At 39.0% G+C, this 70,903-nt stretch overlaps 6 protein-coding genes, 1 long non-coding RNA gene and 2 pseudogenes across 11 annotated transcripts; 4 read left to right on the top strand and 5 right to left on the bottom strand.

Annotated features, from left to right (window-relative positions):
- Window positions 1–10,270: 10,270 nt before the first annotated feature.
- LOC147507470 (uncharacterized) lies at window positions 10,271–13,679 on the bottom strand. Of its 2 annotated transcripts, XM_086600171.1 has the most exons (3): window positions 12,747–13,679; window positions 11,447–11,484; window positions 10,271–11,190 (listed from the first exon to the last, which is right to left on the bottom strand). In XM_086600171.1, the coding sequence occupies exons 1-2, from the start codon at window positions 13,401–13,403 to the stop codon at window positions 11,476–11,478; spliced, it is 666 nt and encodes a 221-aa protein (XP_086456297.1). In that variant the 5' UTR covers window positions 13,404–13,679; the 3' UTR covers window positions 10,271–11,190; window positions 11,447–11,475. The 2 variants fall into 2 exon arrangements, with proteins under 2 accessions (XP_086456297.1, XP_086456296.1); XM_086600170.1 differs by lacking the exons at window positions 10,271–11,190; window positions 11,447–11,484 and adding an exon at window positions 11,493–11,771.
- A 1,414-nt stretch (window positions 13,680–15,093) lies between these two features.
- Window positions 15,094–15,840, top strand: LOC147507469 (cytochrome P450 76T24 pseudogene; annotated as a pseudogene).
- Window positions 15,841–35,265: 19,425 nt separating this feature from the next.
- Window positions 35,266–36,073, top strand: LOC147507468 (cytochrome P450 76T24-like). Its single transcript, XM_086600172.1, has one exon. The coding sequence runs from the start codon at window positions 35,306–35,308 to the stop codon at window positions 35,858–35,860; it is 555 nt and encodes a 184-aa protein (XP_086456298.1). The 5' UTR covers window positions 35,266–35,305; the 3' UTR covers window positions 35,861–36,073.
- Window positions 36,074–39,050: 2,977 nt separating this feature from the next.
- LOC147507467 (uncharacterized) lies at window positions 39,051–39,981 on the bottom strand. Its single transcript, XR_015217672.1, has 2 exons — window positions 39,479–39,981; window positions 39,051–39,319 (listed from the first exon to the last, which is right to left on the bottom strand). It is a non-coding gene; the product is annotated as an uncharacterized LOC147507467 (long non-coding RNA).
- A 1,380-nt stretch (window positions 39,982–41,361) lies between these two features.
- Window positions 41,362–46,354, bottom strand: LOC147507466 (receptor-like cytoplasmic kinase 176). 4 transcript variants are annotated; one of them, XR_015217669.1, is made up of 7 exons: window positions 45,960–46,354; window positions 45,529–45,818; window positions 43,731–43,866; window positions 43,398–43,555; window positions 43,092–43,215; window positions 42,811–43,005; window positions 41,901–42,036 (listed from the first exon to the last, which is right to left on the bottom strand). XR_015217669.1 is itself a non-coding variant. In XM_086600161.1 (6 exons), the coding sequence occupies exons 1-6, from the start codon at window positions 46,180–46,182 to the stop codon at window positions 41,708–41,710; spliced, it is 1,260 nt and encodes a 419-aa protein (XP_086456287.1). In that variant the 5' UTR covers window positions 46,183–46,345; the 3' UTR covers window positions 41,362–41,707. The 4 variants fall into 4 exon arrangements, 3 of the variants coding, with proteins under 3 accessions (XP_086456287.1, XP_086456288.1, XP_086456289.1); XM_086600161.1 differs by lacking the exon at window positions 42,811–43,005 and having other exon boundaries at window positions 41,362–42,036; window positions 45,960–46,345; XM_086600162.1 differs by lacking the exon at window positions 42,811–43,005 and having other exon boundaries at window positions 41,362–42,036; window positions 45,529–45,755; window positions 45,960–46,344.
- An 883-nt stretch (window positions 46,355–47,237) lies between these two features.
- On the top strand, window positions 47,238–49,559 carry LOC147507465 (uncharacterized; annotated as a pseudogene).
- Window positions 49,560–51,243: 1,684 nt separating this feature from the next.
- LOC147507464 (uncharacterized) lies at window positions 51,244–53,974 on the bottom strand. The gene is made up of 6 exons (XM_086600167.1): window positions 53,664–53,974; window positions 53,459–53,586; window positions 53,276–53,379; window positions 52,767–52,854; window positions 52,465–52,526; window positions 51,244–51,669 (listed from the first exon to the last, which is right to left on the bottom strand). Exons 1-6 carry the CDS (start codon window positions 53,774–53,776, stop codon window positions 51,517–51,519), a joined length of 648 nt encoding a protein of 215 aa, XP_086456293.1. The 5' UTR covers window positions 53,777–53,974; the 3' UTR covers window positions 51,244–51,516.
- Window positions 53,975–55,530: 1,556 nt separating this feature from the next.
- On the top strand, window positions 55,531–60,061 carry LOC147507463 (protein CONTINUOUS VASCULAR RING 1-like). The gene is given in 8 exon segments (XM_086600166.1): window positions 55,531–55,708; window positions 57,019–57,071; window positions 57,476–57,585; window positions 58,228–58,395; window positions 58,515–58,612; window positions 59,151–59,267; window positions 59,269–59,278; window positions 59,506–60,061. Coding segments are annotated over 8 exon segments (792 nt in total). The 5' UTR covers window positions 55,531–55,573; the 3' UTR covers window positions 59,607–60,061.
- A 3,139-nt stretch (window positions 60,062–63,200) lies between these two features.
- On the bottom strand, window positions 63,201–67,476 carry LOC147507462 (uncharacterized). The gene is given in 5 exon segments (XM_086600169.1): window positions 63,201–64,266; window positions 65,317–65,409; window positions 65,411–66,226; window positions 66,563–66,723; window positions 67,321–67,476. Coding segments are annotated over 4 exon segments (1,842 nt in total). The 5' UTR covers window positions 66,608–66,723; window positions 67,321–67,476; the 3' UTR covers window positions 63,201–63,378.
- Window positions 67,477–70,903: the final 3,427 nt, after the last annotated feature.

The raw sequence follows: 70,903 nt of genomic DNA, 5'->3' as shown, positions 1-70,903 counted from the left end.
CTTAGACAGGCCGGATTGAATAACATATATTGCAGGAGCATGTACATGCAGGCCGTGTAGCAAGGATGGAGGACCCACCCAACATTTGGAAAACATCCATACGTTATACTACAATCAGTAGAAAAAAACCTGAAACTATAAGGACTAGACTTTGAATTCGTCCTTCCAAATTTTTATGGGCTAATGTACTACTGCCAGTGCTGGCTCATCCATTAGGCGACTTAGGCGGCCCCTTAAGGCCTCAAATTTGGAAGGCCTCAAATTTCCTTGTTTGTCCTTGCACATATTTGATATTACTATTTTTTTAATGCAAAACAAAACACAAAAGGATAATGTGGTCAATTTGTTTTCTCCAATTCTCCCCACCACACTAAATTTCGGGAATTGAATTGGTTTAAAAGAAATAATATCCAATAGTCCACTACATTATTTGCATCTCAAAACTATATGACAAATCTAATGGTTACAAATGCGAACTAGTCTCATTTTTTTGTGGGAGTGTCCTCATCTAGTTAAATCTCTTAATTGGAAAGATTAAATGAAAATGGTAAATCCCACATTTAAAGCAAAATCTCCATATTCGATGGCGCATTTCCACTTCTTCTCAAGTTAATTAAAGACAAATTTATCAATTTCTATATCAATCATCTCTTTCTAAACGTCTCTCTCTCACAGCCCCTTCCATGTTTCACTCCAAACCATTGATCATCTTAAACTCACATTCTCACAAATTGGTCTCTAATACTTTTGTATTTGGAAGCTAATCAATTAGTTTAGAAAAAAGGCCTCACTTTGGATCGTCGCCTAAGGCCACATCTAGCCTTGAGCCGGCCCTGACTACTTCCCCCACCTTGGACCCCTAAACCTAGAGTTACGTCTCCATCCCTGATTAAACCCAACTAACTAACGTGTGTGGGGGTCGGGATCTCTTGCTCTTCAATTTCTTTTGGGTCAGCAGTTAGCACTCACATCCACATATATACCATACCTAGCTCAGCTCACTATATAGTGCACATTTTCAGTTTGTGAACAAGAGGTAGTGCACATGATTGGTAATGGTATGGCTGGAGGATCTATCTAGTAGGAAAGTCATATCCTTTACAATGATGCAGTCCCCTCTATATTGGGTTTTCCCTTTTATGTTGTTTTTCTCATCTTACTTTCTTTTTCACCTATCATGTAACTTTGATCGTTCTTATTAATAAAATTTCAAGCTCACTAAGTGGAAAAAAAATAAGAAAATAAAAAAAAATAGAAGCTCAGCTCACTATGTTAGTTTTCTCTCTTGCCCACAGCCCACCTATCTCTGATCTATAGCTTCTTGTTCGCACTTCACCTCTGAGGTGACACCTCATTTAAATTTCCTTAGCTTGTTCAGTACATGGACATTACTGCTGTAAGCAATATGGATTTCTCAATTGCTATTTTGTGTGTTTTCTCTACATGGGCATGCCTTATTGTTATTGTTTTCACTAGGACAAGGAGGAGAGTCTTTCCTTGCAACTTTCCACTAGGTCCTTTCCCTCTCCCTATCTTTGGAAATCTCTTTGAACTTGGAAACAAACCACATGAGTCACTTGCCGAAGTTAGCGCGATGATGTCGCGACTCTCTTATGACTCTTAAACTTGGCAGTGTAACCGCTATAGTTGTTTCTGTTTGGATATTTGGCCTTTACAAAGCCAATGAACATTTATTGATTATACATGATGACGTTTAATTAAATACACGAATCTTATTATTATGCATATGGCTGAACTAATATCATATGATGAAACCATAAGTTCCATAGGTAATAGAATTAGAACAATCAAGCATATGAAGAGTCATGTGCGGGTGATTTATTGATTGTATCTATTTACCTAGAAGGCTAGAATGCTCACAGTTAGGGGTGAAGTCGGACGATTCACTTATAAGACTGTAATATAACTACAAGAAACAGGGTCTTTAGCGACAAAAATAAACGTCGCTGAATATTGAGAAAACATCACCCATGATATTTAGCGACAATTTTTGGAGTGTGTCCACGTGATAGCCAATGATATAGTTGGCAATTATATAGAGCTGCGTTTTTTTAACGTCGCTAAATGTGGCACCTTCGGTGACGATGGTAACTGCCGCTATTGTCCAAATTTCGTTGCTAATTTATTTCCGCGTTCTCAATGCAATAACGTCGCAAAAGGTGCCAAATCATCGACGTTTACCAAATCATCGATAAATTGGTACCAAATCATCGACGTTTACCAAAGCATCAACGTTGCTAAAAAACTGCGCTATTGCGATGTTTACCAAATCATCGATAATGAGGCCTTACTTAGCAACGTTTCTATCGTCAGTAAATGCCCAATTTTTTTGAAAAATTTAGTATTATTGGCGACCTTTTGATCATCGCTACAAGTCCAAAAAATTGAAAAATTGGTAACGCGTTTTATCATCGTCAAAGGTCTAAAATATTTGAATTTTTAGTGTTTTTAGCGACATTGTTATCATCGTCAAAGGTCTAAAAATATTTAAATTTTGAGTGTTTGAACAACGTTTTTATCGTCGTCAAAGCTCTAAAATATTTGAATCGTCGCTAGAGGCAATAGATATGAGACTATTTTCATTACTAATATTGTCGTTAATTTTGCACCATTTGTACAATTTTCACCTGTCCCCCCTACCATCCAATTACCATTCAACAAATAAACCTAAAATAAAACAACTAGAACATCAATTATTTAATAATATGTAATACACAACAAAATTTTAATAAATAAAAATGAGTCAATTCACTTAATTAGAAACAAAAGAGAGTTGTATCATCCCCTTTCATAAATTTTTTCTAAAGTCATCTTAATAAAAGTATTAACTTAAACAAACACAATTCTAAACATCTCTCAAGTAAATTGCGAATGAAACCGTCTTCACAAAAAAAATAAAAAATTGACCAATAGCATTTAGATTCATCAGAAGCCTCTTGCAATTCCTTATCACAATTTCTTCACAAAAAATAATACCACTTCTCTTTTGACGTAAGATTATCTGCACATTAAGATGTTATCCATTAGATCACCCAAAAAAAAATGTGAAACCAAAAATATAATAGTTTTGTCACGTCAAAATTAAAATCCAATGAATACAACTAAGAAAGCAAGAATTCAACTAAGATAGGCCACCAGACATGATGCAGCACCACTACTAAGAGACATATAAATACACTTACACCCATTTGCCAATGTTGATATCCAATCGGCAAAATAAAAAAAGATGAACGATTAAAGATTACATTATTTTTTTTGTTTTGCCCATATACTCACTGGAATAGTGTCAGTTAAGTGCTCATTAACTGGTAGCAATCTTACAGGCAAAAACAAAAGTTACAAGTAGTTCAATGCGATAACATATTGATAAGAGCCCAAAACTATAGTTTTAACCACTTTAACAATATCGCTTTTGACCAATTATGTGATTAATAAGTAAGAGCTAGTACTGCTATCATGTTCATATGTATTTCAGGCATTGGAGTCGAATATGTGCAGACATGCGCCCCTTTTGCGAGATAAAGGAGTAAGGGTTGGTTGCTAAGAAGTTCTATGATAAAAGGCCAAGATTCAAGGAGAAAAAGCCTTTTTAAAGCCCGGTCAAAGGTGAAAAGTCAAAGTCAACGCAGGCAGAAACAGCGTACAAAAGTCAGCAGAACTTCCAAAGGTCGTATCTTTGGACTCAGACCTCGGAATTGGGCCTACCTTACGTCAAAACGACCGGATCAGAAAGAGTTTTCCAATGGTCCAAGCCTTGACCCAATCAGAAGAGCAAAAGTGGACGAAAATGTAGGCCCACGAGAGCGCACTCCTTCCATTTTGCCTTATTCAGAGCGCGCCCGCCCTCCCTTGTGTCTGCGGAATCACAGCGAAGAATACTGCGGTAAAGGTATTTCTAAATTTCTGAAAATTCTGAAAATTTTCAAGTATAATATTTAAGTTGGTATTGATTTACTATAATATTTTCAGAATTTTCCTAATCGTTTTACCTAGTGAACTAATACGATCTTTACAGTGCTGCATTTCCGTTTTCAAACCGTAAGTTCTTGAAAAATAGACGAGTAGGGTTACTTAGGCAGTTCCAAAAATTTTAAAATTTTTACAGGAGTATCTATCATAAGTCAAGATTTTTCAGTAAAAATTTGATGGGTTTTTTATTTGTTTTGATCACCTAACTAGTGGATTGTTTTTAGTGTGTTTATGCAGTTTTGCAAACACTTAATTTATGAAACACCAGCCGATAAGGAGGGTTTGTAGAACTCCAATTGCTCTAAACATTTTACAGGAACACGTAGGATCTGTTAGGAGTCTCCAGTAAAATTTTGGCGATTTTTGGCTTTGTTTTTATTGGTTAACCATTTGGTTGTTTGTATTGTGTCTGAAAACTGTTTCACAAACTTTGAAGGGCAGTAGAAGGACTTTCATAGCTCCGATTGATCTGAAATTTTACAGGCTACTTGATAGACGTCTTAGGAAACTACTGTAAACATTTCAAATTTTTTGGAGCACATTAAACTTACTGGACATTGCCAAAGGCAAGAGCGCGACCTGCGCCCGTGTTAGGCAAATTATGAGCGCCCCCCGCGCTCAACTCACTGGAAGTTGCCTCAGGAAAGAGCGCAACCTGCGCCCATGTCAGGCAAATTTTGAGCGCACCCTGTGCTGAAGCGCCTGGACCTCGAGTAAGACCAGAGCGCACCCCGCAACCTACCTAGGCTAATTCGGAGCGCACCCTGCGCCCTTTTGTGTACCATCCCGATTTTTCATAGGTTAGTTCAAGTTTTCATTTCTTCAAGTTATTCAGTGTTTCTAACATCATACAAACACTGAGATCGCGATATACAATACGCTATTCAAACGCATAGCAAGGAGGCATTCAGGTACTCCCTCTTCCACTCCTCACCTTTATTGTCAGAGGAGTTTTAATTCTAGTATAATCAAGCTTATTTTTCGTAGACATAAATACCACACGCCTATCTAGAATTTCACACACTACACCTGCATCAATGGCTAAAGAACAAGAGACTCTTCTCTCTGATTTTTATAAAGCCCTAAACGATGGCCCTAAGTCGTGCATCGTTCTTGCAGACCTAGTAAGGGATTTTCGAATTCCCCCTAATATATTTAACTTGTTACCAGTTTTTCATGGTTTAGACCATGAGAAGCCTTACCAGTATATGCGTAGGATAGAACAAGTTCTCACTACATTCCATCATCCTAGCGAAAGTTCCGATCAAGTTAAACTTAGGGTGTTTCCTTTCACCCTAGCCGACAAGGCGGCGTCTTGGTTAACTGCCCAAACGCCAAATTCGGTGGACTCATGGGCTAATCTTGTTCAATTGTTCATGGAACAATTTTACCCACCACTGAAGATAGATGAAATGCTTCAAAAGATTCATTTCTTCTACCAGAATCCTCATGAATCCTTTTCAGAGGCCTGGAATCGTTTCACTGATCTTCTCATTGAAAGCCCGCATCATAATCTTGCGAAAGACACGCTTATTCGTGCCTTCTTCAAGGGGCTTTTACATCGTCATAAGGAGGTTCTAGATATCATGACTGAGGGTAGTTTTCTTAATAAAGGAGCCTTGGAGGCTTAGAAATTCTTAGAAGATCAATCTAAGAAGAACAACAATTGGGGAGGTAACGACTCTTCCCACTCCACTCCTTCTGAGGTTAAACCTGATCCCGAGCTTAAAACTTTTATCGATGCCCTCACTAAAAAGGTAGATGCCATCTCTGTTAAACAATAACCCACTCCTGTCATGAACATTAACTCTACTCGTTGTAATATATGTTTTAGTCTTGAGCATTCCGACTTCTATTGTCCTCTTGTCTATGCACAACCACCACCACAACCATCACACTTCAACCAGTTAACTCAACATCAAGGATAAGGAAACTTAGGTGACCAGAATAGAGGTTTAGTGCCCATGACCCAGAACTATCAACATCAAGACATGAATGCTCAACAAGCCTTAATTCCAGTTCAACCATCTACAAAAATAGTAGTAGTGACCTTGTTAGAAAAACAAAATCAAATTATGCAACAAAACTCTAACTTGATGAAAGATCAAATTATATAGCACGCAGATGCATGTAAGAAAACATTAAAAAGCAAAGTCAAAGAAAACATGTTTATAAATTTGAAGTATAATCACTGCAAGTGAACAACAAAAATATAAAAACATGGTTATAAAAAGCAAAGGCAAATAAAACATGTTTTTACACCAAAAGTGAAAATAGGAAAATGATCCTCGGGGAAAACTTTTTATAACCCATAGCTTTTATATTCAAATTTTAGTGCATCTTTAATGTTGGGTCTTCTCAAGTCAAGCAAAAGTGCAAAACAACGATTGTCTTTTGTACCCTTCTTTCTTTGTCATTTTTCATTTTGGATTCCCTAATGCAAAATTATTTATAAATAAATTGACGCAGCAATGCGTGAGTAGCGTTTTTTTTACCTAAATATGCCCGGGTTCAAAATCTAGTTGTTGTCTAAATTAGCCGTATATGTGTTTAGCATATATGCTTTCTATAATATTTAAAAATTACACTCGTCCCATTGGCTTTTATTTTTTTTGGTTAGGACTTTTAGAGTTAGGGATATATGTACACGGAACTGGCCACATAAACCTATCGATAATTAACATAACTAGCAAATATAGGTAATCATCTGTGTTTATGATTTTGACCCAAGGCCAACCATGTTTTCCTCAAAAAAAAAAAAACAGCCGGTAAACTTTACTTTACGTGTACCATGTTTTAGTGATAGGATCTCTCTTACGGTCTCTCTCTAAGACAAAATGAAAAAAAAAAAAAAAAAAAAAAAAAGATGAACTTTTGTATTGACTTTTGTTTTGATTTTTGTGTAGCTCAAATGGCTTATACTTGGCTAACATGAGACGAGTCAATAAAAGCAGCACTTGTTAGAACGGATAGATACGCCATCGGCTCACTCACCCATGCCTCTTGTAAGTAGTAGAGATGTATCAATTGAAACAAATTGAAAATTAGTTCGTTGTATTTTTTTAATAAAGAAAAAGTATGTTGTATGCCTCTATTTTGAAACAGCATACATTGTTGGTTGAATTAGGGCGGTCTTGAGGAGAGTCGCGAGGTGTCTTGACCGGACACGCGAGGTCCCATGGCGCAAGAGGCGCATATTTTTGTAGCCAATAATATAGCAACACATGGAGTAAAAAATCAATGAGAAGTAAAAAAGTTCCACTAATATATGCATACAAACTCCTAAACATTCCGTACTCTTAATATTCATACTAGCCATTTGGCCCGGCCTATGGCCGGACTTGTTACCTAGATAGCTAATGACTCAAAAGCCTAAAATCCATTTGAATAAATAATATATGTATATTGATAGCTAATGATTCATTGCATACTTTGTTTGAAGGGTTTATGTTTTTATATATTTTTTTAAGAGATTGCAAACTCTCAAACCTTGATCTAGTAAGTGTAATGCGTACATTTTTTCTGGCTAATTCATTAGCAGTAGCGAAAGACAAATCGATGTCAATTTCAAATCCAGATGAATATCATAGGTGACAATAAATGTTTGTCTGTACACCATGTTGCACCATTTGCAATATTGAAATATTGAGACAAATAATAGTTATCACAACAAAAATGTAATTTCTTTAGATTAATTTCCAAGTCAATTTAATCATTCAGGTTACTTGCTTTGGAGATTGACATTTGCTCTATCAATTCTTTGTACTTAAGACTACTTCAGGAAACTGTTATACATGACAGCTGATATCTATAGTCTTTTAAAGTAGATGCAACTTTAAGAGCTTGTCCTTGAGGCAGTTATTTTCGAGACCGGTTTGGGCTAAGATAAGTCACATTTGCACCACACAAATGTTTGCCATCTGAATATAATTGTAGTTGTGATATTATTCTCTTAACCACAATAATTGTTGCCACGGCTAGAGTAAGAATCACTAAAACCAAGGTCACAATTGCGGTTGTTACCCTCGCTTCATCTTTTAATGATGGAGGTGCCTGTTCTGGTAACTGTGCTGATTCTGGTGGTATTGTTGGTGGGACTACTTTACATTCCACACTCAACGGTTTCCCACAAAGGCCAGCATTGCCTAGAAAGGAACTTGCATTGAATTTAGATAAACCAGTCGGAATTTAGCCCTCCAAATTGTTATTAGAAAAATGAGGGACGTCAATGCCGGTTAGTGGGGGTATAGGCCCGAAAACTGGTTTCCTTCAAGATGCAGCTCCTTGAGATTCGTCAACTTCGCTAAAGATATTGGAATTGGCCCCCAGAATTTATTATCCGACATCCACAACTTTTTCAATAATTCCATTTTCAAGAAGTAGTCCTCTTTGATTCCCCAAAAATGCATTATCGATAAATACAAAGCCTTTAAAAGCACCAAGATGATTGAATTCAGGAATCGGACCTATGAAACTATTATTCATGAAACCGATACTCCTAAGATCTGCCTATTTCCTGTAGCGGCGATATCAATACTACCAGAGACCCATGTCGCCCTGTCGAAGACCATACACAATGCCTTTATAACAAATAACTCCAAATTCATGGATTCGTTTCATTGCAAGGTAAGGGAGTGTATCTGGGTTCCAAGAATCAAGTTCCTTCGCATCTTTAAATGACTCCTTAAGTTTTAATAATGCTTCGATATCTGAAGCCCAAAGTACCATAGGAGAGTGGAAAAAACATAGAAAAAAGAGAAGGGTTGGCCGCATTAGACCAACAAACACCATCTTCTTTAGATTGAAAAAAAACAAAATTAATACCTCAAGATGAAATGTGAGGGTTTCAAACACACCCAAATCTCAGTTTCTTGAAAATGTACCATGTTTTCATTTTTCTGTTCATACATTGTGTTTTTCTTCTTTCTATATTTCAGTTTTGTTTGTTTAATTTGGTGCATTGGTGTGATGAAAGTGGGCATTCTAAGAATAGAAAGAATAGAAAGCATGAAAGTGGGCTAACTATAAACAATTTTTTTTCTACGAAAAAATGTTGTGGATTAAAAAAAATGAATGAACGCAATTACATTAGAATAGTGACAATGTCCGCATGCGGTATGTATTGAATGAATTCTGTAAATGAAATCTAAAACAACATTATTTCTATGAAACAATTGGGATTGAAAAAAGAAATGAAAGTAAGTACATTGATATAAGTATTATCAAATTCGTTAGTGAAAAAAATACATAATTTATTCATAAACCAACTTCAATACAATAAGTGTATTTTTCAAGTATTGGCTTCCTCTTCGATCAATTTGATCTTAGCTGCTTTTTTTCACGCTAAGAATAAATATATTTGAAGAGGTATTTAACCTACCAGTATGTTAGTTCGTTTTGTATAATCCATTAGATAAGAGAGAATATATTTGTCTTAGAAATAGGACATAGGCAAACAACTAATGAAGAAAGAAACATGTATTGTTGATGTTAACCTTTGTGCTATCTTGTTGGTGTAATCCTCTTCTAGAGCATTTAGATGTGATGGAGGAACTTTGTTGGATTCAGGATGTATGCAAAACCTGTAAGATGCAAAACATTATGCAATGGTAAGAAGCATGATTGCTATTCTATATTGGAATATATATATATATATATATATATATATATATATATATATATATATATATATATATATATATATATATATATATATAGAATAACAGTTTTCTTTTCTCATTGTATTCAACATGGACGACTACAATCGTTTCGTAGGCATGTGTGACCCTTGCCATTTTGGGCTGGGGGGAATCAAGTTCGGAATAGTCAAATAATCAACTGGTTCATTGTAGATAACATGTGTGACTCTAAGTGAAGGGTAGCAATTGAGACCCGCCTTCTACGCTGATAAACCTGAGTTGAAGCTTGAGGAGGCCGCACTGCAATTGAGACTCGCCTTGGTTACATCAGAATTTCGGTGTTGCTTGTTCTCACTGTCCTAAAAATATTCTCTCTTTCATCTGTTGATGATGAGGTACGATGGGCAGTGCTTGTTTTATAGGGGATCTTGGACATTGAAGGAAGGTTAGTGATGGCTCTTGGAGGCCTCAAGTTGGAGGGTCCAAGTGGTGGCTTTTTCTATGTCCATACTTTATGATTTTGGTATGAAATCCGTTTACGTCAAAAGTGCAAAATAGAAGTTAAAACTTTGATTAGATCACAGATAAAAATAATTTAATTAATATTCTCAAGTCGTTATCTTTACCTTCTCTTGAAGACTTCTGCAGAGTTGTTCACATGCAGCATACCTCAGCTGCAATGATTGGAAGTTATTATGTAATTTCATTATTACCCTCTAATCCTGCCTTTGCTTCTCAGTTTGCTCATAACATAAGAAAAGGGAAGCATTTATACAACCATCAAGAATAAGTACCTTCGATACGAAAAACCCTTTTGATAGTGTTAGTGCAGATATGAGAAACATACCATCTGCTTGTACTTGAACATACAACTCTTGAGAATCTGCTTGTTATGTGTATGTCCATGCTCAAAGAAAGATGCCTTTGATCGAGCAAAGGCTGCGAAGACATCAGCTTCGAGCTCGGCCAACCAAGAGCGAACCAAGAGAAACGGTAAGGAAGGGGCAAAGGCCGGAGCGCAACACTTACTGTATTTAGTGTAGTTCAGTAGTCTCTCTCTCTTTGAATGAACACTTGAAGATTGGTTGTAGTCTGATATCCTCGACTCTGAAGCAATATAGCCATCATTTGCATCTGTTTCATATCTTTAACTGTTCCGCTCACCCTACCAACCATTTCAACTCTGCTGCGTCCGGTTTCAATGACATCTGATGAGGTTCCTTTCATAAATATTTCGCTGCTTCTCTGGTGAGGGAGGTCTGACTGATCTTTCTCTGAATTGATAAATAACGTTGACCCCTAATGTGTAAATCGTGAATAAAAAAGCAAGATACTTATACTCACCAAAACAAAGTGACCTACTCTGCTCTGGCTTCTAGAGTTCAGGACTGAGTCTCATAGACCAATTTAGTACCCGCTTCAATCGCTTGAGCGGGCTTCGATAAATGGGCGATATAAGGTTGGTGCCTCCCCGACTTGTCAAGTTCAGCGAATAGAGGGTCTCTACTGAGTCTGCAAAACTTGGGCTGATTTGAACAAACATGACCGTCTTGCAATCCCACTGTATTTCACAAAGCATTTTTTATTTCCACTTTCAAGGATATTCTCAAGGAGCATCAACTGATTTTGACTTTATACACTTAAGAGTTAAGACTGATGTGACATATTGGTAGAAATTAAAATCAACTTTTAGGAAATATTGAAAGCAATATTTTGAGTTTTGAATAGAGGTATTTCAGACTAATGTTTCCCAGAATAGAAGCACATCCTAAAATAGTAAAATAGACACAAAACCTAAAATAAAAACATAAATTTACCTAGTGAGCTTTGCAGCAAATGGATGCGCTTAGAGTTCCTGCTAGAGTCCCAAGATAAAATCAATGAATAAATAAAACACACATTTGGATTTCGGAGCCTGAAGCAACTATGAATAAGTAATATGTGCATACCAATAAAAAAAATTCTAAGTGTATGAACAATGTATGTTTACGTAAAAAGAAGTTGGAGGAGAATGGAACAGTAAACCTTAAAGGCAGTAAACTGACATGGAAAAATAGATAGCTTCATCCCTTCTGAATGCATCAAACCTTATAGTTCACTACTGAGAAATTTTGAGAATGAGAAGAACGTTGATGCCAATTTCTGTGAAAAAGAGGCACAATCATTTATCGATACAGGTACAATAAGTTAAGGTGTACTTAAAAAAGAAATCGGTCGAATTGTTCATCAAATTGTTTGTTAAGGATCTTCAACCCACATAACATTACACTTCTTTGCCACGTTTGGAATAAAACACATGTAATATTATTGATCATGTAACCCAATATGTTTGCTAAAATTGGAAACCCATGCAAAGCGGATATTCTACATTAAGAGAAACATCACCAACACGCAACACTTTTATACTTCAATAAGCAAGTCAAAACTACTCTTGACTCATACCTACATCCGGGATCATATAAAACAACATAAATACATTAGCAGGATCATTGAAAGTGGAATAATGAACAACAACAAATTAAAGCTGTCCAACTCAACAGATGAACAACTCAACAAAGGGTATCCTATGTAAATGCTAACAAAACTCAGATCATCATAAAAACTCAACCCTTAACATATATCAAACCAAACCATGGCCCAAAATATCGCCGAGATATCCGATATCTCGCCGATATATCTCGGTAAATTGGTACACCGAGATCGATATTTGCGATATATATCCACCGAATATTGAACCCCATTTTTTCCGAATATACAATTTTCGATATGAAAGTTTATATCATTGAAATCGATATTTCGAGAATAATCGAATATATCGGTTGACTTTTTTGACCAATTTTAATAATTTAATATTGAAATTTCCGAAATATCCGATATATCCGAGATATATCCGATATATATCGGCGAGATATCCGAATATCGGGAGATATCCGATATTTTAGAAACTTTAGATTAGTCACAAAAACTATCCGATATATCCGACCATCATATAAACCGATATCGAAATTTTGGGCCTTGAACCAAACAATCAAATTATAATCTACCCTTTGTAAGCAAATCAACAGATTCATAAAAAAAACATCAAAAAATAAAGTCAAAGATTGAATTTTTTTTCACCTTAGTAGACAGCTTGAAATCACCTTTCTTCCGGAGCCCACTTCTAACATACCGATCAGACTCACAAATCCTTCTCAAAGTAGACAAAATAAGAGCAATTGCCAAATCAGCAACATCATCAATCAAAACATCAGGTGTATTACTAACTCTAAATCCTTTCTCATTACACTTGTTCAAATCAATCTTATCTAGCCCAACACTATAACTCGATACAATTTCGAGTTTGGGTAATGAATCAATCAATTCTGAACTTGCCCCAACTGCTGCATTCCTAACTATAGCTCGGATTGATTGGGAATTTTCTTTCAAGAAACTATCTGCAATTTTCCTGTAATATTCTTGTCTCTTAGTCCTAAAAACCTCAATATATCGCCTACCCATGCTTTGTCTGTTTCTCTGAAGAGCAAAATCAACCTGAAGAGGATACCCCAGAACACAAAACGCCTCGCCACTGAACCTCCCGTCCTTGTTGACCAACAGAATGTCAACTATGTCAAGACCACTGAAGAACTCAACGATATCTGGTTCAGTGCAATCAAAGGGGAGTCCGCGCAATCGGACAACAAAAAAAGGTGGTGGTGTGAGCACTGTAAGCATATGAAGGAGGAGGTGGTGGAGAAGCACTGCACATGAAACTGGAACCGGGTGGCGCCCCATAAAAGGACGGAGGCTGATCAATTATGTGTTGCCGTTTAAGGCCCAAATCACGCCCATCGCCACCGTCACCATATTTCCTTTAAAAACAAATAAAAAAAGAAAAAGAGAGAGCGCAAACTCAATATTCACCTGAATAAGATCATTGTCGATGACATTTGCAATGGCATTGGCAAAAGGTTTCCGGTCTTGACTCAACATAATTTTGACATCACTCTATCATTCTTAGTTTAATTTTGGAAGAAGAGAACAATAAGAGAGAGGGTTTGAAGAGATGATTTTTTTTTTGCAGAGTTGGGAGTGTTTTGTAGAATTGAAAAAAGAGCATGGAAAGAGATTTTTATCTATTTTGGGTTACGAACAATTGCAAAAAAAATGCGTAGAATTCCCTTTTTTATGCCGAATTATTGTAAAATCTGATGTGTCGGTCCTCCGGATAAAAAAAAAAGCGGACATGGGTCACCTTGGGGAGCATTCTCAACTACTCAGTATTAATGGTCTTTGATATGTTTTTGCTCCACAAAATTAGGATTTTTTTTTGTTTGTTTTAAACTGTTCAATCAAATATGCAGACAAATAAGTGGAAAATGTTAAGATTAAATAGGAAAATGGTCTATCTTTCCCAAAACACAAATTATACAACTTTTTTTTTAAAGGCCCATTTTCCTACTTTTGTACAGGGCCCATTCAATCTCAACGCCGCCCCTGGGTTGAATCGTTTGGTCATTTTCTCATTAGATTTCAACTAAAATTTGGTAAAAACACGTAAAAAACCATAATTCTAGCCGTAATTAGGTGAAAATTGAAACAATTATGTAAAACCCTAATTCCTTCCTATCTACGGTTGTTCTAAGATGTTTTGTGGCTAGTTCTTCTTACTCTTTTGTTGGGGGGACTCAGATTGAAATGCCCGTTCCTAGCAAAATTTGGTAAACGTCTTTTTGTTTGGTTTTAAAAACAGAACAGTGGGCGTTTGTACTATTCTTTGTTGTCTAAAACCAGAACAAGCCCCTTTGTTTTTCCTTTTTTTTTTAATCAACCAGACTTACGCAGACCCCAACTAGCATTATATTTACCTATGAGCTACACACTTTCTATAACATCCTCATTTACACTGCAGTGGCTGAAGAGGTAAAAGAAAAAAAAACGTATTCCAAAGTTCCAACTGCACCAAACACATACATGCATTTTCTTTTGATAGGAAGTTTGATGCATGCCCTTTGTGATTAGAAAGGTTCTTGGGCTTTTCCTCATCCTTCAGTTATTGCTAAGTCCCTCTCTTCAGTTGTATTTAGCATTTTTGCCCCATATGTTTCTCATGAATTTAATGAGTGATAGAGATTGAATTGGCCGGATCTCATTTGACAAAATATTACATTGATTGATTATCATCTAATCTACACCCACATATCCCAAATAGTTAAAACAGTGATTACAGCCTAATGACAAAGTCCAATAATAATTTTGCCGTGAGTTCTTACTTTCTCCTTCACCAGTCATGTAACTAATTTTCTCGTTCTTATTAACAAAATTTCAAACTCACTTGGAACCAAAAAAAAAAAAAAAGAAGCTCAACTCACTATGTTAGTTTTCTCTCTTGCCCACAGCCCACCCATCTCTGATCTCTAGCTTCTTGTTCGCACTTCACCTCTGAGGTGACACCTCATTTAAATTTCCTTAGCTTGTTCTGTACATGGACATTACTGCTGTAAGCAATATGGATTTCTCAACTTCTATTTTGTGTTTTTTCTCTACATGGGCATGCCTTCTTGTTTTCACTAGGATAAGGAGGAGAGTCTTTCCTTGCAAATTTCCACCAGGTCCTTTCCCTCTCCCTATCTTTGGAAATCTCTTTGAACTTGGCAACAAACCACATGAGTCACTTGCCGAGTTAGCCGCGACGTACGGCCCTCTTATGACTCTTAAACTTGGCAGTGTAACCGCTATAGTTGTTTCTTCAGCAAATATGGCTAAAGAAGTTCTACAAAAGCATGACCAAACCTTTTCGGGGCGAACCATTCCACATGCGGCACAGGCACTTAATCACCATGAGGTCTCAATGACATGGTTACCATCCTCCCTCCAATGGCGTATTCTTCGAAAGATATGTGCCACTCAGATTTTCACTGCTCAAAGACTCAATGACAATGAAGGAATTCGACTCACTAAGGTGAAAGATCTCATTGATCACATTAGAGAAGAGTCCAAATCCAAGCACACAATTAATATCGGCCAAACTGTTTTCTCTACCATTCTTAACATGATATCAAACACTCTGTTCTCTATTGACTTGGCTCCTTATCAATCAAAGTCGGGAGGAGAATTCAAGGCAATTGTATGGGGAGTTTTGGAAGAGGTCGGAAAACCAAATTTTGCTGATTACTTCCCATTGCTAAGGCCCTTTGATCCCCAAGGCATAAAGCGGCGTATGGCAGTGTAAAGGTGTGGTATGATAATCCCTTACAAACAGTCTCTGGGGGACTGATATGGATGGATGGGTGAGACCGAGTTCGGCTTTTGGAGCGAACTGCCTACGTATCTTACTCTGAGTTTTGGGGTCAGAATAGAATCAGGTCTGGCGTAGTTCATAGGAGTGGTATTTATAGAGATTCGGAGTGTATCCTCACCCTCCACGTGTAGAGGATATCACCAACGTGGGGTGTGGATCATGGGAGCATGTGAGAAATATCTACATAGGTCTGCTGTGATGATGAGGAGTGACAGTCTGAGCAAGTAGCTTGGCGGCGTGATCGATGGTGATCCGGGATTAGTGCAAGTACTCCGTCAGTCATGATTGCTTATGGATAGGGAGTATGTGTCACTGCCTGATGTAGTTCGCGTGATGTTGCGATCTGTCTTGTGGCGCGCTGTTGGCTCGTGGATGCGACCTGATATCACAGGTCGGTGCCTTAGTTCCACTATGCTAAGTCGTCTTTGTATAGAGAATATCACTCCCTACCGCCCCCCTCTTAGTAGGTTGTGAAAACGACCTGGCGAGAGAAACGGTGGCACGCGTACTATATGTGATAGTTGGGGATCGGCCCGCGATCGATTAGAAAACGACTAGTGCTAACCGCGCGTGAGTTGGTTAGTGCGATCGTGTGGCGCGTGTGCGACGCGTGGCGAGGATCTGGCGATTCTGCGACAAAAAGGAACGTAAAGCCCGTTTTTTCGGGATGTGAAAAGACAAAGACGATTACTTGGAAGTGTCGTGGGGGCTAGGGACTCGGTGTAATCATAATGCCTTGGAAATTGGAGGGCGGTTGTTCAAAAATCTTACTTGCTTGACCGAGGCTTCATTTGGCTACTTCCGTTTGGTAGAGAACTTCATTAGCGTCAACCCTCGGTTAGTTTTCTGCCATTTTTGAACCCGTTTCCCTTGTTTAGTGTTAAGCTTCGTGCTAGAGTTGTTAGGGTGCTCATTTAGATACCGATGGTTGGGTTTGTTAAGTTTAGAGGAGAAGAATGTCGGATTCGATGACACTTCGTTCGCATCGAAGTCGTGAAGCTTCCCCTTGGTTGGGAAGAGGAGGAGAGGAGATGGATGAATCACCGGTAAATTTTGGTGAGGAAGATAGGGATGAGGCCGAGGGCGAGTGAGTGAAGAAGCGCGATGCTTTCGATCTGCATACGTAGTTCTTGACATTGGCACCGGGTGACGCGGTGAGAGGTCGGCTTCCGGCGAAATTTACCGCCTAGAGTAATGGATAAACACGCCTTGAGGCGTTTCCATATCCGAGGAAAAGATATGGTATAACCGTAGAAGGTCCGGAGATCCACGAGGCGACCGAAGCGTCCCGGTCTTTAGCGATAGGTACGCCCCACCAAGCACCGCGGGGTGATCGTCGTCTGGCGGTGATTGCGCATACGACGATACCGTTTTCGAAGTTGGTTTGTCAATTTTTGAACCGCTGTGGCAAAGCGCCTGTGCAGTTCGTGGGTAACACCTGGCGGTTGTTAAAGGTGTTCGACCTGTTGAACGCCAGCGGTGAATACCAGATCGAAGTCGCTGATATTATTGAGCACTTCACTTTGAAGCGATCTAGGGCATACAATTTTAGCTTGCAAACCCGAGCTACTCTGTCGCCCGTTCTGGATGGAGTGAGTAACGAGTCTTGGGATAAAAGACCGTTCCTGCTAGTCGGTAACTACTGTGCGAGCGGGTTCAGTGTGGACAGGAAAACGTGTGATTTCACTGGTGGGTACCAGTACGCTTTCTTAGGTTTTTCGCTGATATCGATTGATTTTGTACTGATCGAACATTTGTTGTTTTGTCTTTTATACGATATACCGACCGCACATGAACGAACGGCGGTGATCGAGAGATTATTTCGGTGACTTCGAGACGAGAAAATCGCCAAGTTGCCAGAGGTCGCCGAATTCTTTAAGGAGCGTGGAGGACCTGTCGTTCGGAAGAAGAGAAGCTCGAAAAAGTAGGGCTCGTGGTAAGGGAGCGTCAAAGTCGTGTTATGGAAGCGTGGAAGTGATTTGGTGACCGGGGAGGATAGAAACCGGGCCGTCTTTTGGGGTGAAGCGACCCCTGGGGTCTTTGGGGCCTCGGTCCGGAGTCGGGCATGGGTCGGGAGGATGCTCCCTTCGGCGTTGAGGGCGTTCCTTCCGATGTTCCGAGTACCGGATCCCGCTAAGGCTGCGAGAGGCCGGCCCGGATCGCCTGGGGGGTGGTGAGGTGCGAATGGGTGGGAGGGCAGCTCGCAACCGAGTCGAGGCCGATGCCCGACTTCAGCGTTCTAGGCCGAGGGCGCCTCGGAGGTTGCCCTGAGGTCATTCGACCCGTGTGGGTTGGAGATGCCTCGGGCAAGATGAAGGGGAAGGTTGGCTCGAGGAACCGTAAGGAGCCGTCCGGTCTCGCAAGGGCGAGCTGGAGCGCAACGATGTATGTTGATGAAATAACGGGAAGAAGCGCTCTGTGAAGGTCGGACTGCAGCTACAAGTCCGCACCCATAGCGCTTTTTGCTTGTTAGAAGGGATGACACTTGATGGTGACAAAAGACCTTGACTCAAGGAACTAGAGTCGAATGTGAGGCCCGGTGGATAAAGGCGATTTGCCCGGTAAGTGGTAGTGTTATTACTTGATTGTGTTATCCCTTATTGTACAATTTATTGCTTATCGTTTGTTTGCGGTAATATGTGCGAAGCTGCTGCGGATGGTTGCGGGTTAAACGGCGAAGACAAGCGCCTTGTTTTTGAGATGGAGAAGTCGGAGGTTGAGGCCTTGAGGCTTGGGGTCTCCGATCTCCGGCGATATCTCAATCGGAGAAGGTGGAGCTGGAAACGCTGGCGCAACTAGTTACAATCTCTCTCTGGAGGGCGTCGGCTGTGAACGAAGCGGCCGGGTAGGCATGAGGTCGATGATCGAAGAAGAAGGTCATTCTTTGCTAATCGCTAATACGCCTACCGACGTTGTAAAGCTACTGCAATGGAGGCGAAGGCCTATCTTGCCATCCGTCTTTGAAATAGAGGAACTGGAGGCGGGAGGTATGGCGACTGCCGAGCCGACTCGAGGACTGCAATAGATCGACAGTCGACTTCGCGAGGTCGGTCGTCTTTGGTTCTGCGGTCGTTCTTGCTCCTATTTGGTGAGGTGGTTCGCGGATCAACCTCCCGTTGGCGGTCTGGGTGGGGCCTTAATCGGAAGATATGGTGGCGTCTTCGTGATCCGAGCTTCCCAAGTCTTTGGGCGTCCCTCCGGGCCGGGCTTTGAAGATGTTGTTTGAAAGTTGAATGTCCGGTTTTGCGTTTGTAAGCGGCCTCGGCCTAAAACAATAAATTTTCTTTCCCGGGGTTACACAGGCGGTTCGTCTTTTCTTTATGCGTGCTTATGATCGCGATGTTTTAGCGGGCTGGATTTTACGGGTAGACCAAAGAGCTCGGCTTATCCGGGCGACCGGTCTTCGGTTTATTTGCTAAGCCGCTTTATATTAATGCCATGTTGTTATCCGTTGTTTTCTTCCTCGCGTCTTGTATATGTCCGTTTTGATTTGTATGCCCCTTTGAGTTGGTCGACTTGTATCAATCTTGAACTGCTTTTCGTGAGGGCGGTGTTAAAAGCGTCCTCTACTTACTCGATATTAGTAATGACCGGAGTGTCCTGTGAGCAATGGTCACTTCCATTACAGTGCGTGCTTGGCACGTGTGCGGATATGAACGGTTTGCGAGATATGAAATGATGGCTGCCAGTTGGATTGGCGTTTGGCGTCTCGATGCCTTAATGAGCTGCCTCGGGAAGAGACGTTTCTTTTGCATAAATAGAACCTGTTCGGGAAGAGCTATGGCATTTGGACTTCCTTTTGGTGCTGCCTTCGCTTCGCTGAACGTGCTTGCCTTTGTTGGTCATCTCCTCAGGTATGGCTGTACTTTCGTTCTTTTGATCATGCTTGAAAAGATGCTATCTCTTCCTCATTGCCTCTGTTTTGTTCTTTTTGCTTTAGCTTTCCTCATGGCTCGTTGTTATGCTTTTGGTGTGGGTGAGGGCAGTCTGCGTGAGAGCTCTCCTCTACTGATGGAGGAGATGGAGTTCCATCCGCATGTGCACGGTGACCGTGGCAAGAGGAAGGTGGTGGCATCGGGGTCCAAAAAGGCTAAACGGCCCCGGAGGTCGTGGCGCCCCACTGGAGGTGTGGTGATCAGGTCGCCCCATCGGGAGGACGGCGTTTCTCGGGCCGCCGAACGGATGGACGACTGGAGCGAGGCGGCGTCGCGGGTGGGAGTTCAGCCCTCCGCACCGGGGGCGGGGGAGCGAAGTTCTTCTACGTCGGGAGGTCGGGAAGAAGCGTCTTTCGTGAAGCGTTCGACCGCGGCTTCCACTCTGCGCTATAGCGACCCGATCTTCGAGGGGTGTCGTCTTTGGATGGGGACAAAGGCTGAGGTTGAGGGCGAAGATATGGATACGCCCACGGGACCATGGACATGGCGAAATGTTTGGTGAAGTCTGTTGTTTGTTAATTTCTCGGTCGTTCTCTCGATTGATTTTCGTTGTGCTTTTCGTGACTTGCGGTTTCTTCTTTGGTTATGATAAGTTGAAGAACGTTGTCAACGATCACTTCTCGATGTTGATGCCCGAAGTCGAAATTTGATGATCTAGGGGCGCCTTTCGGTAAATTAAGAGAAGGTTGGAAGCTATGTCGGCTAAATGTCGTCTTTATTCGATGAAAAATGAGAAACTTGTCGTCTGTTGTTGATTTGCAAATGGAGATCACGGAGGTGACCGAATCTGCCAAAACAATGCCGAGGTTGCTCGTAAAAGCTTCGAAACGCCGTATACCACTGCCAGTAGTGATGCACCAAAGCCGGACGGGCCGAAATATTGTCGGTGAAGAAGGCGGATGGTGCTTCAAGAGGCCGGTATGCGTGTTGTTCTCGAAATGCCGGGCATTTTCCTTCAACCATTTCACGAGGATAAATATGTGGTCGCTCCGTGATGCTGATTTTGTTTATTGGTGAGGATACGTTTTTTGATTTGTCTGTTTTGATCGTGTGTTTTTACGTGCTCTATGAGGGTTAAACATTAGAGCTGCATTTTCGGGCTTGCCCGAGCAGTTCGCTTCTTTTGATTTTTGGAGAACTGGTTTCCACTAAAGTGGCAGTTCGCTCCCTTTGGTATTTGCGATTCGGTAGCCGACCTGGATTTTCTGGGTAGACCCAGCAGGTCGGTGCTCTGGATCGGATATGTGTTCTTCTTTTGGTGAACACTTGATTAATGTTGTATATGTTTTGGTTTGATTTGTTCACGGCTTTGATTCCCGTGACGATTTTGCTTCAAATGTATTCTTGCTACATGTTGTGCTGCTATGATAGTGTATGGGAATACGCTATGTGAGCGTTTGATCTTTTAGGACGAAAAGGGGGCTTTGCCCCTGTAAGCTCGTGGGCTATGGTGCTCACTGGGAGCGTTCTTCGTTGATTAATCCTAGGAGTGCCGGTCCCCGTCTAGTAAGAATGAAAGAGGTTATGAGCCTGTAAGCTCCCTAGAACGTCCTGCTCGTATGAGCGTTTGTTTTAGTCGCTGAGGGCGTTACGCTTCGGGCGTTCTCGCTTAGTTGATTCGAAAAGTATATGCCTCCCGCTTAGCGAGATTCGAGAGGCGATGAGCACGTAAGCTCTGAGGCGTCCCGCTGCGTATGAAAGCGTGTTTAGCCCCGAGGGCGTTACGCTCTGGGGCGTTCTCGCTTAGTTGATCCTAGAAGTATAGGTCCTCAACTTAGCGAGACTTCGGGAGAGGCGATGAGCCTGTAAAGCTCTGAAGGCGTCCCGCGTATGGCCCGTGTTTAGCCCCCCGAGCGTTACGCTCTGAGGCGTTCTCGCTTAGTTGATTCGAAAAGTATATGCCCCCAACTTAGCGAGATTCGGAGAGGCGATGAGCCTGTAAGCTCCCCGGCGTCTGGCGTATGGCGTGTTTAGCCCCCTCGAGGGCGTTACGCTCTCCGGCGTTCACCGCTTAGTTGATTCGAAAAGTATATGCCCCCAACTTAGCGAGACTTCGGAGAGGCGATGAGCCCCGTAAGCTCCCCGAGGCGTCCCGCTGGCGTATGGCTGGCGTTTAGCCCCCGAGGGCGTTACGCTCTGAGGCGTTCTCGCTTAGTTGATCCTAGAAGTATAGGTCCTCAACTTAGCGAGACTCGGAGAGGCGATGAGCCCGTAAGTAAGCTCGAGCGTCCCGCGGCGTATGGCGTGTTTAGCCCCCGAGGGCGTTACGCTCTGGCGCGTTCGCTTAGTTGATTCAAAAGTATATGCCCCAACTTAGCGAGATTCCGGAGAAGCGATGGGCCCTGTAAGCTCGAGGCGTCCCGGCGTATGGCGTTTTAGCCCCCGAGGGCTCTCGCGTTCCCGAAATTTCTCGCTAGTTGATCCTAGAAGTATAGGTCCTCAACTTAGCGAGACTTCGGAGAGGCGAGGAGCCTGTAAGCTCGAGAGGCGTCCCCTGCCCGTATGAGCGTGTTTAGCCCCCCCGGTTACGTAGGAGTTGTGGTTTGGAGATGTGAGTAGGTCCGCCATTTATGATACCATCTTGACTTTCTTTCATTTGAACTTTGTTGTGCCTGGGAACAGGAATTACAATGCGTAATACAACTATTGGAAAAATTGCTTTAACAAGTATGTGTTCCAAGGTCGCGGTAAAAGATCTTTCCTTCTTGGGTTTTAATCCAATGCGCCGTTGCCAACGACACGTTCCACGATGTAAGGGCCTTCCCATGTCGGTGCTAGCTTAGCATCGTCTTGAGTTTTCTTCAACACGAGATCCTCGGGTTGAAAAGATCGTGGATGTACTCGTTTGTTGTAAGATCTCTTGAGGACTGTTGGTAAGGCCGCCACTTTCGGACGGTTGCTAGGTCCGCCGTTCCTCGAGAAGGTCGATCTCGAGCTAGAACCGAAGTCATTAAGGCCTGTTTCGACAAGTTCGGATCGGGTTGTCGTGATTGTCATTTCGGTGGGTATGGCGGGCTTCGTGCCATAGCATAGGGGAGAATGGTGACTTCGCCCGGTGCTTGAGCGAAGCCAGTAGTCGCGATGAGCCCGGTATGTTCTCCAAATGATTGGGCCAACGGGCTTTTGTTCTTTTCAATTTTCTTTTCAAATTCTCGGAATGGCTTTATTCGGGCCTCTGCTTGTCCATTGCTTTGAAGTGCATTGTGGTGTAGAGAATGCATGAACGATCTTCCATTTGGACGAGAAATTCTTTGGTTTGTTTTGCCCTTGAACTGGGAGCCATTATCCATCACCAGTGTATGTGGTAGGCCAAACCGGGTGATGATATGAGTCCAAATAAAATTTCGACATGTGATTCTTTGGCGTGTGCTAACGGAATTGCTTCAACCCACTTAGTGAAGTAGTGCGTAATGAGGCCGGAATGGCGGAAGCCGGTGCTCTTCGAGGGATGAATGGTCCCATAATGTCCATGCCCCACATGTGGAACGGCCAAGGACTCGCGATGTTAATCGATTCATGAAATGGTTGTATGATGTTGTGACCGAATGTTTGGCATTTGACACATTTGAGGACATACGCTTTAGCATCGATCTGCATCTGAAGGGCGAAGTACCCTTGGGAGATCGCTTTGTGGGCTAGTGACCGACCTCGGCATGGTTGCCGCATTCTCCCGTGAATTTCAGCAAAAAATTAGTCGGCCTTGCTCTGGCCGATACATCTCGGATGAGGTCCGCTGCTGGATTTCGCGGAATAATCCGGCGTTCACCAAACAATAGCTACGTGCTTGGTGTGGAACCTTCTTTTGCTTTAGTGCGCTCCCTGCGGAGTGTGCCGTCTTTGGATATCTTGTATAATAGGTTGCATCCATGAAATCACTTCGTCGATCTTCGGAGAGGGATCGAATCGCTAATTGTCAAGACTTGGTCCGCTTGGTAGCGAGTCGGTCGACTACTTCGATAATCGGTTATCGAGGGGCGCGATTCGGTAATCCGGGTAGCTAGATATGCCAAGCTATCTGCGTGACGGTTCTCGTCACGCAAAAAATGGTGTATCGTCGCTCGCTAAATGACGGAAGCAAATTGTTAACAACTTTGAAGGTATTTAGAGAGGTTACCTTCCCGGTAGTGTACTCTTTTGCAACCCGCGAACGACCGATTCGCGAGTCACTAAAGATTTGGATCTCCTTTACTCCTAGCTTTGGATCGCCGCGCATTTCCCATTATTAGTGCCGTGTGATGCGCGTTGTTTGATGTTCGCGAAGTCTATCCGAATCGCCTTCTCTACCATAGCTCCTCCCGGGGAGACTAAGGCGATTCCCATACCATCGCCTCGGGTGTTCTTTGGAACCATCGGCGTAGAGGGACCAGTTATTGTGTGCGTGCTTGCTTTCTTGGGTGCGACCTGCTTTTGACCTCCCAATTAGGGTCGTCGGTAGGAAATCTGCTAGGAAGTCCGCGAACGACCGACCCTTCCGTGATATCGCGGCGGGGCCGAAGTCCATGTGGTGTTCGCCCGACTCTTACGCCCATCTTGCCATCCCGGTAGTCTTGTTTTTTCTTCGCGAAGAATCCTCTTCAAAGGAGATCGCCAGCACTTTGATTGGATGAGCACGAAATACGGTCTGAATTTTCTTGCCGAAAGTACAACAAAAAGCGAGGACCGCTCTTTCTATGTAAGAGTAATTCTTCTCGGCTGGATGAGTGTCTTGCTTGTGAAGTAGATCGGCCTTTCGACTGTGTGTTAGATCCTTGAACAGGACCGGTGATGGCGAAATCGGATACCGCCCGGATAGAGCCCCAAAGTTTCTCCGTCGGTTGGTTTTCGCTTGGGGCGGAGGTGTTGTGAGGTACTCCTTGAGGGTAGCGAATGCTTGGTGGCATTGATCGTTCCATGAGAATTGCTCGCCTTTCTTTAGTATCTGTAAGAACGGTCGGCATTTGTCTGATGCTCTGGATATGAATCGGTTGAGTCGCGTGACCATACGACAACTTTTGTATCTGTTTCTTTGTTTTGCGAATTCGGGCATGTCGATGAACGCCCGAATTTGGTCTGGATTTGCTTCGATGCCTCGTTGTGAGACCTGATATCCGAGAAATTTTCCGGAGGACGCTCCAAAAAGACACTTTTCTGGATTCAGCTTCATTCCAGTTCGTCTTAGTCTGGAGAACGCTTGCTCGAGGTGAGTGAGGTGATCAGCTGCTTTTTTGCTCTTGACCACCATGTCGTCTATGTAGACCTCCATGGTATCGCCTAACATGTCCTGGAACATGTTAGTTACTAGCCGTTGATAGGTCGCTCCTGCGTTCTTTAGTCCGAACGGGAGAACGTTGTAACAATAAATTCCTTGTTCAGTGATGAACGATGTCTTCTCCTGATCTTCTTCAGCTAGTGGTATCTGATTGTACCCGCTATACGCGTCCATGAATGATAACAGCTCGTGCCCACAAGTCTGGTCGACTAGTTGGTCGATTCTTGGTAGGGGGAAGCTGTCTTTCGGAGTTTCTTGATTGGCGTTGGTGAAGTCGGCGCCGACAAACGGACCGTGCCATTCTTTTTGATCGCCACTATGTTGGCGACCCATTATCAGGTAGTCGACCTTCGGATGAAACCTACTTGTTTGAGCTTATCTACCTCGTCGTTGATCGCTTTTGAAAGCGCAAAGGACAATCGTCGAGGACGCCGTCGAACCGGTTTGGCAGGGGTTGACGTTTAACCGATGGCATGCAACACTAGGGTCTATACCAGACATCGATATATCGACCAAAGCGAACACATCTTTATTCATAGACAGAAAAGTTTACAAGTTGAGCCTTAAGTGTGGGGTCTAGGTTTGGCTCCCACATAGACGAGTTTAGGGTCGTCTTCCGGTCCCGAGGTTCACTTGCCGCTTGTCTTGAGTCGGTTGGCTTGGCTGCGGATTAAGGTGCTTTCGGGCGAAATGCATCGCGGGCTCTATGTTGGTGCTCGGCCGGGAATGATCGAGGAACCGGGGCGCCCTCGTGGTTCACGACAACGAAGGTCGAGAGATGACCGCTGTTGGCGTGACAACAAAAACTGGGGTAGTTCCCTGCCATCCTTCTGGTTGGAGGGGAGGTTGTGGTGGTATCACGAGACTCTGCTTGTTCGTGATGCTTTTCGATGGGGCGACCTCCATTATTTGAACTGTTGGTACGCCCGCTGCTTTGGTAGTGGCTGAGATCGGGGCTGGAGAGTGGAAACTCTTGCTGGAGCCCCCAGCGTACTGTTTTGTTGCGCTAGCTCTCACCTCAGCCACTAAATCCTTGGCCATTGTATAGTTGGTAGGTTCGTTGCTGACGGAGATGGGAGGTTCCTTGCTCTTGGTTGCGGCAATGATTTGGTTACAATGATGGGCTTCGAGCTGGTTGCTTCGAAGTTCCATCATTCCCCTTGGGCCGGGAAAACGGATGACCTGATGCAGCGTGGATGGTACGGCCTGCATCTGATGTATCCAACGTCGTCCTAGAATGGCGTTGTAGGACGACTTGGTATCTAGGACGCTGAAGCGCGTGTTGAAGCTGACTTTGTCTTCCCGGGATCCCACTGAGACTGGGAGGATGATGTCTCCTATTGGGTCGGCTCTGGAGCCGTTGAATCCGAAGAGGGGTGCAATGGGGTCTATGAAGACCGACTTTGGTAAGTTCATCTCTTGGATCGTGTGATAGAACAAAATATCGCATCGAAATGCCGAGGTCGATCAAAACTCGGCAGCAACGGTCCGATCACTGATTTTTGGCGTGGACCACGAGTGCATCGTTATCGCGGAGGCGGACCTTGTTGAGGTCAACCTCGGAGAAGGTGATATCTCCCCGTTCTTCTTCTTCAACTGCGTGGCATGGCTGCGGCTTGTGAAGAGAAATTGTATACTTCATGGAGGCTACGCTCTACGCCGTTTTCGTGAGCTTGAGGCGGAATCATCTTGAAGAGTGATCATGTGGATGGTTACGTGCCGTGCTTTCGACGACCTACGGGCCGGTGGTGGTGATCTTGATGGATCGTTTCGGGGCGTCCTCCGATATGAGGGCGACTTTGAGAACGCAGTCGCCTCTTCCGGGTGGGGACCGCCCATTATCCTGCCGCGAGCCATGAGTTTGTGGCGCAGTCGCCGCGTCGGTATATTAGTGTATCTTGCTTGATGTGCCCCGCGATCGGTCTTGCAAGTAATGCTTAAGCCCCCGCCAGGCGTCGGTCTCGTGGCAATTTAGCGGTGAAAAGCGCAGGGGGGCTGGTCCGGGCGACTGTTGGTCGCCTTATCTCTGGTCGGTAGAATGCAGCACGCTTGATCTTTTCTAGTATGTAACTAGGAGATCTAGTGAGCACGGCGAATTCGATCATTTCTTGGTTTGGTGCGGATGGTTGCCCTTGTTGTCGGGGTTAAGCTTCCTGGGGATGATGCTACTTAGTAAACCTCTCCCTCTTCTGCGGCTTCTTCTTCTTCTCGTTTCTGCTTTAGCAAAGCTTCTTGCAGTTTGATGTATTTATCCACTCGAGCGTACAGCTCGGCCAACGTTTCGGGTTGGTCTTTCAAGAGCGACTGGGTTAGGTCGGTGTTACGGGGCGGCAAAAGCGTTTAATGAAAGCCACCGCGGCAAATGATTCCTTGAGTCCGCTTTCCATGTCCAAGAGTTCGGTTTTGAACCGGCTTAAAGAAGGAGTAGGTTTTTCCCCTGCCCAGAGTGAGTTGGAAGAGTGAATTGAGGTCACCCCTCTTTGCGTCGGTTGTTATGCGTCGCGGCTTGCGAGCAGTCGGTAAGGCGCTTGAAGCTTCTTATGGAGTCCGGTTCGAGGAAAAAACCAATCGAGTGGGCGCCCTTCAAACTTGCCGGAAAGAGTCCGCGATGATGGTCGAACTTTCTGGTATTTGTATAGCGCAAGGCTTTGAGCATATCGTGCTATATGTTGGCTGGGCATGTGCGGCCGTCATATAGTGGGAACCGTGGTTGGACAAAGTCTGGAGGGGAGACCTTGTGAAGCACTTCGGCACAAGCGGAGATCTTGATGATAGGTTTTCAACATTTTCTGCACTATCATGGTGGAATCCTTCTTGACCGCATTCTTGTCGAGCCTTTGGTTTAGCTCGGTGATTTGTTGATTGCGTTGATGACGTCGTCATCTGCGGTGCCAGCGAGTGGGCTTTGTGTATCTACTTGTGCACGTAATGTGACGTTTTCTTGCCTGAGTTGGGCAATTTGTTCGTTCATTGTTCCTAGCTGGCCGGCCAAAGTGTTGAATTGAGCTTCGAGGCTTACCATGCTTCGTGGGCTTGAGAATCTTTTTGGCTTGGTTTTTTTTTTTACTGATTAGTGTGAAAGTGGTTTGGTTTCTCAAGTAATCGAGACCACAGACGGCGCCAATGTAAAGGTGTGGTATGATAATCCCTTACAAACAGTCTCTGGGGGACTGATATGGATGGATGGGTGAGACCGAGTTCGGCTTTTGGAGCGAACTGCCTCACGATCTTACTCGAAGTTTTGGGGTCAGAATAGAATCAGGTCTGGCGTAGTTCATAGGAGTGGTATTTATAGAGATTCGGAGTGTATCCTCACCCTCCACGTGTAGAGGATATCACCAACGTGGGGTGTGGATCATGGGAGCATGTGAGAAATATCTACATAGGTCCGCTTTGTGATGATGAGGAGTGGCCGGTCACGAGCAAGTAGCTTGCCGTGTCGATGGATCGACGGATCGGGGATTAGTGCAAGTACTCCGTCGATCATGATTGCTTATGGATAGGGAGTATGTGTCATTTGCCTCGATGTAGTTCGCGTGATGTTGCGATCGTCTTGTGGCGCTTGTTGTTGGCTCGTGGATGCGACTCGATATCACAGTCGGTGCCTTAGTTCCACTATGCTAAGTCGTCTTTGTATATAGAATATCACTCCCTACGAGGCGATATTTTCGAAAATTAGACAAACTTTTGATACAATTATTGATCGAGATTACAGTCAAGAAGCGGGATGCCTCACGTGACTTATTAGATATACTTCTCCACCATACGAGAAGAAAATGGCTTCAAACTTGGTCCTCTTGATATCGAGCCTTACTTAAGGTTTGAACATTTGATCTTTTACTTGTCTACTAGTGTATATATGCTTACTTTATTCATCATTAATAGAAAAAAAAAAAAAAAGTACGGTAGAATGAAAGAGATATTTGAAAAGGCATTTTTGATCAAGCAACTTTTGAGTTCGACTCATCACATTCCCTTGAAAAGGCATTGCCGATCAAGATATATAGTTTTTGCCTTCGACCGAAAAGGACTTTGTCATGCACCATTTTTATAAATCACCGCGACCGATTTCTCGAGTAAGACTTAATTTTGCTAGAAATAATAAATATAATTTAGTTGAGCTCTGCCTGATTTTGTTTCTTAACGAAACTATTGAAATACCTAGCTTCACGTTAGGGGACCTTCAATGGGGTTGTCCTGTGTGGGATCTTAATTAACAAATAATGAATCAAACAAATTTACTTCATAATAAGAATTTGTTGGTCCTAGAAGTCCTCTTGATGCAAACGAATTTGTTCCAGGACATATTTGAAGTATGCAGATAAAATAAAACAATAGAAGACAAGGACAGAATAACAGGTAATAACCAAGGCGCGGATTAGGCTGTCCTTAAGGAAAGATTTCGCCCCTTCCAATGGTGCGAAAGGCAACGATATGCGTCTTCCTCACAGGATTCAATGGTTAACAGCAGTCTGACTTTGCACTAGAACAGACTACCCTCTAGAACAGCAATATAACTCTCTCTGGCGGCTGACAGGAAGAAGAAAATAGAAGAAGAATAATGCAATTAAAGACTTATCTGATTCTCTGATTCGTGTAGGGAGAATGAAGGGACAGTATTCACTTCGCTGGTGTATGGAGGAGGAGCACGGCTTCTGTCTCTCTCAATATAGAGGCAGCAGCAGCAGCACAGTATCCACGAGTTCTCTCTCTCTCTGTTCTGGATTCATCCCTATAGACACACACTGCTGTGTTTATATAGAGGTTTCAGTCAGTATCCAAACCTGAGAATGACTCCTCAAATTCGGTCTCCCAAAACAGCTATGAGATAGAGTCCAACTCGCACTGAGACTCCAGCCAAAACTTGTTCAAAAAAGAAAAACAAGTTTAGGCAGTTGGTAATCCACTACCCACTAGACAATCAGCCCAAGCCCACGACACGACTCGGTTCGGTGCGGTGCGGGCGGGCGGGCGCGTGTGTGGCTTTGGGTGAGTCCTCCCTCCTAACACAAAAGCCTTTGTACCCTAAGGGCACGCCCTTTATGCTGAGGATCACCTCATATACCTCACTTGCTAGTGGTGGTTCACCAATGTGGGACTAAACAACACACAAGTGTTTTGAAATACACTTGGAGATTCCAAATCCCCCACTATTTCAAAATACTAATAGTCCCCACTATTTTGGAATAGGATATTACAAAAAGAAATGGGTTAACGAAATGCCGAGAGAATCGAAAAACAATGCATAAGATCTTTTGGTGCTTTTCGGCTTGAACCAATCATATAGGGTAACATGTCTTATAATAATGCGTGAAAGTGGTGGATTAAAAAATCTTTGAACCAACATTTCCTTGTAGTAAAATAGAGGACATGCACCCACATTGCTCCTTCATTATATGCCCGCTCAAGGGTGTTTTTTTTTGGCCCTTCTTGCGCTGGTGTTATGTGAATGCTCTAGAGTATTTGCTGAATACTCATAAGAACCGAATCCAGTTTCTACATTCACGTAGGTGGATATCCATCAAGTGTACATAGCGGTTTAAAATACACTATCTCATAAAAATAATGGACTATGGATTCCATTAAGAGTAAAATAACTCATCCTTTTTCTCATTGCTATTCAAGTTATACAAAGTATACAATAATGATATCTAGTCATAGGGTGGGACGCCTCAAAGAAAGACAATAGCATACCGTAGCGAATGAGGTGACTTGTTTTTCCCTTTGAACCTACTTCATGGGATGTCCAATCACATAGGTGGGGTTGCCGTCGGTTAAGCCCTCTATCTAAGGCAATAGTCCCATCCCCCTCGACGATCAACCACTTGTCTCCGTTAAGGCTTTTTGTCGAGGATCGCCAAATTTAACTCGACTTCACATAATCTAGAGCCACAACTCCAGATTCCAAAGAATTTGCTATAGATCGTAGTCTCGCATCGAATATGTCCGCTTTTCCCATTATACAATTTGCTCTTTGCCTTTGCTATTAAGGGCCCGACAAATCCAATGCATGTATAGCTGGAGGCGGTTTTGTACCAATAGGAAGATCTGCCAAGAGGTTTCTAAGCCACTCAGCCTCAGCACTTGCTTTATCTAAAGCAATAAGCTCGGACTCCATGGTTGAACGAGCTATCAAGGTCTGCTTAGAAGATTTCCAAGCGACTGCACCTCCACCTAGGGTGAAAATATAACCACTAGTGGACTTGATATCATGAGAATCAGATATCCAATTTGCATCACAATAACCCTCTATCACAGGTGGAGTTTGTCTAAACCTTATGCCGTAATTCATTGTTCCTCTCAAGTACTTGGCTAGTCTCTCTAAGGCACTCCAATGTTCCTGGCTAGGACAATGAGTGTATCTGCTTAGCCTGCTAACTGCATAAGCAATGTCAGGTCTAGTGCAATTCATCAAGTACATGAGACTACCAATAATTTGGGCATATCTAGACTGAAGAACACCATGTTGAGCATTTTTCCTCAAGTTCACTATTGGCCTCATAAGGTGTCGAATGGGCTTTACTATCATAAAAGTTAAACTTCTTCAAAAACTTCTCAACATAATGCTCTTGTGAAAGCAGATAGCCATCATCATTTTACGATAAATTTTGATTCCAAGAATCACATCAGCTTCTCCCAAATCCTTCATTTCAAATTGGGAGGATAAAAATATCTTGGTGTTTCTCACAACATCAAGGCTAGGACTCATGATTAACATGTTATCCACATATAGACAGATAATCACATATGTATTCACATCAAAAGATTTAAAGTAAATACATTTATCAAAGATCATTTATGTGATATCCATTAGACATCATGACACACTGTCAAACTTTTCATGCCATTGTTTTGGCGCTTGTTTCAACCCATATAAAGACTTAACTAACTTGCATACCTTATGCTCATTCCCCGGTACTATCTCACTCCCTCAGGCTGCATCATATATATTTCTTCATCAAGATCACCATTCAAAAATGCAGTTTTACATCCATTTGATGAATAAATAAATTATGAATAGCAGCTAGAGCCATTAGAACTCTTATAGAAGAAATCCTAGTTACAGAGCATAAGTATCAAAATAGTCAATGCCTTTTTTCGGAGAACCCTTGACTACAAGTCTAGCCTTGTATTTCTCAATGGAACCATCTAGTTTCAATTTCTTTTGAAGATCCACTTGTAACGTTATAGGTTTAAGCCGAGAGGTAGATCCACTATCTCCCATGTGTGATTAGCTATAATCGAATCTAGTTACGAGTGTATAGTATCTTTCCGAAGGTGCATCTCGAGAACCGATTGCCTCATTATAATGCCGAGGATCATTATCAAGAAGAAATGTGTAAAAAGTCATCACCAAAATTGGTGGATTTTCTGTCTCTTTTACTCTTCCGAATTTCTTGTTCAGAAATTTCGGGATCATTGATTGTTGTTTACTAGGAGCTACCAACCTCTCAATGCCAATTTTCAAAGGAAACAAATTCTCAAAGAAATCAGCATTTTTACTCTATAATAGTGTTAGCATCGACAAGGTTATTATCGATTTTACTACTAAAAATCTATATGCAAAGACTATTATGAACATAACCAATGAACATACAATCAACAGTTCTAGGTCCCAATTTTTCTCTTTTTAGGCTCATTCACTAGAACCTTTGCAAGACACCCCCACATTTTAAGTATGTCGGGGTTAGGTACATGACCTTTCCATAACTCATATGGTGTCTTATTCCCTGTTTTTTCTTGTTGGGTATCCTATTCTCAGATATGGCAAGCGGATAGGATTGCTTCCCCACAAGTTCGGGGAAGCTCCAAACTTACAAGCATAGCATTCATCATCTCTTTAAGTGTTACGTTTTTCCGTTCGGCTACTCCATTAGACTCGGGAGAGTATGGTGGAGTAGTCTCATGAATAATGCCACTCTTGTCACAAAAGTCCTGGAAGGGGTTAGATTCATATTCTCCACCCCTATCAGACCGAAGTCTCTTAATCTTATAGTTAAGCTGGTTTTCAACTTCAGCTTTGTACTTGAGAAACATCTCACCTGCCTCATGCTTGTGTCTAAGTAAATATACCATGGTGTACCTAAAGAAGTCATCTATGAATGTAATATAATAAAACTTCCCCCCTCTAGACATGGTACTTCTGAATTCACCCAAATCCGTATGAATAAGAGTTAGTAATCCAGTTTTATCTCTAGACACCGCGATTCTGCGGGGTTTCTTCGTTTAATTAGTCTCAAAGACATATCTCACATTTATCATTAGAAAAATCATAAATATTAGACAATAAACCACATGCTTTCATCCTTTTCATATACTGAACATTCACATGTCCTAGTCTACCGTGCCATATATTAAAAGAGTCAAGCAAGTAAGCAGAAGCAGATTCATTCTTATTAATAATAATGTTGTCAAGTACATTCAACATGAAAAGACCACTGTTATTACAATAACCTTTACCAACAAAACCCTCATTCTTTGTCAGGACAAACTTGTCACTCTCAAAAGTCACCTTGGCGACTTTTACCCAAGAAGGACCGCAAATCGATTCCCGACCCGAATCTCAGGAACATGAAGAACATTACTAAGTGAAAGGGTTTTCCCTGAAGTTAACTTCAGATTAACCTTGCATGTTCCCTCAATAGGAACAGACCTAGAGTCACCATATAGACCTTTTCATCTTTCACTAGTATGTAGTCTGAGAAGGCTTCAACATCACCACAGACGCGTGGGGGTGGCACCGAATCTAGTACCCGGTTCCTCTTCCCAAAGGGCTATGAACACTTGTGATACCACAAAGAAGAACAATATCATCTCCCTCAACTAGATTAGCATTGGGAGGATCATCGTTGTCTTTTTTGTGTCTGCACTGAAAAGCCCTATGTCCAGGTTTACCACAAACATAACAATTTCCATTGCGGTTACCACTCCTTTTAAAAGAAGTGCCTTTGACCTTGAAATTCTTATTTTTTGTTGGACTTCCTTTTTGAGGTTTTGTTAGATTTGTTTGGATTACCTTCAATGATATTGGCTTTAGAATGAAATTCCTTAGACAACACCTCATCCCGAAGTCTTGTTCTTTTCCTCTATGTGAATGTGAATGATCACATCCTCAAGAGTCATCTGCTTACGCTTTATGCTTCATACTATTTTTATATAGTGTTTCCAAGACTTCGGGGAGTTTCTCAATCAAACATCCAGCAACAAAGGTTTCGGGTAAATTAATACCCTCAGTTTTCAAATCATTAATCAGCACATGAAAATCATGGATTTGAGACGTTACATCTCTATCCTCTCTCATATGAAACTTTAGAAAAGTCCCAATAGCATATTTTTTAGTACCAGCATCCTCTATTATGTATTTCTTGTTCAAACTCTCTCATATATCATGTGCATTCTTATTTGAACAATAAATATCAAATATTTCATTGGACAAGGTACTCAAAATAACATGACGACATACCTTATTCCCATTGAGCCAAGCAGCTTGATTTCTTTCGAAATCATTAGAACCCCCTCCATGGGTGCTGTATCAGTGAGATACTTTGCATAGTTAGTACATCTAGGGCTGTGAACACCCTTTCTCTCCATCTCTTGAAGTGTGAACCGTTGAAGGATTCAATCTTTGACACATTAGGTAAGTTGCGAGCATTCAGTATAAATGTAGCATCTCTCATAGACGAAGTAACTTCCATGACTCCAGAATTGGTTTCTTTGATCGGCGTGGTGTCAACAGGTGTAGACATCTTGTTCTTTCCTTAAGATTGAAGTATGCAGATAAAAGAAAACAATAGAAGACAAGGACAGAATAACAGGTAATAACCAAGGCGCGGATTAGGCTCTCTCTGGCGGCTGACAGGAAGAAGAGAATAGAAGTCGCTGGTGTACACACTGCTGTGTTTATATAGAGGTTTCAGTCAGTATTGGCAGTTGGTAATCCACTACCCACTAGACAATCAGCCCAAGCCCAAGCCCACGACTTGACTCGGTGCGGGCGGGTGTGGCTTTGGGTGAGTCCTCCCTCCTAACACAAAAGCCTTTGTACCCTAAGGGCACGCCCTTATGCTAGAGGATCACCTCATATACCTCACTTACTAGTGGTGGTTCACCAATGTGGGACTAAACAACACACAAGTGTTTTGAAATACACTTGGAGATTCCAACAATATTTGTAGCAGGGACAGAAACTAGCTCGAGCACACTTGAATGGGCAATGACAGAGCTACTCCGCAATCCAGATACAATGACAAAGGCTAGATTGGAGCTTAAAGAAAAAATCAACAAAGATGCGCCTATTGAAGAATCTGATATTGCTCGACTCCCTTACTTGCAAGCAATTGTAAAGGAGACTATGCGCTTGCACCCACCAGCTCCACTTTTAGTCCCTCACAAAGCTGAATGCGATGTAGATATCTGTGGTTTCACTGTGCCTAGACATGCACAAGTGTTAGTAAATGCGTGGGCTATTAGCCGAGATCCTGAAATGTGGATAAATCCAACTATGTTTTTTCCTGATAGGTTCTCTGGATCAACTATAGATTTTAAAGGTCGAGATTTTGAGTTCATTCCTTTTGGTGCTGGTAGGAGGATCTGTCCAGGATTGCCTTTGGCGTTTCGAATGGTACATTTGATGCTGGCTTCACTTCTACATTCATTTGGTTGGGAGCTCGAAGATGGGGTGAAGCCTAAGGATATCGACATGGAAGAAAAGTTCGGGCTTACCTTGCAGAAAGCCAAGCCACTTTATGCTATCCCCATCGAAGCATAAACTTACATTTCAATGTGATTGTAATGAATATTGCACCATTGACACACGTGTTTCACTTGTTTCTAAATCTAGGATTCTATTTGTATTGCACGACGAAGGCCGCATCTCATTTCAAATTCTGCGCGCGTGAATTGCATATATCTATATATGGTTCAGTAAAAGTTGTTTGACTTTGAAATCCCATAATTTTGTTGTTCTATTAATGTCACTTAATTTCTTTGTAATGTTAGTTATTACTCCGATTGAATACAAGAAGCTTATGCTTGAAACAAAGGAGAAACTTGAGAACACTAACTGAGTTCATGTTGGAATTATAAATGACCATGTTCTACCGGAATGCATGATTGGGTGCTATCCGAATATTACAAATGCTTCGATTTGGATTATATTTCCAAGTTTAACCGAGTTGGCCGGATAATGCCACTTTATTGATTTAGCTACAATAGATGAGTAAATTCAATGTGGGCGACTTAAAAACCTGCAATCTCTTAATGAAAAGATAAGAGAAAACACACGTATATCAATGAGACAGGTCACAAGTTCAAAACTAATAGGAGTGTAAATGTCTATTTTTATCCTAGGGGATTAACGGGACATTACACCAAGTATTTATGACTTAGCTCTAATCTGAACGGAGAAAAGGGAGTGTTTTGGTGGATGGAAATAAGCTGTTCTTTATGAGTAAGAAAATGCCTACGTATCCAACACTTTTAGAGTGAGACTGGAATCAAGCCAACATAGTTATGGGGTTGGTCTTTATGGGCGATGTGAGCAAGTAGCAAGTAGGACACGTGTGGTGGTATGGACATTTGTGCTATCAAGATGAAGCGACCACGCCCCTCAAAAGTCGCATGTATGTGTATGGTGATTCCTGATATTATGTTGTTTGAGCTGATATTGAAAGAGAGTGGTTAAGGAGGTGATAATGACAATGATTTGAATGTTGCAGTAATTAAATAAAGGTCTGACACTAATGATAACAACGATGAGAGCGGCAGGTGATGATGTCACGAGATAAGGTCGGGTGTCGAGTCATTGGTGCCGAACTGATTTTGGAGAGTGGGTGAGCGCTCATATGTTTGAAGTCGAGTTGAGTTGGCGGAGTCGTTGTATGTGGATTGCGTGCGTGTCACGTGCTTGAGAGATGGGATGTCCCTTACATAGCCCTCTCTCGTTAGTACGTCGATGAAAAGGGTGTGCTGATGAGAAATCCAAAACTCGTGGTCGCATGATGGGACGGTTACGTGGATTAGTGGGGAACGGCTGGAACAATAATTGATGCGGTTATGATTATTTTTTTCATTTGAAAATACGGTTGTGGAGCTCGAGATGGGTATGTGGTGGTGAAAGCGTTGGTGTAGTTTTGCATGGGCGGTACTGATGTTGAATCGTTGGATAAAAGGTTTCTGGACTGTAGATATGCATCATTTGATTTGAGAGTGCGCGCTTAAAACGGTTATACGAAAGGTCGTGCATGTGAGTCATTGATGATGGAAATGACGGTTTTCCATCTAACGGTTGGGGTTCATTTGGTGCTAGTATATAAATAGTATATAAAGCAAAGAAGTTTGTGGGAGAAGGGTTTATTTTGGAACTAGCAGGAGTTTTTAAGCGTTGTAAAAGGGATTGTGCTTTCAATTGTTCTAAGGGAAGCTTGCGAGAATGAGTGGAGTCTACTTTAATAAGAAAGGTGTGCTTCTTGATCTCCGTCATAGGTTGCTTGTTTTATATTTTGTCTATTTTGTTTTCACTAGGAAAGCCTGGGTTAGGGTTATGTAAAATATGAGTTTTTGTGGCTTTATAGTGTAAATGTGGTTATGAGATATGATTGGATTTTTGGTTGTGTTATAAATAGTGATAGTTCTGATGATACTTATGTAGAAGAGGAAAAATCTCTTAGTGAAGAAAGAAAGTGTTTGTTCCAAGAGATAATGTTTGTAGTGAATTTTTATGGGAGAGGTCATGTCTGCAAGGAGATTGTCAGTATGGACGAGTTGACTTCTAATCGGGAGGAAGGTAGTGGTAGTAGTAATCATGGGTTGGGTGATGAGTCGAATGACGGTCGATAATTATTCTGGTATGGGGGATGAGTCGTATGGGGTGGCTTGTGTTGTATCGGTTGATCGAAGTTCACCGAGTGTGTGAGCCGTTGGAGGGATTGTTGAGGGAGTTACTTTGTGTGAAAAAACTTGGTTTCAAAGCGATTGCAGATTTGAAGTCGAATGTGTTCTTTATGAGGATTGAGGACTCCTGCTTATAAATCGCTGTTGCAGACTGTTGTGATACGCACAGGGCAGATTTGAGCTGGGTTGCGATCCCGTTTTCGAAATTAATGTTGTCTTTTATGAACTTTTGTCCTAAGGCACCATACCAGTTCTCTGGGAACAACTGGCGGTATATGAGAATCTTTGATTTGTTGAATGAGAAACAAGGATATGGGATAGTGTTAAAGGATGTGCTGGAATATATGTATGTGGAGTTGACATGGTCAAAGTGTAGGAAAGTTTTGACGTACGCATTGAGTTTGAGGGCGAGTATGGCGGATATTTTGGATTTTCCTAACCGGGAGTTGTGTTGTGGTGGGAGCATTCGGTGTTGATTACTGGTTTGTTTTTTGAGGCAGGGGTTTCATTACATAACAGGGCACATAATAATGATCCCCAAGCTCAAGGGAATTATCAGTCACACAAGTCTCATTTTTTCCACAAAAAAAAAGTAGTTACATATTGCACAAAATCCTCAAAATTTTCGATTTTACTAGTTTGTTCCTCATAAGTCATAACAATAACTAGAAAGGAAATAAAAAGAAAAAGTAAACAAAACAAAAAATAGGAATCAAAATATGAAAAACACCATAGATGCATTAAGGACAAGCTAACAAGAATTACTATATATTCATTTTGTAAACGATTGTCCTTTTTGGGGTTGAATTTATTTTCTAGGTGAAATTTTACTTTCGTACTTATTTTAAGTTAATTTAAGTAACTATTTTTTAGAGAATATATATATATATATATATAGGCACATAAAGACACATTTACAATTGATTATACCTGTACAAACATACTCAGGAGCAGTATATCCAAAAGTCTCTGTTACCCTAGTAGAGACACGTCTCTCCCCAAAACCAGATAACTTAGCCCTGTAGTTCTACGATTGAAAGGTCAATATGTGATAGCAGGAAATTGAATACCAAGGGAAAAAGAATGATAACAAATTGAACGCACGATATGAGAGTTTATATGTATAGTAGCCGGCATTACAGAGATATCACAGTAGCAGTAACTTTACAGTGTACTGGTACATGCCATGATACCAAATCAAGAAGGATATTAGAACTCTTGATATTGCAATTTATAACATATGTTTCAGGACTGTGAAGAAAGGCAAGCCCCTTCGCAGCCCCCAGTGTGACCTTCATTCGGAAGCCCCAAGAAAGTTTTGGGACATAAGAACCTCCTGCAACAAGAATTCAGATTTTAATCACATACATAAACAACCTTTCCCAGTCCGAAGAAGTAAAAAGCTTCCTCGGTACAAAAGCCTATGTTTATTCTTAGATTTAACAGGGAAAATAGAAGTTAAATCCGAGATCAATGTAATGATTCTAGAACTTACTCCTAAAGATATGATCATCCAAGCTTCCTTGACGCGGGAACTCATAGACGTACAAATTGGAAGACCACATCCTCAATGCAGTTCCCAATCAACCTTACCAGATTAAAATGGTAGTAATGCTGCTCCAAATAATTAATTTTAGTCTGCACCGGAGTAACAAACAGTTAGCGAACTTGGACTGTAAGAGTGCCCCCCATAAAACATAGTGACTTGGAGCTCTTAGGATCACATAAGAGCTATAAGCCCAGAAAAAAGTTTGTTCAATCCTGATGAGCAGTCCTAATTGTGATCTACTCAAATATGGACAACAAAACAACATAAGAGCAGTCCAATACAACATCTAAAACAGTATGGTCTGCATTTTGTCACCAATTGCGCCAAAATTGCCATGCAATAAATGTGTTATCTCCCATGCCTTTTGCCTTGTGCTATCTATACTCACAGGTTGGCATGGGGGGGATAGCAGTACTGCTATAAGTAGCGGCTGGCTGTTCTCGTGTCATCCACCTTTTCTTTTACCTTATTTGGATTAAATGATATAACAGACAACAGGACTTGTGTAGTCTTGACTTATTTGGCAGCCATGAATAACATATTGCATTCAAACTTGCTTGCAAATATGGCTTGGAGCAACATGCCTTTAGAAGGCCTTTGGCACCCTCCCACGCTAAAACTACACAATGATAACATAAGCAATGCATTCAGACTCGATACACACTACTAAATGTGATATGCATACGCGAAAATATCAACAAGAGAAGCTATCTCTACGCTTCAGAAAGTAATTTATTAAGGGGGGGAGATACTCACCAACCATTCTCGATGGCCCTTGAATGGCGAATCTGATTTAATCATTTTGACAGCAACGGCAAGGCCCACATCCCAGGTAGGAGTTAGGTTGTGTTGGTCACTCCAACCCTTCTAGACCAAACCAAAGCAGCAATCTCCCACAATATTAGCAGGGCTGAAATTCCTCGTGGCAGCTTTGAGTTCTCTAAAGCTGAAAATCTTTAAGATGGGGGTCTTAAACTATTCACCTTCAATCTGAGGAGCTGGAGTCAGAGAAATCAACATGAATTCTCATTCTAAGTTCTAACACCTTTTGCAAAGTGAACTCACATGAAACCAACTACATGTTCTTGAACAAAATTCGCAAATGTGTTTGCTTCAAGTGTTGAATGCTGATTCTGGTTGCTGATTAAAAGGTGTTTGGTTAAAATGCTACATTGTGTGCTGAATGGGGTATGCAAATGTGTTTTGCTTAACTAGTGTTTCACTCAAGTTTTCAACAAACAAACTTTAAATTCAACCAGAATTATTACCACATCTCGTAGAAATGCAAGAATTGAACTCCTCGTCAGCAGCAACAAATGTACGAGAATTTATTATTGTGAGTAGACTGTAGAGTAGAGAAGTTCGAGAAATATGTATGGTTCTAATCAAGTGAGCGGAGCGAACGTTCTGGGCAGAAGGGAGGGGAGTAAGCGGACAAAATGTGTTTGGTTGGTTTCTGTCTATCCTCATCTCTTCTCTTCGTCCCTCTCTCTTTCCCTCTCCCTCTCCGCTCACGCCCCACTGCTTAGCAGTATACAAGTTTATTGGACGCAGTTGGGCCTCCATATTACTAGTTGGTGAGCGACAAACTTCACAAGTTTTGGTCTTCAACTTCTACTTGTGGGACTAAATTCAGGCCGCACTCCTAACAAAACATAGAGAGTTCTTCAATAAACGATCTGACCCTAGTTATAACGCTATCTAACTATTCTATCTTCAGGATGGCACCAATACACACCCTTAACGACTGTGATCATATTTTTACCCAAAAAAAATTAAAAATTAAAAAACAGATAACCAATGTGATCATACAACTAATTCTCAGTGTGTTTTACCATAAAAAAACGAATTCTCAGTGTGTGTCCTGAAAGGCAACACAGCACAAGAAATTCTGGATATATATGGCAAAATCAAGAAGTACAAACTAATTACAAAAACTGTAGTACAATAAATAATCTCAAGGTTTAAATGAATCAGAGTACCGCCAAACCATCTGGAATGTTGTTCAAATTAATTACTTACAGTTCTAACATATTCATTATACTCACGTTAAGTGTATAAGGAGGATGTTGTTGGCCGAGGATCAGAACCCACATAGGCACCATGGCATCCTTTGCACTTCACGTATGGTGCTTTGTACAATCAGTTGAATGAGTTTAATGATTCAGGCCAGGATCATTTTGGGTGTGTTTCATCTATGGAAACCTGAAGTTCTTCCAGTGCCTTTACAACCTCATTCATATTTGGCCTGTGTTTTGCTTCCGTGGATGTGCATTGAAGGGCGATGTTAGCTATCTTTTTAGCATCTGCCAGTGAATACTGACCTTCAAGATGGATGTCCAAAACACAACCAATTTTACGGGTCTGCTTTAGATGCAGCTTGGCCCAATCTACCAGGTTGTGCTGCTCAGATGGCCGGTTCGTGTCCAGAGCTCGTCTACCACATAACATTTCTAGGAGAACTACTCCAAAATTGAACACGTCGCACTTGGCTGTCAGACGACCTTCACATCCAAATTAAGTGACTTTACAAAGGATACAAGTTAACTAAGGCTACAAGAAAAAGAAGAAGATATAGTAATCCCTTGAATAAGAACAAGTCGTAAATACATTGATCCCTTTGTAAGAAATGTTTGAAAATATAGTTTCTTTCCTCAAGTGTTAGGTTTCTTGCTAATTGGTGTGAGTTCAGGTAGATTGGCACTAATGACAACAGTTGTTGTTTTTCGTATATTTAACAATTCAATTACATCAACAATGAGCAATTTGTAGTGAAATTATATGATCATAGAGCAACAGCAACATCTAGTTTTAACCATTAAGTCATAAACAAATAGGGAGGAAGACAAGGTAAAAAAAATTCAGACGGAAAATATAGAAAAATAGAACCTAAAATAAATCAAATAAAAAGAGAAAATCACAGTATTAATCGTACTCCTCAAGCAAAAATTAACACATCATGTAAGCCGCACTTTTTAAGGCGTACAACTCTTGTGTATCGATGCCTCAACCAAGTTTTGCACAAGTCTCGCCTCGAGGCGTATGCCTCAATTGCCTCTGAAAACATTGGGGTACATTGTGACAGTGTAATATTAATTATAGTTGAGAGCTTCCTCTCAAGTTGAAATTGGTGAGGTATTTCCAATATCAACATATTATTTTTCAACAAAAAGCGTTACAAAACCCTTTAAATTTTTTTCAAAGATAATGGATCCATTACTAGGGGAAGTGAGTATCTCAAAAAGAACTTTCAAACTAGGAGAGAGATTGTAATTTGCCTTGCGAAGTGATGTCCCTACTCCCCTTGGATTTGTCAACACTTCAGTAAAGCTGGTACTCCAGTAAATCGAGAGAATTGGAAATTTTGTTAAGGTAATTAGGCGCAGTTCAGCTAATTTTGAGAGATGTCACTTGTCAGGCCAATGAAAGAAAAGTGACCAGATAAAAGGACTATCGCCAGTTTGTACCAATGCCTGATGAACCAACATCATTCGCAAAAAGCTGCAAAGGAATATTCAATTATATATAAGAATAAAGGAGTGTGTACAATTGAGTATACCTGTAGCAACATACTCAGGAGCAGCATATCCAGAAGTGCCCATAACACGAGTAGAGACAGGGCTCTCAACGCCTGTAGGGCCATCCGTGGCCAGCCCAAAACCAGATAACTTTACACTGTAGTTCTACGTGTGAAAGATGAAATATGATAAGAAATTAAAGGCACATTGTCAGCATGTATAGTTTGTTAAGGATACGCATGTAAATACACAAGTGTATTTTATGGTGTACATGTGTGTATCCTTATCATAGTTGTGATTATAGAGAGATGACAGTAGGAGTGTTGTACGCTTTACATGCCACATACCGAATCAAGAAGGATACTGGAACACTTAAAATCCCGATGTATAACATTTGTTTCAGTACTGTGGAGAAAGGCAAGCCCCTTTGCAGCCCCAAGTGCGACCTTCATTCGGACACTCCAGGAAAGCTTATCCCCCCCTAATGAACGACTTGGAAAAGAATCTACACGAGTTCCCAATCCAAAACCTTGGATTAGTAACATATAGAAACAATTCACTAATTCCCAATCCAAAAAAAATTAACAAGCTACCTGATGACAAAACCCTGTGTGTAAATTTGAATAAAACAGGGGAAATAGAAGTTAGAATTGTATCAAGGTAGTGATTCAGGAACCTACTATGAAAGAGATGATTATCCAAGCTTCCTCGGGAAATGAACTCATAGACAAGTAGGAGGCGCCCATCCTCAAAGCAGTACCCAATCAACCTCACTAGATTGGAATGGTAATACCTTTCCAAGTAATAAATTTCTGTCTGCAACGTTGTAACAAACAGTTAGAATACTTGGAAAATAAAATTCTTTCCAATGAAATTATGGTAACTTGGAATGCTTAGGATCTCCTAAGAACGTTCCTCGAAAAAAAAAAAGGACCTCTTAAGAACTATATGTGATGAAATTTTTAGTAAAATCGCATACTAACAATGTCACTTTCCCAGTAACATGTAATGTAGTACTAACTACTCAGCCACCTCTATTAAGATTGCCAATGGAATGTTGTTATCTGTTTCCATAGATCAAGGACCTGATTTAAATGACTTTCTCTATTCAACATACACCTGTACTAGTTAATGCTATCTATATCCTTTGACTAAATGTGGTTATCAGTTTCCATAGATGAAGAGATATCCTCTCCCATAATGTAAACTCTATAAATACCTTTGCAATAAACGGAACAATTATACCATCATATTCATTTTCATTACCATTGTTTTACTACAAAAACAACATAATATGATAATAGCAGTCCAATACAACAGCTTAAACAGGTGTTATATGCACTTTAACACCAATTGGACTTTAATCGCCATGCACTGCATGCAGGGGTCGTGAGGGGGACCTAAGGCATGGCTAACGGGGCTATAGCTCCCCCCACCCCCACCTAAATTTCTAACAGATAAGATATATTACTATATGTATACACTTTATATAGACATTTACTATATATATATATATGGGAGAAGAAAGAGCGGAGGGTGTGCCCCTGGTTTGGGCATGAACAAGGGTGTCCCCCCCCCAATCCATTTTACAAGTCTACAGTCCTGGTTCCGCCCAACTGTATGTGCTATCTTCCATGCCATTTTTCCAGGAAAAGCATTAAGGATTGTGAGCTATAAGTAACGGAAGGCAAAAGTTGTGTCATATGTACATCAGTACGTAACCCACTGCAGAAACTGTGTTGTCCTCCATTTGTTTTCCCATATTTGGTTTAAATGATCTACAGGACGGGTGCCAGAACATGTCTCAACTGTGACTTATTTGGCAGCCAAAAATAACAAATGCCCATTGCATTAAAACTTGCTAGGGAAAACGGTGTTGAGCAACATGCCCCAAAAGGCCTATTTGGCACCCTCACATGCTAGTATACAGACATTGCAAGTATATATATAATATGCTGAATGCATTTAGACTCGATACATGTTAGGAATATACAATTTAATTGTACTTATTATTTACCAATTATCAAACTATACAAACATTTTGTCTTGTAAGCGTCTTATACTTTTTAGTTAAATCTGAGCTTAGTGTAGATACACTATGTCCTTAAGACAGATTTTCCCCCTCACGGTGCTTGAAGGTTGATGAGAAACTGTCTCCCAAGATAGAACGGATTTCCTTCTATAGAAAGTTAGCACTTCAATTCTATAGATACAGCAAACACAACATAGTATTTGACTAAGAACAGAGGGAGAAGATAAAGATCAGAACTCTATGTGATCTGGTGTCTTTCTCTCCAAATTCATCCACTATTTATAGGTGAGTGGAAGACAAATTACTCATTCATATCTCAATGGATTTGTGCAAAGCAAATCCATTTTTCTAACAATGCACTTCTAAATGATATGCACACTCGAGATATCATAAGAGAAGTTATTTTTGTACGTATTAGAGTAGTTTATAAGGAGGGAGATACTCACCAACCATTCTCGACGGACTGGGAATGATTCTGGTTTATGAATTTTAACAGCAACAGCCAAGCCCGTCCCAGGTTTAGTAGGAGTTAGGTTGTGTTGGTCAATCCAACCCTTGTATACTAAACCAAAACTGCCTTCTCCCAGAATATTATCAGTGCGGAAGCTCCTGGTGGCAGCTTTGAGTTCTCTTAAGCTGAAAATCTTCAAGTTGGGGGACTTCAGTTCTCCACCTTCAAACGAGAATTCTCTATTTGAATTATAATAAAATGATTGAGTCACCGTTCTTATGCCAACTGGGAAACAACCAAGTCAACAAAATAACACTATGACTATAACTCTACCTAAGCCAATAATGAGTTTTTCGAGCAAATATGACTTTGAACTGCATGCACGTAATAAAAGGAGTTGAAACACAAAGAAACGAGTGTTATTACCAGAATCGGAAGAAATGCAAGTATTGATATTCTGGCCAACAAAGTCGACATCTAGCTCTGTAGGTGGTCTAGTGCAACCGAAACAGGCCTTGTCAATAATGGAATACACGGACGATGGTCCCACATATGGTCTGGCTACCTCTTCAACTTGGTCATCGGTTGAAGTGGTGGAAGCAGAGTCATCCTCTCGAATGGCGCTGTGGAAGTAAGTTATATTCGTCATTCTTCCTATGTGTGAATTATTGGAGTGGAAGAAAATTAGTTCAAACCAAGTGTTGATGGCGTGGGAAAATAGTCTGAGAAATCCGTGTGGTCCCGACTTGCTGTCTCTTTCGTGGGAAGCTTCTAACTAATTTCAGAGTCCTTGACTACTTGGTCAAATATCAACAAATTTCAATCGATTACTTTTTCTTCCTCAACTGAAAATCAAGTAATTTTTTCAAGTGAAGGTTTCAATCTATTACTTCTTCTTCTTCTTGCCGTCTAAAAAAGTTTATTCAACTTTGTATTTATAACAATACTATCATGTTTTGTTTGTTTATATTTTAGATTAGATCTATGTGATTTTGAGATATAATTTGTTTGTATCGTGTTTGTTTTGAAAACGCTGTTTTATGTACTTTTCTTAATTGAACTTTTGGTTTTGATTTTGCTTTTTGCTATAAACAATATACATATTTGTTGTATGAACAATCATTATTCATACACAAATAGCTATGAACAACCAATATTCATAGTTGTCGTAAATATATTTGATGATCCATTTTTTTACTATGATTTTAGGAAGAGTTCATACCTATTGTTGGGTATGAACAACCAATGTTCATACCTATGGGTGGATATGAACAATCATTGTTCATACATAGATATGAATAATCAATGTTCAATGTTATTTTTCATACATATTTGTGGGTATGAATATCGAATTCAGTCAATATCTCGATGTACCTAAAAACCGAGATATATCGGATATTTCATAAATATCAGATATATCCATTTTTTTGTTGATCAGTCAAAATTTTGTTTTGTATGTCGATATATCGGAAATATCATTGATTATATCGGAAATATCATCAATATATTTGTTGTTGTTGTAAATACATTTGATGATCCATTTTTTACTATGATTTTGCAGTTTATATGGATCATAGTGTGATTGAAGTTTTTTGCTACAATGGCGATAGTCTTTCCATTCGTATTGGGTTGGATTCTTCTATTGATGGTGTTGCACAAGAGTTACATAGAAAATTGCTTGATTTTGGATTAAAATGATATAATATGTGTTTCAACTATGACGAGAAAGATAACTTGATTGAATCTGATGGGGAATTGCATTCTTTGGCTTGTTATTGTTTTGCAAAGAAGATTGCAATTGTTAAGATCAAAGTGGTTGTTTGTATGACTTCATTGATTACCTCTAGTGGTTCTATTTCTGTAAGTTCTTCAAGTTCATCAAGTTCTTCAATTGGTGGTGGTGGTGTGGTTATTGTTCGTAATATTTGTATGACTTCACTGATTACCTCTAGTGGTTCAATTTGTATGACTTCATTGATTACCTCTAGTGGTTTTATTTTTTTACTATTGGTAAGTTGCCTACACTATATAAGCGTTGCGAATGTTTATAAGTGATTCGAAGGAATTTCAAGACTTAATTGCTAACGCTTTCAAATTAGAGCAAACCATAGGATAAGTGTTAGAAACTTGAAATTTTGGACAAAAGATGGAAACGAAATAAAATCGCGCTCATTATTTCGTCGAAACATAAAACATAACCTCTCTTTCTCTCCTCTCCCTCACTGCCGCTACCCCTCTCTCTCTCTCCCCCCCTCCCCCCCCCCCATTGCCGAATTGAGGTTAGTTTTTTACCACAAAAAAAAAACCAAATAAAGTTCAAAGCTTTGATTTCTTTTTTTTTCCTCATTATACATATTAAATTTCAAAGCTTTGATTTCGGGTTTGGGATTTTTATTTTTAGGTTATCGCCCACCACCAAAAAAACCATGGATTTTGATTATGGGCTTAACTTTTTGTTTTGTTGAAATTTGTGATTTGTTTTTAATCGACAAAAAAAAAATGTGTTTTATTATAGTGAATGATTTCTCTAGTATTTGAATGATTGATGGACTAGGGTTTCACCTTTACTAATTAATCTTTTGTTTTACATTATTTATAGACTTGAACCTTTGCCAGTTTACGTTTTAGGCTGCGAGTGCTCTACTTCTAAGAACTAATATTCTTTTTGTATGTTCACAGGCAAGTCTGAGTAGGTGAATACAGGTACGTGAACACCTTTCTATTATTTGCATATTATCAGTATATTAAAACTTTCTTTTGTGGTTGCATATTCTCTTTTGTTATACTGTTTGTCAAGGATGTCTTTGTAGATTTTAGTGGCTGGAATTTGGCTTAATCGTGTCTTTGATTACTATGTAGAATTAGTTTTGATTCCTTGCCTTGTTGATGCTCACTTAATTCGTTTGATGGTTACTGAAATCAATTATACTTTCTTTTTGAATGGATGGTATCATGTATTGAAGAGTACTTTTAAGGCTAAGAAGTTTTATGTATTTATACACTTGTAGACCAATGTATACTTGTTTTATGTATCCCTAAGAGTTAATTGGTCGTGTACACGCCAATTACGTAATATTATAATTGGTAGTGTACACACCAATTACGCAAAAGAGCATTCAAGTTGTTGTAATACGATAATATTATAAATCTTCTACTCGAATATTCCCTTTTGCGTTCTGAAGTATGTGTGTTGCTGCAATACACTAGAATGCGAAAGATTTCTCTTCCTGTTAGTTATTGATTCTACTATAACTTATTGGATACAGGGAAAGTCATGTCGGATTCAGACGAAGAGGATATTATAATAGCAATTGCAGGTGCTACTGTCACATTCGCGTCTCAGTATTATCTATACCATATAAGTAAAACTTCTTGCCATGATTCAGCACTTAATTAGTCGTGCAGCATATGTGGAGGAAGTGCTTAATGGTCACGATAATCGTTGCCAAGAGAACTTTCGCATGGAAAAATATGTTTTCTTATATTTATGTGATATTCTACATACGAAAGGTCTACTTACCGACACTGATGGGGTAAGGCTTGAGGAACAACTAGCAATGTTTATGCTTACAGTTGGTCATAACGAAAGGAATCAAATCATTTAAGAACGTTTTCAGCATTCTGGGAAACTATTAGTCATCACTTCAACAATGTTTTAAATGCAATTGTGGTATTATCTGGAGATTTTTTCCAACGTATTGGGTGATTTGGGTCCAATACGCCTCTTGAAATTCTTGAAGATGATAGGTTTTATCTATATTTTAAGGTATATATTATTTATGTACGATTGTTTTATTATTTAAATTGGTATGAATAAGGCCTAACAATAGCTCGAAATTTTTTCAATAAGATTGTGTTGGAGCCATTGATGGAACACATATCCACACATTGGTTGGCTCAAAAGAGAGAGGTCCTTTTATAAATAGGAAAGACATTCTTACACAAAATGTTTTGGTGGCATGTTCATTTAACTTGAGTATGTACTTGCTGGTTGGGAATGTTCTGCCACAGATTCACGTATTTTGACTTCGGCATCAACAAGAGCAGACAAATTACATGTACCAGAAAGTATATTACACTTATATTTGTTTATCATTGAATCTAGATTTTCTTTCAAGACTAACAAATAGTTTATTTGTTTTCCTAATGTAGGTAAATATTATGTTGTGGATGCTGGGTATGCCAATACACAAAATTTTATTGTTTCATTTTGTGGCACTCGCTATCACTTGAAAGAATATGGTGTCTTGGAACGTACAAATAGCAAAGAATTGTTCAATCTGCGACATTTATCGTTGAGGAATGATGTCGAACGTATCATTGGTATCTTAAAGAAGCGTTTTCCTATTTTGACTCTTGCTCCTCCATATCCATTTGAAACACAAGTCAAGATAGTGATAACATATTTCGTTCTACACGATCACATATGAAGAGAGAAAACACATGATTTAATTTTTAACTTGAAAGATTTTGAAGGCCAATAAGAATCTGAAGCAATGCATAACGATAGAGGTGTGAAAAATATTAATAGAGAAAGACAACGAGAAATGGCAGTAGAGTTTAGAAAATCTATTGCTGATACAATGTGTTGACTATGAAAGTTCAAAATGATGTGTACTACTTATGGAGTTTTTTTTTTTTTAAATTTATTTGCTTCATATGTATGAAGAATGTGATACTTATTTTGAATGACTTATATCGTAAAGTGTTTTTGTTTGTTTAGATTTATATTTATTTGGACTTTTTCTTATATATACTGTGTATTTCATTTCATATTTATTTGAAGTATACATGTAAAATCAAGAAAGAATAATTCACTGCTAATATGTTGTTCATGATAAGCAAATTACAGTGTCAACCAAACACAGGACAAGCTAAAACCGTGACAAAATAACTAAGGACTAAACAATTTCCAGATTAATCATCTTTATGTAATACATTTGCAGAATTGGAACACCTAATCAATGTCAAGCAATACAAAATCTTCCGCCGCCAAACAGAACCTTTGTGTTTCCAAGACACCTTGCTGCTGTGTAATGTGTAAACTACAGGAGAATTCTGGGTGCTAAATGAGAAGGTTTTAACCAAAAAAAAACGAACATCTAACAAAAATTGTGTATATCGTCGTGTATTCAACGTCTTAAAAACTACTGCAACGTCTACAAATACCTGTTTCTCCAAGAATTTCACGTCCAAGTTAAATTGCATCTGTTGCCTCATTGCCATCCAACAAAGATATTACCAGTTTGAGTGATGTAACTGGTTGAATTAAATCTACACCCTCGAAGTGAGATTTGTCGATTTATCGGATCTTTGGGTTAATAACTCAACATATGCTGCTTATTAAAAACTCTAGACTCAAGAACATCAGGAGTAATAACAACTTCTAATCAAGATCCTTCCTGTTTCCTTTTCTGGAAATTAATAGATGGAACATAACAGAATGTGATCTCAAAATGAATTGTGGGGTGGGGGTGGGGGTGGGGGTGGGGGTGGGTAGATGGAACATAACAGAATGTGATCTCAAAATGAATTGTGGGGTGGGGGTGGGGGTGGGTAGATGGAACATAACCGAATGTGATCTCAAAATGAATTGTTGTGTGTGTGTGGGGTGGGGGGTGTAAAAGATTAATAAGAAAAATAAGAAAAAGAAAAAACATACTTGGGCAACTGAAGCATATGGATTCATCCCCACGCACATCATAGGAACGACACAGGAAATTATGTATTTAATAAATCTGTGTAACAATAAGAAGTACATACAGATCTTCACGTGGGGATGAATAGGGATTCTTGCAAGCAATCTTATCATCATCATCATCATCAAACATACAGAGTAAAAGTAGTCCACATTTGACTGGGTTTAGAGGGAAGGCTTCAGGGCGTTCCTCTTTAGACAATTATCTTCCCCGTCTATTGGAGGTGAAAATCTTGCAGAATTAGGACCTTCCAACCAAGTAAATAATCAGCATTGACCCCAGCCTCACATAAAATCGTCTTCTAACTCCTGCAAGGATTTGTTTGCTGATGCTATCTGTTTATTTGAGGTCATTTTTTCTGACACCATCAGGCCTTTGTAACTCCTCATTTCTGCTTGTCTCTCTTTCTCAAGCCTATCCATCTCCTCTCGCCTTTTCTGCACAAACATTAGCAAACACATACATAATTTAGCTAAGGAAATAACTAAAGCAAATCAGTCTTTATTAGTTGACAATCACTAAATGCAATATAACTGAGCTCAACTCTCCAGAGAACCTGGAACTTTGAACTAGAGGAACATCTTATTTCTAGGATACATTGCACAATCTCAACTGAATATCCCCTCCGAATCAAGATCCCTGCTCTCGGGTAACTCCAGTTGTCAAGTAACTTTCATAGCCCAAGTACCATGGGTTTAATGTCAGGATAGAAGATGAAGAAGATCAAGCAGGTCATAAGATAACAAGGGATTAGATGGAGAAAGGCGGTTATCCCTGGCTATCATACTAATCATCAGACAAAGACTAGTAAGTAATACTAAGAAGGGGGTTACTTGGAGCTTTACAGTTTTAAAGATCTTTTTTCTTTCATTTGCTTATTAACAACTTTAGTTGTTATTGAGATCGGGTATAGAGTGTTAGAGAGTTCAAAATATATGATGTTTAGCAAAAATTATTTGGCGAGTTTGAGCAGATTAAGTTTCTCGTCTTCTATATCATGTTCCACGTTGGAGATACAGAGGTTAGGTGCTCCTTGCTTGAGGAGTTAAAGTTGGCAAGTCTTCTTCATTAGTAGTCCTAATCCAAGTATGATCAAGACACGTCTTCATTCAACATTCTTCTCTCTTTATAAATACGCAAGACAAGACTGAAATGTCCAAAGTTTGTTTATTGACTTTATTCCATTGATTTTGATCATGCTCAAAGCAAACAAGAAAGATTATTGGTCTTACTTTATCTCTCATCAAAAGTTTTTTCTCTGATCTTTCTGCCGCGCCAACCGCCTCCCTCTCAGCTGCACAATTAGAAAAGTTAATATTACTCAGAATAAATAGACAGAATACAAGTACCAATTTCAAAGCTAAAGAGTAGAGGAAATATACAGGGAAATATGCAATTTTAAATTAGCCTTTAGAAACAGTAACATATCCCAGCTAAATTAGCAAACCTTAAAGGAGGGGAAGTATCATCATCATTAAGGTCAAGGAACACTTGCTCTATACATCTAATAAAAACGCAAATATCATATGATTACCTTTTAAGTCTGGAGTTCTTTCCACCTTCGTCTTGTTCAATCTATTAACTACCTCATTTAAACGTTTTTCTACCCTTACAGTGCGGACCTGCACCAAATACCATCATCCACCAGAGGCTGTTGTCAAAATAAAGATTGTTGGCAAAGATCCACTTATATTTATATCAGATAGTTTCTCCTCAAATAGGGATGTAGTTCAACTACGATCCCACAATTTGATCATCACAAAAAAAAAAAAACAGAATTCTTCTGGTCTGAATATCATATTTACACTATGTTACGCGGACACACTCACACACCATACTTCAAATATAATCCGTGTCGGACGCACACACGGAAACATATTGTATGTGAATATGTGATATACCTCAATTTTTTATATTTCACCGCATCAGAAGCTTTGTATCCGCGTCGGATACGGACACACGTACTAGTGTACTAGTGTCAATGTAACTTAAAATCTCCCGTGGGAGAGAGAAACATCCTACTAGTACATGAAAACAACTGACCATCTTAGAATTGTGGAAACCCACTTGCCCAACATCCATTGAAGCGGATTTCTTCAGATTGTACCAAGGGGTATAAACAATGTCAACATTATTCACCTTGTTGCCTGTCAAGTAACAACCAAGACATATGAGACAGGCGCTAACCATCTAACATCTCTATATACTAGTATACAGTAAAATTACCTTGTATGGAATTTGCTTTTACAAGTTGAGCACAATCTTCCAGTAATCCTTCACTTATGTCGTCAATTGTTTGATTTTTGTTCAAGCGAAGATAAACATGAGCAGATGACATTTTATCAACATGGAACCTGAAAGAGAAGTAGTCTAAATCCTATCAATTTTAAGCTAAAAGATTATACATGAAGAGAAATTGAGAGAAATTTACCAAATATCTTCTGGAAAACCATATTTGATAAGCTCTTCATTCTCGTGTTTGTCTAAACCCATGAAAATTGTGTAGTCACCTGCATCGGGTCGGCCTTTAAAGTAGAATACCATTTCGGCTAATATTTCTTGGAATTTTCTTTGACAAATTTTAGGGTTTTGAGGCTGGAGAAAATAAACAGAGAGAAGAAGAAGAAGAATTGGTTGTGTTTATGGTTGGAGTCGGTGAATAAGTTAAAAAAAAAAAATGTGACGTAGGTCGGGTGGTTGCGAATAAATAAAAAATATATACTCAGTGGGTTTTGTTATAATTGGCCAGAGCGGTGCCCAACTAAATTTGTTTTGTTCCGGTATTGGCCCATGGGAATAGTACTCTTTTGACAAAAAGCAAAACAATAATGGTTATTTTTTATGTCTTTTTATACTCCATATGTCTATAGTTCTACAGCAGACAGTTACCGCGAGATTTCATATCCCAGATATCGCACAATCCACAGCATCGGGTTGCCGCGAGATCCTATATCTCATGGCAGACAGTTGTCGCGGCATATATTTTTTGTGTTTTTTGTTTTTTTTTTCACTTCAAATTTTGCGTATTGAATACACACGATATATAGATACCTCGTTTTATTCTTTAAATTTTCTTTATATACTCCAAGAATAACACCAAAACCATGACAAAAAATATATATAATCGAGCCATATTTTTGCTATCTCGTGGCAAATATTTTCTTATGCTATAAGAAAATTTTGTGATCAAATTAATGAAAAAAGAGTTTTGATAATTAACACAAGTAAAGACTCCATTTTAGCAAACAAAATCATCTCGCGGCAACTAACTTTTTTTACGGTAGCTATTAAAAAAAAATTAAAAATGACCCACAGCAATCACCTTCTATGGGATATGGGATTTCGCGGCAACCCGATGTCATGGATTGTGCGATCCTGCAACAGTTGCTTGTCGTTAGTATTTTTTGTGTATTTAATAGAGAGATACTAGTACATTTGAATTGGTCAAAAGAGCCCTCCCCAAATCAGGCTAGGCAGGCACATTTTTTATTTTTTATTTTTGGGAAATGATTAAATGTTGGAAAATAAAAGTCCTCGTGAAAGCTTGAGATTTGAATTAGTTTAAAAGACTAAAAACCAATGTAAATTATGTGCTACTATAAGAAACTAAAGAAAGACAATGTGTTTTTATATTAAGTTGCTTTTCGGTCACTTATTCAACTTGAGCATATTACTTCTTCCCATGTTACGTCTTTTCATAATTAGGACTTTTGTTTGTGTTTATTTTTATAAAAACCGTATAGTACCTAGCCGTCTAGGAATTATCTAGAAAGTATAGGAGTCTGACTACTGCCTATCGTTTTTTAGAATATATTAGCTAAAATAAACTCTTGTCTCTTTGATGGATTTCACAGTTGCGAGTTCTAGCAACACAACTCTTATTCTTTTGGTGGATTTTCTATAAGATGGCGAGTTTATTGTTTTTTTATTTAGTTTGTGCTCGTATTAACATCCTTTTTGCAGAGTTCGCGTAGAAAGAGCCCTCCTATAACTCACTTGATTAACTTCATCTTATAATTAAGATATTATCAAGATAACATTTGGCTAACTACCTTAACTTACCCTAATCTGAGAAGTCATATACACAAAATGACAAAAAAGAATACTATTTTTACATTACAAAACAAAATAAGAGAAGATTAATTAATGAAATGCGACTCAGAATTTTGCTTAGTTATCAAAATATTATTTCCACTACTGAAAAAGAAATAATTTATTAAAAAATTAAAAAATATAAAAATCAATTTAACAATAGCAAAAGACAGTTTTGTCCAGTCTTTAAAGTGTACAAGTAAGGAAAGTAGAAGTGAAGAAGAAGAAAAAAACGAGACTTGAACAGAAATGGCAAACAGAGAGAGAGAAAGAGATCGTGAGCTTCTCATACCAGTGTCTGGTTCAGTTAGTGATGATGAAGGCTCTTCCTCAAAACCATCTTCTTCTTCTTTTTCAGTTTCTACTCAACTTTCCAGTAGAGAGGTAATCAACTTTACCTTCTGTCTTTACACTTTTCTATTGATTAAATGACCTCTTTTATTGTTACCCGTGTTTTTTTTTGGATAAATATTGTTTCTTGACGAGTTATATGTCTACCCTTTGCTTAGTTTTGATCATTTTGATAAAAAAAACACACCATCTTATTGTTAAATTATTCCTTTACAAAATGTTTAGCAAGTGTAATTATGCTTTAAGATGTACATATGCTTTAGAAATGTCATAAGAGTGGCACTGAATTGTCGTTGCTGTTAAAAGAGGTTCTTTTTAAAACTTGCTTCAGTTTTGGTTTGCAGATTTTTCAAATGTTTAATATTTCTTCGGATATCGACTTGGAAGTCCTTGTTTTGTAATTATTAGAAGCTCATATGGCTAGGTTCTTCTTACATTTTATTGGTGTTATAAGTTTCTTCAAAGTTAACATTCTAATGCTATAATAAACGGATGGAAACAATTATGCTGTTAGTGAATAATGTAGTGGACAGCAAAAAATTGTGCCGTCCTGTCTTTTAATAGGTGTTCTATGATCAACAGACAACAAATGACAGATTCTGCCATTAGTTTTCACTGTTAGATATAATTGGAACTTTTTCTCTTAAAGTGTATGGGGATCATTGTCTCCAAAATTTAGAATCATCTTTCGGTAGACCAGTAATCCTGAGCGTGGACACAATGCTCAATGCCTCAATGTATTACCTTACAAGAGAATCCCCATCAAACATAATTATGGAGATTGATATTCCTAAAGGAGATATTACTAACCCCACCCGAAGAGAGTCCTTTGTTGTCCTGAGTTTTGGATACATGTTTCTCTCTTGAGATCTAAAGATGCGGTTGTTCTATCCTTCCAGTTAACTCGTAGGACAGCAGCTGGTGTGTGCTTCAACAACATGGCTTAACTAAAATTTGGCTTTTCGAAAGCATTCTGGTTTATTCTGGAGTAGAAATCTCTAAGTTAAGATAGGACCCCCAAACCTCTGCTGCTAAGAAGTGGTTCGTTGTCTGTTGATTTGCAGATAATGCCACAATTGTGGATGTTTATTACCCCTCTTATACACACACTGATTTTCTCTACTATTATTTTGTTAGAGGGGAAAAAAAAACTTTGACGTGTTTGTCACTGACTAAAAACTGGTATGGAAGTGTCGGTTTCATTAATCCTGTTAATTTGCATGTGTCTTTAGGTTACAATATAGTCTCTGATGCAGGAGCATATTATCAAGTAATTTTGTTGTGTGCAGAAAAAAGAAAAGAAAATTTAGCTTGAATTCATTATTAACGATGTCAATATGCAGGCTTTTGGGAAAGTTGTTCAAAGCTGGGCTTCGAAAAAGTTTATGACTGGATGGTGAGCATACAAGTTTATCTTTCTTATTGTACATTCCTACATATTTATATTCTTGTAGTATATTAGATGTCAATGACTCTATGTTATGCAATGCTTTTACATATGTCATTAACTTTATGTTTCTTGCATCGACATTTTATTTTCTGATGTTCATTAATGCATTCAAACCAAACAGTTTTATTAGTAGCTTCTTCTTGTACCTGGATTTTTTTTTAAAAAAATTGTTAACTTTCAGGGAGACAAGTCCATCTAATGAAAATGATTATCTTTTAGTAACAGAATGATTCTTAAGGGGACTGTATAAGCTTTGTTCCACCAATCATTTTATCAAGAAAATTAGATGTTCAAACGTGGAATAGGAAAGGTTGAATTTATGTGATTGTTCTTTGTCATCTTTTTTGCAGTGTCATCCTATTTCCAATAGCGATCACTTTTTATATCACGTGGTGGTTTATTTGCTTTGTGGATGGTTTCTTCTCTCCAATATATGCTCATCTGGGAATGAACATCTTTGGTATGTGTTGTCTTAGTTAGAACATTATCTAAGAAGGTGTCCAGTGGCCTACTGGTCAGGACTTGGGAGGTTGAGCCCAAGGTCTTGGATTTGATTCCCACCTTCACAGGGAAAGGGGATTTAAGGTGGCCACAAACCTGAATACAATTTGTCTCAGTTTTGCAAGTCCATGGTTCAGTTTGCTTCTGGTCCAACCAGTCGCTGCCACTTGAGCAAATATCCAAAACTGAAAAGTCACTTAAAATCTGGTACTGGTGTCTTTCACTTTAATTTTGGATTGCTGTATACATGGCAGCACCCAATTGAATCGGAAGCAAACTGAGGAAAACAGTTATGCAGCAAAGATGACTCTGAGATTACAGGGGTGAGCGTGTCTGTTTACCCTTTAGATACCGACATGTGTCTTTGTCACAGTCAAATAGGAAAAGGCAGATGTAATAATTAAAGCTGGTTTCCTGCACTCATCACCTCACTGAATATGGATTTCTGCTACAGCGACCTCCTAAATATGGCGTTTATATTGTGTATGGCCCTTGAAATTGGCTAATACTTTCAACAATTTTTTCATATTCAGTTCTCTATAAGCAGTATCCTAACCTTTGCTTCTTTTCGGATTTTCTCTTGTTTGTCTGTTGTTGTCAGGTCTTGGGTTTGTAACCTCTATTACTTTCATCTTCTTGGTTGGAATGTTCATGTCATCTTGGGTGGGCGCATCTCTTCTGGGCATTGGGGAGTGGTTTATCAAAAGAATGCCATTTGTTCGGCATATCTACAATGCATCCAAGCAAATTAGTTCTGCCATATCACCTGGTATATTTTATGCTTACTGTTTTTATTTTCTTTTTTTTTCCTTGTCTTTGTGCAGGTTACTGAAGTTTACATCTTTTTTGAACTTTAGGAATTAGTAATGACATGCTTCATTCTTACAGATCAGAACTCCCAAGCCTTCAAGGAAGTAGCCATTATAAAACATCCACGTGTTGAGGAATATGCGCTAGGTTTTATCACTTCATCCGTTGTTCTTCAGGTTTGTGTTCAACTGAGTTATAACTCTTACTACGTAAAACATATGCCCCACCCCCCTCTTTTTTTCTTTTGTTCTATCATTTCAGTCTGTTGTTTCTTCAAGTAATGGGTCGTCAACATAAGTATTTTACTAGGAGTCTTGATGACACAATATTGGTCTTCTGACAAGATGTTAGCTAATGTGTTTATCCTACATTTTGGGATATGTGACGTAAAAGATAGTTTGTATCACAGTGGCCTTGGAAACATTCTGCAAAAAGCACAGGAGTTTGCATTATTTATTCTTGAGATTTATCTTAAGATACCAATTTACACTAATTATTCACAAGACAGTAAATAGAACTTTATTCTATATACCAGAGATGACTTTAGTATTGATATCTCGCCACTCATGTTCCCCACCCTGTATTTTCCAATTTATCACTCATGCAGTTTCATTTGGTTCAGGCTTTCGTGAACATTATAGGATCTGTAGTATTAAATCAAAATCTGCAGAGCTTCAGACAGATAATAGTTGCACCTTTGGTTTGTTTATCCAGAGTTATTCTGGAGATGAGGAGCTTTGCTGTGTCTATGTTCCCACCAACCATATGTACATTGGAGATATATTCTTAATCGATTCCAGAGACATCATTAGACCTAATTTATCAGTTAAGTGAAGGAATTGGTAAGTAAGGCTTATCTCATATGCACATGTGTGTGTGTGTCTGTCTCCTATTTTGTTTTTTTTTTTTTTTCCATCTCTTGTCTAATAACTCAAACATGATCCAATCATTTCATTTTTCTTGTAATTGCCCCAAATAACGTAGTATGCAGGTTAACTAGAATTATCATATAGGGTATCTTTGCACTAAATGGTAAAAGCTGACATGTTATTTACATGCTGTGATGCAGAGATCATAATCTCAGTTGGCATGTCAATGCCCCAGATCCTATCGACAGTAGACAGATCAACAATTCAATTTGACAGAAGTAGTAGAGTTGGAAGAAACTAGCACCAAATGTCGATACAAGCAAGTGTATTTGGTAGGCTATTGGGATAACCACTGCATATGTCCATGATCAATTTGGCAGTCATCTGGTATAGAAATAGAATGAGTTAGACAGGTAGTCAGGTTTTCTTTTATTTTCTTTTTATATAATGGAGAGGGCTGCGGGAGTTGAAATGTTAGGTTTTTATGGTTCGTGTATAAAGTAGTTCAAAAAGATTTCTATTCTAGAATTTTCACTTTATTTTGGACTGTGTAGAGGTGGTCGTGAATTCTATTTACACGTTGGAGTTCAAAAGAAAATGTCACGCTCAGTGCTTTCGTATCCGTGGTCTTTTGAAACATGTTAGCTTCTATACTGCTGTAATGTGTACTGATTGGGGCATTCTTTTGGACCTATATAGAGAGAGATTACTTACAACATGAATTATAATTTAATTTTTTTGAAGATATGTTCAACTGACCATAAGGATCACCTCTATTAAATTTCCCTCATTTGATAATATTTAACCATGTCAAAAGATGATTGCAAAATCGTAAAATCTGAACCGTTTAAAAAAAATAAAATTTGAGAATGATTTTTAACTATGTTAGAGATTTTTAAATGAGACAAATTTTTGTGGAGATGTCATTAATGGTTAGTATATCATATCCACAAATTATTATCATTTAACTTATGTGGTATGAACTATGATATAAAAAGTATGGTAAACGGAATCTCTGCCTAAATATAGTATATATATTTTGCTTTGATGTACATAAAATCTGGAATTATAACTTTTAGTAGCAAGGATGTAAACAAATCTTCTGTTTCCATTTAGGAAAGGCATGGTGAGGGAAAATTTCATTTAGGAATTTTGGCGGGGATAGACTGCCATAATAATAGGACGTACATTCTCAAACCCGGAACAGTAGAAATAAAAACTAAAAACGAGAAGAGAAAGGAAGAATAAAACCTGAATGGTTCTTCACTGTGCTAGATATTGTATGACAGTCTCCTTTTCGGCCAGCGCAAAAATAAATTTTGGCATACGGAATTTGGGTGTTTCTGTGGATAAATATGAACTACTGTCCAATAACATAATAGCCCAAAGCCCCAAACCAAGAAGAAAATAAGAATGATGTTATGACTTACGAGTTACGATAATTGTTGAACGTTGTCATACGGAATCTGGGCTAGCCCAAAATTCTTTTGCGCGAGATTGGAGGGCTTCGACCATTCGCTGGGCAAAATGCTTTCCTTGACGAACTGGGACTAGACACACAGGACTTATACGGCCCATTACCTCCCTAACCAAATCAGAGTCCCTAACATTTTTTGCATAATTTTCGTGTCCTAAGTCCTAAACTAGTTGTACTTTAATTTGTACTTCGAATTCTACAGTAACTTGGAAAGATGAAAAAATCGCACGTAGACTCTGCTTATAAATAACGACACCGATCCTGCTAGCTCCCTACTTTTGATCAGTTGTTGGGAAACCTGCTTTCGATATCAGGTTTTGGTTACAAAACAGTTTTAAGATAGAGAGCGTGCGTTAGTTCCTTTAGTTCTAAAAGATTAGAAGATGGAGATAGATTTAGAGGCTATGACAGCGAGGATGCCACCTGGGTTTCGCTTTCAGCCAAGCGATTTAGAGCTGGTTGAATATTATCTTGGAAGGACAATCAGAGGACAACCCCTACCGTTTCATATTCCAGTACAGGATCTTTATGCCCAAGAACCGTGGAAGTTGTTCGAAGGGAGTTCTGCGACTGAACTATACTTCTTTACATGGATTAAGAAGAAGTTCAATGGTGGCAAGTATTTTAATAGGACGGTTGGCACGGTAGGAACTTGGGTCCAACAGTACGATCATGCCGTTGTGTCCACTAAGAATGATGAGTGTAGGAAAGTAGGAAGCAAGAGACATCTGAATTTCATTCTTGGCTCTGGTAAGTCCAAGAAACCTGGTCAAGATAGCTGGATAATGCATGAGTATGTTTTGGCTTCTAACCACTTCGAAGAATCTGGAGATGATCAAGATATATTGGTTCTTTGCAAAATCCACAGGGGAAGAGAAAACAAAGATACCAAATCATCCAAGCATCCGCCAAAGCGTGCCAGGACATCTTCTGCCTCGGCATCACCAATAACATCCGCGACTTCCGACAATACGGTACAACAAGAGCAAGGTCAATATTTACTACCAGCTCCAACGGGACTGGGCATGGCAACATTCTATAGGGTAAGTCAATATCAGCCTTACTACCCATGCATAGATAACGTTGAAACAGCTATAACAGATAACAACAGGCAGGGCAACCAAGACTGATAATGGCGAGTTATATTGTTTGGTGTGCGGATCAAGGGGGTATTTGATCGACCTACCTGGTTTATTTTGCGGCTAAGAGTTGATGAAATGGTATAGAGAACATTTGTTAGGAAACTGATACTGCTGTTAGTATTTATTTATATAAGGAAACCTTTGTTTCTAAATTGTTTTGCTTAATTTAGGAAGTATGTTGAAATAGAGTTAATAGCTCTCCTATATAAAAAGGTCGTCTGTATTGGACTGGTATTCATTCAACTAATAGTATTAAGAACTTTTCGGTGGTTTATTGATCTCCAATCAAAGGATCATAAGGTGGTTTTGATCTCCAATCAAAGATCAACTTAGAGTTCTTCTTAATTTAAGTTAATAACCTTAACAACATTGAAGGGATTGTAGAACAGGCCGGCAGTTTGTCCCTCCACAAGTTTGAACTTCATTTTTCTCTTCGTGCTTTTTTTTTTTTGGTTCTTTTCTCTGCATACCAATGCCTAGTTAGATATATTGTTATTACAAAATTGTGGAATTTGTGACCTCCATTTTGTCTAAGCAATTTTATGAATATCAATTTAATGTTTTCAAGATGGTAATGGTAGTAAATAGAAAATGGGCAGATGCTGAAATAAATACTCTGTTTTATTAACTAACATGTGATGTTGATTGGGGAATGTTGAATCGCCCCACTATTTCCTTTCCAAGTCCAAACTGCGTTACAACTTAAAACCCCAGTCTAAATCATAAATCATTAAGTTTGCTCTTTGCATAGTCAACAAGGTGAAACCAGCCCCGAGACTTTCCTTTACAAGTTTACAGTACATTATAATGCATCCACTATAGAAAGTGAGCAATCATTTACTATCCTTACTAGGATGGTACATTAGATTTAGAACGCAATTTTATTAAATAAAGAACCTTCACTAAAGATAGAAATTGGAGTTTAGGCCTTGTTTGGTATGAAGCAACAGATTGAACAGTAGGCAGTGGATGGTCTTGTTCTAAGAAGATGCTTTTGAGATTTTAAAACTCCCTCGTACTCTTCCATGGTACGTAGTTAGGCCTTTTACCAAGATAATCAAATACCTGGAAAGTGGAAACAACATGCATTGCTCTGCAGTATATTGCATGTCATCATAAGGAATCAGAGTCAATGACGTTCCCATTAATTAGCACTTTTCACTTATTATGATAATATGATTCTATCAGAGTAAATTGAATCCCGTTAGCATCGGGGATGAAAAACACAAAAACAGAAATGAAGGAACAGATAACTTGCATCTTCTAAGAACAAATATTTTAAAGACCAGATTTGGCCAATTTTCATGTGAATCACTGTATCGAATTGATAGTTTGACGGTTTATCATTACAGTTTTCCCAGAGGAGGCTTGTATGTGATAATAATTATAATATGCATGAATCATGATGATATACTATTTACATGGAGAGCTTTAAATCCTTGAATAATGAAAACTTAAATGTATAAACAAGCGCTGACAAGCTGTGCGCATATTCCAAGTTGTACATGAGACTGCTTCTTGCAAATGATCGGATATTTGTGCACCGACTTGCATGTTCGCATAAGAAACATGGACTTAGTAGCAATACAGAGAATCTCTGACGACATCTCAGTATCTTTGGACAGCGATCTAACTTTTTTAGATGATGAATCGGATGATCCATGTTGACCACCTAATGCTAAACCTGGTATACGAAGTAGGCTATAAGAAGTTGGGTTTTGTTTTTGACGAATCATCTCCATGTTTTCTTCTGACTTCTCACCATCTCTTGTCACCAAATTATCAGTCGATCCCCCTTCATCTATAGTACACAATATTCTATTTGCCTCACTTATTAAGCCAACAGAACGCCAGGCATCTGCAACAAGATGAAAGGTACCTTTATCAGGATGAACACCCATCTCTACCATGACCTGGAGCAAGTCCTCTGCTTTCCATGGCTGCTTTGCTTCTCCATAACCCCATATCAGAGTTTCAAACGTCTTCAGATTGGGAGACACCTGGAATTCAAACATTTTCTTATAGACCCTCATAGCGTAATCCATTTTGGCTGCACTACACCACCCACTTATGATGGTAGTGAAGATGACAACGTTTGGCCGTACACCTGATTCAACCATTGTAGTCAGGACGGATTCTGCCTTTTCAGGTTCTCTGGCGCGCACATATCCTTTTGCAAGAATGCTGTATGCATGAGTATCAGGTTCTATACCACTCTCCACCATGTCTTCAAATACCTCCCGGCATCTTTCCATCAGTCCTGCTGCGCTCCATGCGTTCATTATGGTGCTGAATGTTATCACGTCTGGTTTGACTTGGTATTCTTCCATCAACACCAGAACCTGTCATGTACTGCTTATTTGAGTGTTTATTGGAGAAGATTATTTAGTTTCAGGTTGGTGAAAACTTTTTGGCCAAAAAATACATGGAAGCTTTTTGTGAAATGAAACCAATACATATGTGTTAGAAAAATGATTTGCTCAAATCCATTTAAATATGAATAAGTAGTTTGTCTCCCAAGTTACCCCACTTAAGATGAAATGGGTTTTTTCTTGAAACAGTACGTAATGTAAGAAAAACCTTTTCAAAATGATGCATTTGTTTGAAACAAGTGCATTATGCGAAAAAGGTCGACGACTTCGAAATGCACCGGTTTGAAAATGTTGCATCATGCGAAAAAAGGTGCAACCTTTCGAAATAGGCACGGGTTCAAAACAATCTTATATATATGAAATGGTGTGTCCTTTTCAAACATGTGACTTTTCAAAGAGTTGTTTACTTTTTCCCAAGAGTCACCGTGTTGTTTGAAAAGGCACCACTCACCTATAAATAGTGGATGAATTTGGAGAGAAAAATACACCCACCGATCACACGAGTTCGATCTTTTCTTCTCTCTCGTTCTTAGTCAAATACTATTTGTGTTCACGAGTCTATAGAATTGAAGTGCTTAGCTTTCTATAGAAGGAAATCCGTTCTATCTTGGGAGATAGTTTCCCATCAACCTTCAAGCAATGTGAGGGGAAAATCTGTTTAAGGACATAGTGTATCTACACTAGGCTCGGATTTAATTAAGAAGTACAAGACACTTACAAGAAAAAAGGTTTGTATAGTTTGGTAATTGGTAAAGAGTAAGTACAATTAAGTTGTATATTCCTAACAATATGTACATTAACAAGCGAAAATCTACAGATTCTTTAAAACCTACAAGTTTGAAGTTTGAAGTAAACTAAGGTTCACCTATAAACTTCTTGGTAAGCACTTATATGATTCTACTCTATTCTAGGACTCGGTTTAAGTTTTATTGTGTTCTTTAGATAATTATATTTTTCAAACTAATTTACTGAAATACATTGCAAAAACGAATCCTTCATACTAGTCAAAAGTTGACTCACCTCATCAACGCCACCAGCGTCGATGAGGGTCAACAAAACCTTTGATCGAGAGTTGAAAACCACAAGATTTGGATGCACTTTAAATTCTTTCATCCCTGTACACAAATCTTAGGGCATCATCCATATTACCTTCTTTGCAGTACCCGCCAATTATGATGCCACAGGTGCGCTCATTGGGCTGGATGTTGCTACTTTGCATTTCCAATATCATCCTCTCTGCCTTACTTGTCTCCCCATTTTGTGTATATGCTTTTGCTAGAGTGTTATAAGTGACAACATCAGGCCGCAAGCCCGATGCTACCATCTTATATATCACTTTCCATGCTTCTTCCAAGTTGTTCATCCTACACCAGGTACGGACAAGAATATTATACGTCCTATGATTGGGTTTTGTTTTCTCATCCTGGAACATCTGTTCAAGAAGTTCCATAGATTCTTCAGGCTTACCAGCAATCCCGTAACCTTTAATCAAGGTGTTGAAAGTGCTGGTTGTTGGCTTACATCCGCTTTCTTTCATCTTCTGCAAGATCTTTATGGCTTCTTCTACATTTCCAGACTCGGAGAAAGCATTTATAACAGCATTGAAGAATATAGAATCTGGCTTCATCCCTTTCTCTTCCACCTGAGAAACTAGTGAATGGATTGACTTAAACCGCTTAAGGACGGTCAATGCAGCCAAAACAGTTGTGTAAGTAATCAAGGATGGCATGTGCCCCTCTTCAATTAAACTATCAAAAACGGACAGCACTTCAACGGATTTTCCCTGTTCTATCAAAATGTTCATCAGCTTTGTTCTTGAACGCACTGTCCGGCAAATATCATTCTCTGAGCAAATAAAGCAGGTTGATTGACTTCGTGAACCTGAGGACCTCAAAGTTGGAGGTTGCTTCCTCACATATGGCTGCCGTTTCTGTGACGTTAAAGAATCATCAAGAATCATTACAAAACGTGTTTCCAAGATTTTGTTACATCAACTCTTTTATGCTTAGTATAAATCATGATTCTTGGATCAGACTATCTCAACAATATTAATAGATAAGGGCACTATCTTTAATCATGAAATTTACTCTGCCTGACCAACATGTCCCTCAAATTAGGAATTTTTATACTCATTCCCAATAAACTTGAAGAGTTTTAAAGATATTCAGATCTGAAGCTTTAAACATTATAAACCCCAAAGCAGGATTAGGACGTGTCGGCCTCTGCCTCAATAAATCAAATGCACAGACTGAGTGAGGATAAGTACCTTGCTAGTTGGCGCTTGAACCCTTTCTTCCTTTCTCATTTCCATACCTTCTTGAACCTTGGTCAGAGTACTTCCAAACTACACCAAGTCGTCTTCAGGATTTGGATTCATTGCTGTAAATATCTTTACAACTGAACCCCTAGATTGGTGTCAACTTCAACCTACATGGCCAGGAGAAAATATTCATCCTAGATCAGAGACCAAGTCTTTTATCTAAAAAATGTATCATTATGAATAAGCAACACTCCTATTCCACAATAAAGCATACGGCCGACCAAGCTGAAACATCAGGAGGAGCATCATATACATGGTTATTTAACTTTGCCGACAATACCATTTGGCTGAAGGAAAGATTCGTGAACAAGGAAAGATTCATGTAGTTTGTCCAACACTCAGTTTCCGCATAATTAGCAGTTCACACAAAACCCACTTACAATAGTGCAACTACTGCATATCACATGTAAATGAATCTAATCCAAACAACAACCAAGAATGAGGAAAACAAAGAAATGCACCATTAGGTAACTCTTAACTTTATCACACCAGTAATGGTAAAATTAACCTTGATAAAAAGCACACAATTGGTTTTAAACTTTCAACTTGGAGCAAAAACCCACCTCAGAATTAATTATGAACATATATGAGTGCAATATGGAAAAGATAAACAAACACCAAAATCTTATCAGCAAAGAAATAAATTCAAGCATATAATCTAGTTCAATTTGTTAAGAATTATAGAGAAATAGTGTGCATTTTACCTCTTGGTGTCTCTGGTACATGAAAGCATGAACAGACTCCAGTGAGAAGTATGGGCTAATAATATGTGTTTGGAGTTTTAGACAGTTGAACAGTTGCAGTCCATGGAAATCTAGTACAAAATCTTATCCACATATATTATCACCAGAAAAATAAGAATCTAGGCCTGCTCGTTTCCACCACGTGTGGTACACTTATTCAGGAACTATTCCTACCATGAGTATTTTAAAACTAGAAACTAGCTTTCAAACCCGTCCTACGAACAGTTGTTGTTATATTAAATTATTCTAAAAAATATTAGCAACTATTCATAGCTATGAGATATGAAAATTATATTAATCACTTGTTTAAATTTTTTGCTTGTAACTCTCTATCAAACGAAAAGCACCAAATCTTAGTAAAACCCATCGATTTATTTTGGTTGTTATGTTTAATAATAGAAGTTTGATTGAAATTTTGTAAGAATCTTCCGATGTGGCGAAGATGATGATATTGAAGCTACTTAAATAGCAAGACATTCTCAATCATAATAAAATAATTATAATAAGTATTACTTAAAATGTAAAACTATACTTGTCGAGATATTATATTCTCCCTATATATAATACAACTATATTTCGAGGTTATTTCAATGCATTTGCATCAAATTTCTAATTTTACGTTAATTATTCTTTGAGGCTAATTCAATGTATATAGTTGGATCTAGTTTCCGATTTTCCATTAATTATTATTTGAGGTTAATTCAATATAGTTGTATCAAGTTTTTGATTTCCCGTTAATTATTATTTGAGGTTAGTTTACTGCAGTTGCACCAAGTTTACGATTTTCCGTTAGTTATTCATTAAAATTAATTTAGTGCAGTTCCATCTAGTTTTCAATGTTTCGTTAATGACTCTTTGAGATTAGTTAATTGCATTTGCATTAAGGTTTCAATTTTCCGTTAATTACTCTTTGAAGTTAGTTTAATACATCCAGATCCGGTTCGATTTCCGTTAATTACTTTTTGAAGTTAGTTAAGATCTAGTTTCCAATCAATTTCCTGTTATTTATGCTTTGAGGGTAGTTCGATGTAGTTACATCCGGTTTTCGATTTCTAGTTAACTATTCTTTAAGGTTATTTTAATGCATTTGCATCCAGGTTTTTGATTTTCCGTTAAATATTCATCAAGGATATTGCATCCAATTCTCGATTTCCCACTGTTAGTTAATATATGATTTTAGTTTAATGCGATTACATCCAATTTTCTATTTCCGTTAATTATTCTTTGAGTTAGTTCAATGCGGTTGCATCCAATTTCGATTTTCCATTAATTATTTTTCGAGGTTAGTTTAATGCATTTGCGACAAGTTTTCGATTTTCCGTTAATTATTTTTTGAGGTTTGTTCAATGCAACAGATCAAATTTATGATTGCCCGTTAATTATTCATTGAGGTTAGTTGATGCATTTGCATCCATTTTTATGTTTCTATATTAGTTAATTAGTCTTTATATTAGTTCATTATATTTGCATACAATTTTTGATTTTTCATTAATAACTCTTTAAGGTTAGTTCAATACATCTGCATCTAGTTTATGATTTATGATTATTTATGCTTTGAGATTTTAATTAGTTCGATGTAATTTCATCCGATTTCTGATTTCCCGTTAACTATTCTTTGAGGTTATTTTAATGTATTTGCATGTAGTTTCTGATTTCCCGTCAATTATTCTATGAGGTTAGTTCAATACAATTGCATTTGGTTTTTGATTTCATGTTAATTATATTTTGAGGTTAGTTCAATGCATTTGCATCCAATTTCTGATTCATCGTTAATTATTATTTGAGGTTTGTTTGATGCATTTTTGCATACCGTTTCCGATTTACTGTTAAATATTTTTCACGTATTTGCATCCAATTTCTAATTTCCCATTAATTATTCTCTGACATTAGTTTAATACAGTTGCATCCAGTTTCCGATTTCTAATTAATTACTTTTTTAGTTTAGTTTATTGCATTTGCATAAAGTTTTTAATTTCCCGTTAATTACTCTTTGAGCTCAGTTCAATGTATTTGAATCCAATTTTCGATTTTCTTTTAATTATCCAATGTGGTGTGTAATACCAACTTTCTACTTATCCATATGTAGTGTCCTCGCAAACATGACATAAAAATAAATTATACTTGATTTACTATATTGGATCATCAAACATTATCCAGTTTCCGATTATCCGTTAATTATTCTTTAAATTATATACCTGACTCACTATGTGGGATCTTCAAAGATTATCTACGAATGAGTCCTGTCATATTAATTATTCTAAAAAATATATTCAACTGTATATGCATAATTATTATATACATATATTATATTGCTCACTCATCCAAATTTCTTATAACATGAAAACCTCACGTACTCTCTATTAAAAAAAATAACTCGCCATTGATAAAACCCTTCAACTTCATTTGTTGTTTAATAATAGAAGTTTGATTGAAGTTTTATGAAATTGTCTAATAAGATAAAGTTTATATTGAAGATACTTGAATAGCAAGCTAAGGTGTTCCCAATTATACGAAAAAAGATTAGATAAACACCGTTTTAAATGCAAAACTATACTTATCGAGACATTCCTACAACATATAACACAACTATATTTTGAGGTTAGTTTAATGCATTTGCATCCAATTTCTGATTTTCTGTTATTTATTTTTTGAGGTTAATTCAATGTAGTTGCATCTAGTTTCCGATTTCTTGTTAATTATTCTTTGCTGTAGTTTAATGCATTTGCATCAAATTTCTAATTTACTGCTAATTATTCTTCGAGCTCAGTTAAATGCATTTGCATCTAGTTTCCGATTTTCCGTTAATCATTTTTTTAGATTAGTTTAATACATTTGCATTCGGCCAGTTTCCGATTTCTCGTTTATTATTCGATGAGGTTGTATTTGCATCTAGTTTCTGATTTCCCGTTAATTATTGTTTGAGGTTAGTTCAATGAATTTGCATCCAATTCCTGATTTTCCGTTAATTATTTCTTGAGGTTAGTTTGATGTATTTGCATCCAAGTTTTGATTTTCCGTTAATTATTTTTTGAAGTTAGTTTAATGCAGTTGTATCAATATTCTGATTGTCCATTAATTAATTTTTAAGATTAGTTTATTAGTTTAATGTTTGCATGTGCATCCAATTTCCGATTTTCTGTTAAATATTATTTGAGGTTAGTTCAATGCATTTGCATATAGTTTTATGTTTTTCGGTAATTGTTCTTTGACGTTAGTTTCATGCAATATTATATATTTTTGAAAATATTTGTTATTATTGGGGGGGTTTTTTTTTTCCAATTGCTATTATATATTTGGTGATGTTATTTTTTATATAATTTAATTTTCCACATGTAATTTGTTTTGGTTTGGTTTGGTATATAATTTATTTAAGCCCAACGTCTATTTTAACTAAATCAATAATTATATAATTTATTTAAGCCAACATCCGTTTTAACTGAATCTCGTTATTCCGCTAAAATTGGAAATTATAAAATTCATAAATTTAATTAGAATATATAGTAATTATTGTGGCATGTGGTTTTTGAAATCCTTAACTATGACT

This window comes from Coptis chinensis, chromosome 3, assembly GCF_015680905.1.
Source record: "Coptis chinensis isolate HL-2020 chromosome 3, ASM1568090v1, whole genome shotgun sequence".
In the NCBI taxonomy this organism is placed as follows: Eukaryota; Viridiplantae; Streptophyta; class Magnoliopsida; order Ranunculales; family Ranunculaceae; genus Coptis; species Coptis chinensis.
This window is presented reverse-complemented; position numbering and strand designations above follow the sequence as displayed.

What these genes read in the sequence shown, in the direction of transcription:
- LOC147507464 (XM_086600167.1), bottom strand. Translation starts at nt 53,776, where the DNA reads ATGGTATTCTACTTTAAAGGCCGACCCGATGCAGGTGACTACACAATT. An exon ending in AAGAACTCCAGACTTAAAAG is followed by an intron (nt 52,527 to 52,766) that starts GTAATCATATGA and finishes CTAATTGTGCAG; the next exon opens with CTGAGAGGGAGGCGGTTGGC. An exon ending in AACTTTTGATGAGAGATAAA is followed by an intron (nt 51,670 to 52,464) that starts GTAAGACCAATA and finishes ATGTTTGTGCAG; the next exon opens with AAAAGGCGAGAGGAGATGGA.
- LOC147507466 (XM_086600161.1), bottom strand. Translation starts at nt 46,182, where the DNA reads ATGACGAATATAACTTACTTCCACAGCGCCATTCGAGAGGATGACTCT. An exon ending in TTGCATTTCTTCCGATTCTG is followed by an intron (nt 45,819 to 45,959) that starts GTAATAACACTC and finishes GTTGTTTCCCAG; the next exon opens with TTGGCATAAGAACGGTGACT. An exon ending in TCCTGAGTATGTTGCTACAG is followed by an intron (nt 42,037 to 43,091) that starts GTATACTCAATT and finishes TTGGATGTGAAG; the next exon opens with GTCGTCTGACAGCCAAGTGC.
- LOC147507470 (XM_086600170.1), bottom strand. Translation starts at nt 13,403, where the DNA reads ATGGGGCGCCACCCGGTTCCAGTTTCATGTGCAGTGCTTCTCCACCAC. An exon ending in ATTTCAAGCTGTCTACTAAG is followed by an intron (nt 11,772 to 12,746) that starts GTGAAAAAAAAT and finishes TCTTTTTCACAG; the next exon opens with AAATTGGCATCAACGTTCTT.
- LOC147507468 (XM_086600172.1), top strand. Translation starts at nt 35,306, where the DNA reads ATGACAGAGCTACTCCGCAATCCAGATACAATGACAAAGGCTAGATTG.